At 48.4% G+C, this 60,948-nt stretch overlaps 6 protein-coding genes across 6 annotated transcripts; all 6 read left to right on the forward strand.

The window, feature by feature from the left end:
* Positions 1 to 861: 861 nt before the first annotated feature.
* Positions 862 to 1,859, forward strand: LOC120398962 (putative olfactory receptor 52P1). The gene is made up of 2 exons (XM_039526809.1): positions 862 to 1,059; positions 1,272 to 1,859. The coding sequence occupies exons 1-2, from the start codon at positions 862 to 864 to the stop codon at positions 1,857 to 1,859; spliced, it is 786 nt and encodes a 261-aa protein (XP_039382743.1).
* Positions 1,860 to 13,174: 11,315 nt separating this feature from the next.
* Positions 13,175 to 14,125, forward strand: LOC120399022 (olfactory receptor 52B2-like). Its single transcript, XM_039526910.1, has one exon. The coding sequence runs from the start codon at positions 13,175 to 13,177 to the stop codon at positions 14,123 to 14,125; it is 951 nt and encodes a 316-aa protein (XP_039382844.1).
* Positions 14,126 to 27,796: 13,671 nt separating this feature from the next.
* LOC120397590 (putative olfactory receptor 52P1) lies at positions 27,797 to 28,735 on the forward strand. The gene has a single exon (XM_039523676.1). The coding sequence runs from the start codon at positions 27,797 to 27,799 to the stop codon at positions 28,733 to 28,735; it is 939 nt and encodes a 312-aa protein (XP_039379610.1).
* A 10,478-nt stretch (positions 28,736 to 39,213) lies between these two features.
* On the forward strand, positions 39,214 to 40,170 carry LOC120399081 (olfactory receptor 52N4-like). Its single transcript, XM_039527013.1, has one exon. The coding sequence runs from the start codon at positions 39,214 to 39,216 to the stop codon at positions 40,168 to 40,170; it is 957 nt and encodes a 318-aa protein (XP_039382947.1).
* A 10,048-nt stretch (positions 40,171 to 50,218) lies between these two features.
* LOC120395581 (putative olfactory receptor 52P1) lies at positions 50,219 to 51,106 on the forward strand. The gene has a single exon (XM_039520075.1). The coding sequence runs from the start codon at positions 50,219 to 50,221 to the stop codon at positions 51,104 to 51,106; it is 888 nt and encodes a 295-aa protein (XP_039376009.1).
* An 8,637-nt stretch (positions 51,107 to 59,743) lies between these two features.
* On the forward strand, positions 59,744 to 60,709 carry LOC120399138 (olfactory receptor 51G2-like). Its single transcript, XM_039527139.1, has one exon. It carries the CDS (start codon positions 59,744 to 59,746, stop codon positions 60,707 to 60,709), a length of 966 nt encoding a protein of 321 aa, XP_039383073.1.
* Positions 60,710 to 60,948: the final 239 nt, after the last annotated feature.

The raw sequence follows: 60,948 nt of genomic DNA on the forward strand, positions 1-60,948 counted from the left end.
CTACACAAAAGAATAAAGAATAAATGGACACAAATCTGACATCAAGAATTATAACATTCAAAAACCAGTCACAGAACACTTCAGTCTCCCTGGAAACTCAATAACAGACTTACAAGTAGCAATTCTTCCACAAAAAACTTCAAAAACAGACTCCAACGAGAAACCGCAGAACTGGAATTAATTTGCAAACTGGACACCATCAAATTAGGCCTGAATAAAGACTAGAAGTGGATGGGTCACTACAAAAACTAATTTACCCCTGCTGATACTCACACCTTCTTGTCAACTGTTTGAAATGGGCCACCTTGATTACATTGGCCTCATTAGCACTACAAAAGTGATTTCCACTCCTTCTTGTCAACTGTTGAGAATAGTCCACTTCCACCTTAATTGAATTGTCTCATTAGCATTGACCCCCAACTTGGTAAGGCAACTCCCATCTTTTCATATGCTGTGTATTTATACCTCCCTACTGTATGTTCCACTCCATGCATCTGATGAAGTGGGTTTTAGCCCACAAAAGCTTATGCCCAAATAAATTTGTTAGTCTCTAAGATGCCCCAAGGACTCCTCATTGTTTTTGCTGATACAGACTCACATGACTACCACTATGAAATCTTATCCTTGTGTTGCTCTCCTGGATGGAGATGGAAAACATGTACCAGGTCTCAGCTTGCCCATTTCCCAGAAGCCAGTGCAGGATTGTTCCTCCACTGTGTTGCCTACCCATTGTGGTGGTGGGGATTTCCTTGGGAGACAATTTCTCAGGCTGCCCCAACTCACTGCCAGATTATTTCTCATGATACTCAGCATAATTTCCCACATCCCTGATGTGGGCTGTGTGCAGGTCGATGTGCCCAGATGTGGGGAACTGGAACTCATCCCCAGCAGCGCTTCCTGATGACCTGCAAAGACATGGACCTAGAACAGGTCATCTTCATGCTAGTTGGCATCCTTGGGCTAGAGACCTTTCCCTGCTGGATTGCCATCCAGCTCTGCTCCATGAGGGCCCTGACCCTACTAGGGAACTGCACAATGCTGCTCATCATCAAGACAGAGGTGAGCCTCCGCACACCCGTGTACTTTTTCTCTCTATGCTGGCCATCAATGACCCACTGATCACCACCTCCACCCTGCCCAAAATGCTCAGCATCCTCAGGCTGGGTTCCCAGGAGATCAGCTTCAACACTTGCCTGCTGCAGATGTATTTCACCCACACCTTCCCCATCATCAAGACTGGCACCCTCTTGGCCACAGCCTGCGACTGATATGTTGCCATCTGCTGCCTGCTCCAGTACGCCGCCATCCTCAGCAACCCAGCTGTTGTTAAGATGGGGCTGGTAGCAGCAACAGCAGGGGGAGCGATCCCGGTGATTCCCTGCCCTGTCCTCACCCTGAGGCTGCCCTACTGCTTCCAGCAGGTCGTCCCACACACCCACTGCGAGCCCACAGCCGGGGTGAAGCTGGCATGTGCAGACACCGGACTCAGCCAGATCTACAGTATCTCCGTGGCACTGCTGGTGGTGGGACTGGACATGATACTTGTTGCCGCCGCCTACTCCGTCATCCTCAGGGCTGTCTTCACGCTCTCGTCGAGTGAGGTGAACAGTAAGGCCCTGGCAACCTGCGCAGCCCACCTCTGCACCCTCCTGGTTTTATCTACATCTGCCCTCTTCACCTTCCTGACCCACCGCATCAACAGAGACATGCCTCCTTATAGCCACATCCTGCTGGCCAGCCTCTACCTCCTGGTGCTGCCCCTGGTAAATCCGCTGGTGTCTGGTGTGAAGACCAAGAAGATCCGTGACCGGGTGAGCAGCATTGTCAACCATGGCCAGAAGATAGCTTCAAAGCCTTAAAGCCAGGAGCGTTACCCCTGGGCCTCCAATACTGCCCCACTTGCATGTCTGTGTGTTCAACAGAGAACTTTTATTTAAAGGGAAAGGGAACCAAGGACCAGTTTGGGAAAGCCCCACACCCACATTCAAAACATGTCACCATAAGCAACCCTGACCCCACAGTGTGTTGGGCAGTGTCCTTTGCCTCACTTTTCCTCCTTGCAGTGGGAAAGTCCAGTGAATGAACGTCCCTTTAGCACATCACTCCCCTCTCCCTCTGCTGCTCAGCACCCACAGTCGGCTGCCCTCGGTTAGTGAAGACCCAGGGGTGCGTTCACAGCTGTTCACCTCCTACCCCAGGCGGGTGCGGGTGGAGCATGGAGCCACACCGCTGCATCTGGCTCACAGCTGCTGCTGTCTCTCTGCCATCACTCCCACGCAGCGGGGAAGCTCATGGCCAGTGTAGCGTCTGTGTTGTTTTTCACTGTCCCCACACAGGATCTATGGCTTAGCCCCTAGACCTGCTCAGCCGTGAGGACAGCTCCCAGAATCACCAGCCACAAACAAGGGCTCACAACTGAGTCTAATCAGCTCGATCATTAAACACTGGAGAGGGACAGGTCAAATGGCTGGTTGGTTGGTTGACTGGGATTTGGCAACCCTACCCCTTGCTTAGCAGGGGTGGTTCGGTTGAGGGTAAACCCTTCAATCAGGACAGGCTAAGCACAGGTCTGCTGCCTGTCACGAATACAATAAGGCTAACAACATTTCATTACCCTGCATTCAAACGTGTGATTTTAAACTGAAGCCAGCTGAAAGTGATCATTTTAGCAAGGCAGCTCCATCTGGGGCGCACTGAGGCAGAGCAGGCGTGTCTATACAAACACGGGCTGCTCCTGAAGCCTTCCCCACAGCTCGTCATTAGGTGTCGGGGAGAGCTCATTCACACCCTGTCTTTCAGAAAGACATCAAATCTTGCTTTAAATTCTCCAAGTGTGGGTGGATCCACCACCTCCCCAGGAAGCTGCTCTAATGTCTCAGTTGCCCAGGAAATTGTACCTTATTTCAAGGCTGAATTTCTCTAGCTTCAATTTCCAACCATTGGATCTGCTAAAGAGCCTCTCAAGGGGCCACGGGGGCAGACAGCAGGGCTTTAGGACTCATCTGCACCAACGAAGCAGCTCATTAGCAGCCCTCTGTGACTCAGTCATAAGAACATAAAAATGGCCCTACTGAGTCAGACTAAAGGTCCATCTAGCCCAGTATCCTGTCTTCTGACAGTGGCCAATGCCAGGTGCCCCAGAGGAAATGAACAGAACAGAGAAGCATCAGGTGATCCATCCCCTGTCACCCATTCCCAGCTTCTGGCAAACAGAGGCTAGGGACATCATCCCTGACCATCCTGCTAATAGCCATTGATGGACCTATCCTCCATAGATTTATCCAGTGCTTTTTTGAACCCTATTATGGTCTTGGCCATCACAACGTCCTCTGGCAAGGAGTTCCACAGGTTGACTATGTGTTGTGGGAAGAAATACTTCCTTTTCTTTGTTTTAAACCTCCTGCCTATTAATTTCATTTGGTGACCCCTAGTTTTTGTGTTATGAGAAGTAGTAAACAACACTTCCTTATCTACTTTCTCTACACCAGTCATGATTTTATGGACCTCAATCATATCTCCCCTTAGCCGTCTCTTTTCCAAGCTGAAAAATCTCTGTCTTATTAACCTCGCCTCATGCGCCATGGCCGCTTTCATGACAGTGCTGCCAAAGCCGGTTGCTAAGATAGAGACTGATCCAGGATAGCACATGTATGGCCCCATTGCTGTTGTATCTGAGCTCTGCAACATACTTATCCTCAAAACCCCTGTGAGGCAAGGCAGGGCTATTATCCCAGATGGGGAACTGAGGCACACAGAGGCTAAGGGACTGGCCCAAGATCCCACAAGAAACCTGTGGTAGAGCGGAGAACAAGGGCCTAGGCAAGTGCCCTAACCGCTGGCACTTTCCCTCCGTGAGTGCATTCTGCAGCCCCTCTCTACGCATGACAGGATTTAAGCACGTCATTAAGCCCCACTGACTTCAGTGCAATTCAGGCATGTGCATCAAGTTAAACATACTTAAGTGTTCCCCCAAATAGGGACGCTTTCCTGGACAGGGCTTCGGACTGACCTGACAGGACCATTACCCTCTCCTCCATCAGACCACTCCTCAAACAACCATGATGACTGCGAGCAACTCGCCAACTAGGTATGGCTACATGTGGAGCACCTGAGGATACCTGATGTACATTTAGAGTTTAGTTACATCCGTATGGAGTCCCTTTGGGAGTAGCCATGGGAGTCCTAGCTCCTTTGAAGTCAATGGGAGTCCTGTCATTGACTCACTGACTTCAATGGGGTTGGGGCTCCACCTTACATGCACGGGAGGACCTGTTTGCAGGATGAGCCCCTAATTTTGCCTTGGGATGGGTTCTTCGCAGTGCCATGCTGCTCAAGCTTTGTGTTTGGAAAAGCTAGTCCCTCACACCGTTAAAAGGCAGATTCAGAGCCTCTGTGACCATAGTCAGTGCCTCACACTGAACTTCTTGGAACACTTGTGGGAGAAGCATGTATTAATGTATTGTTAAAGGGAGTGGGTCTCCCAAAGGGCACAGAGCATCATCTCAAACTGGGCATCGCTGGACCAGGAAAAGGAAGCGTAAAGCAAATAAAAGAACAGAAGAGAAGGTGTTGTGGGGTTGTTTTTTCTTCTTCGAAATTGTGCATAATAAGTGTTATCAGGAAACCTGCAAGACAAAGAAACTGCTTGGAGTTTCTTTTGCCTGCGTATAATATGTAGATCCCATCAGCTAGTTCTTTCAGCCGACAAACCGCAGGTTGTACTGTGTGTAAATGGTAAGGTTCAAGGGATTAGACAAGCCAAATAAGTATCATTTGGAATGTAGGCACTGACCTTTTGGTTCCCAGTGTGTGATTGAACCCTGCTCCACCCCTTCCCCCAAGCCTCTGCCTCGCCTCTTCTGCATTCCTCCCCCAATCCCACCTCTTCCTGGCCCCTGCTCCTCCCCTTCCTCCCAGCACCTCCTGCATGCCACAGAACAGCTGATTGCGGTGGGTGGGAAGTGTTGGGAGGGAGGGGGAAGTGCTGATCAGGACAGCTGCCGATGGGTGCTCAGCACTCACCATTTTTTTCCTGTGGGTGCTCGAGCCCCAGAGCACCCACAGAATCAGTTCATGTGGTTTAGAAATGGAAATCCAGCCTAAGTGAATCCAAAAGAAAGGGGAAAAAATTAAAACAGGCCAGCGTCTGTGCGTTGCTTCCTCTTCAAAGGCTATGAACAGAGACAATCCAGCAGTTACAAGTTATCAAATGACCCTTTGTGAGCAAGCACATTTATTTTTAAAGTGAAAGTGTCACAGAGAAAATATTAAAAACCCAGGTATGATAATAAAGGAGGGATAGCTCAGTGGTTTGAGTGTTGGCCTGTTAAACCCAGGATTGTGAGCTCAATCCTTGAGGGGGTCACTTAGAGATCTGGGGCAAAAATCAGTACTTGGTCCTGCTAGTGAAGGCAGGGGGCTGGACTCAATGACCTTTCAGGGTCACTTCCAGGTCTATGAGATAGGTCTGTATACAGCCCCCATGCTTTTGATCACACTTCAACACCCACAAAAGGGTTAACAGCCTTCCCTCAAAACTCACACCCCATGAATAGTTCAGTCTTTCCCTTATACAGCTTGAGCCTCAGGGATCAGGCAATGAGCACACAATGGACCCCTCCTCAGGGCATAGCTTCAACACGCTGGGTTTTTGCATAACCGGGAAAGGGAAATTTGCATTCATCTCCTGGTAGAGATCCCCAGAAACCACTCAGCCCTGTTTGCCCCCCCAAAACCCATTCTTATCTGGGCCATTGTTTAATATACTCCTTTGAAGTCATAGCGCTTTCCAGGGTCCACATCCCATCTCCCCCCAGAGAGGTTACATGCAATCGCACTCCACAGTCACACAGAAACTTTGCCTCCAATACGACGGACTTCAAAGCTACCTAAATGGTATATTCCAAGGATATTGCAGGAAATTGCCATCTCTGTCACTGGGTGGGGCTAGCCGATGAAGGGCCGAGGAAGTGGAAAAAATCAAATGCACAACTACACAATGGAGAATAACTGGCTAGGCCGTCGTACTGCAGAAAAGGGCCAGGAGGCTATAATGGATCACACATTAAATATGAGTTAATAATGTGGTGCAGTTGCAAAAAAGGCTAGCATCATTTTGCGGGGTATTAACAGGAGTGTCGTACATAAGCCACAGGAGGTAATTGTCCCACCCCATTCAGCACTGATGAGTCCTCAGCCAGAGTATTGCATCCGTTTCTGGGAGCCACACTTTCAGAAAGATTTGGACACATTGGACAGATTTCAGAGGAGAGGAACAAAAAATGATAAAAGTTTTTAAAAACCTGACCTGTGAAGACAGATAAAAAAACCCTGAGCATATATAGTCTTGAGAAAAGAAATCTGAGCTAGGACCAGGTTATGGCGTTCAGGGATGTGAAGGGCTGTTATAAAGAGGACTTTGATCCATTGTTCTCCATGTCCACTGAAGGCGGGACAAATAGTAATGGGCTTAATCTGTAGCAAGGGAGATTTAGGTTTGATATTAGAAAAACCCGGTAACTCTAAGGGCAGGTAAGGTCGGCAATAGGCTTCAAAGGGAGATTGTAGAATTCCCGTCACTGGAGGTTTTTAAGAGGAGGTTGGACAAACACCTGTCAGGGATGAGCTATGTTTTCTTGGCCTCAGCACAGGGGGCTGACCTAGAAGACCTCTTGAGGTCCTTTCCATCCCTTCGTTTCTATGATTCTGTGATTCTACGTCGACATCTAGAATCCTGTTCTGCTAAACATTTACATAGCTGTTAGACGCGTTTTACTGCTGATCTGAGCTAGGAATAAACAAACTTCAAGGGGTTCAAGGCTCTGTGAACAGCTTGATTCTTTGGGCAAATCTAATTTTGCAATTTTGTTTCCAGAAAATTTAAACTCACCATTTTCTGATTCAATTTGAGAAAGTAAGACATAGGCCATTCGAGCTTACGGCAACCAGGCCTCTTTTACCGGATTTTAGATGCCTAACGTTAGGAATCCAGATTTGGGATTCTTTCCTTTTTCATCAGAATTGCTCTCTGCTCCTTTCGCACAACCTCTCCGTATTTGTTTCTCGCACGGCCCAGCCCTCAGTGCTCCATTGCCCACCCCCGGTCTCCGTTGAATTGTTTCTCATCTCTGCGCTCACAGCAGCGTCTCCTATGCAGAAAGAGTCCTAACAACATTCTCTTTCAAGCTGAACCTGCAGACCAACAAGTCCATGGTAACAAAATCACACGCGGCAGATAACAGACACAATCACACATACACACTTGGGGACCTCAGACTAGAACCAGGCACCCTTTGGCTCCAAATCACAGGCCTCTAGTACATGAGGCGAAAAAATAACAGCATCTCCTGCAAGCCATGATAACATTAGGTCCAGTAGCCTCTCTGTGGGCTCAGCTGGAGGAAGGCGATGTCACCTGCTCGCTTTAAGCTGGTACATTGCATCATGCCTGATGCGAAGCACAGCACGATGTAATGCTTTGGGGTGACTCTGGGTCCTGCTTCTCCTGTTCCGTGTTATAATCCAAGGTGATATCTTGCAGCCAGGCGCGTTGTGAAAAGGGAGTTCAGGCTCAAACAGTTAATTTGCTGCTACACTTCACCACCTGAGTCAGGGTTAAAGTCATATTGACCCTGGGGCTCCCTACTGGCTTTGAGCCACCTGCTGGGATTCCCAGGGCAGGAGTATAAATATCCCTGTGTCTGAGCCCTGGTCAGTGCAGATTCCTCACCACCTGCTGCTCCCCACACAGATCACAGGCAGAGATTCCTCATCCCCGGCTGGGGCAGGAGCCTGGTGAGTCGACCGCATGAAACGCTTGGGTTCAGGGCAGCTCTCCGGCATTCAGCAGGGTTCGGTGGGATGGGGATAGTGATTAGAGAGGCAGGGCTCTGCAAGTGGGAGGGAAAAGCCTTCGGGAGATGCAGCTTCTAGGCGCAAAGCTGGGGGCATGTCACTTGCCCACCCAGAATACATAATGTAGTGTCAGTGCCTGGCACACACAGCTACTTTCTGACCTGCTCGTTATCATTTAACATTTATATTACCAAAGATACCAGCTGGGCTTAGTGCCTGTTGTGCCATGTGCTGCGCAAACACATGCTAGAGAGAGAACACAGTCCCTGCTCGGAGGAGCTTCCAGGCTGATTAATAACGTTGCCTCTTTTTGACCCAAATGGCCAGTCAAATTTTGGGACCATTGGAAATCCCAGTTCAAAGTAGAAGCTAAATCAGTGGTTCTCAAACTCGTATGATCAGGCTCCCCTTCTCTGTGTCTGTAGTCATCCATGCCCGTCCCCCAAGTACAGATCCTGCCCCCCAGCTCTGAAGGCAGAGTGGAGAGCAGTGGCTGCTGGCGGGGCACCCATCTGTGAAGGTGTAACCCACACACCTCCTGGGTGCAGTGCTCTGTCCCATCTAGTGGCACTGAGGATACTTGCAGAGTAGGAGCCAGAGTTAGAGAGAGAGATTAACGACTTTGCTCTACAGTCTTAGCTAATAGCCCGCTGGCTTTTAGCTCAGGCACTAAGCTCCAGAGCCCCAGGTTTGATCCTGACAACCAGGGTCTGTTCGTGCTCATCCAGGATTTCAGCTGGGAAGTCTCTGAGCTCGGGACGCACTTCCTCAGCTAGGGGAAGTCTGTAACCCACACACCTCCTGGGTGCAGTGCTCTGCCCCATCTAGTGGCACCAGGACCACTTAGAGAGAGAGTTGAAATGAGTCTGCTCTACAGCCTTCGCTACCAGGCAGCTGGCTTTTAGCTCATGCTGTAGAGGCTCATGCACTAAGCTCCAGAGGTCCCCAGTTCCATCCGGAGCCCGTCAGTGCTGCACCACTTAGTAAGGGTGGCAATGTGAAATTTTTCACAGCAGACTTAGCACTCCATTGCCACCCTTACTTCTGCACTCCTGCTACCCCTCCCCCCCTTCCCCGGGGCTGACAACCGGAGCTCCACCACCTGGGGGGTGAGTGACAGGGGGGGAGAAGTGCCAGAGCCCGGGTAGCGGGGCTCTGTTTGTCCCCTTCATCCCCACCTCCTGGTTGTTCGTGGCCCTTCTGCATGAGCCCCAGCCACCCAGGGCTGACAGCCAGAGCTCTATTAAAAAACCCCACAGAGCTTGTGCTTCCCTTGACACATTCCTGCACCCTGCTCCATAGTTTGAGAACCACTGAGCTAAATAGATTAAGCTCCGTAAGTCTATCACTATAAGGCGGGTTTTCTAATCCTTTAATCATTCATGTGGCTTTGCTCTGAACCCTTTCCAATTTATTAACATCCTGCTTAAACTGTGGTAACTGCAGAACTGGACACAGGATTCCAGCCGTTGTTGCACCAGTGCCAAATACAGAGGTAAAATAACCTTTCTGCTCCTAATCTAGATTCCCATTTATGCAGCTGAGAATTGCATTTGTCCTTTTGGCCACAGCGTTGCAGTGGGAGCTCATGTTCAGCTGATTATCCACCACGACCCCCAAATCTTTTTCAGAGTCACTGCTTCCCAGCAAAGAGTCCCGCATCCTGTAAGTATGGCCTGCATGCTGTGTTACTAGATATATACATTTACATCTAGTGTTTGCTTGCGCTCAGCTCACCAAGCGATATCACTGACCTGACCTCTTCCTTGTTTACCACTCTCCCAATCTTTGTATCATCTGCCAACTTTATCAGTGATGATTTTACGTTTTCTTTCAGGCCGAAAACGGATCCCTGTGGGATTCCACTAGAAACATACCCATTTGATGATGATTCCCTGTTTACATTACATTTGCAGACGTATTTGTTCACCAGGTTTTTAGTCACTTGATGTGTGCCATGTTAATTTTATATCTTGCTAGTTTTTTAATCAAAATGTCATGAAGTATCAAGCCAAATGACTTACAGACGTCTAAGTCTATTGCGTTAACACTATTACCTTTATCAACCAAACTCAAAAAAAGATATCAAGTTAGTTCGGCAGGATCTGTTTTCTGTAAACCCATGTTGATTGACATTAATTATATTAACCTTCTTTATTAATTGAATCCCATATCAGCTGCTCCATTATCTCACCCGGGATCTATGTCAGACCTACAAGCCTATAATTACCCAGTCATCCCATTTAGCCTTTTTAAATATTGTCACAACATTCGCTTTCTTCCAGTCTTCTGGAAATTCCCTGGCATTCCAAGACATCTTGAAAATCAGTATTAATCGTCCGGTGAACTCCTCAGCCAGCTTTTTTAACATTCTTGATGGCAAGTTATGTGGAGCTGTTGATTTAAACGTTTCTGTGGTTAATGTCTGCTGTTTAATGTCCTCCTGAGATTCTAGTGGAATGGAAAGAGTGTTACCATATAATATGACCACATCATCTGTTTGTTTGTTTTTTGTCCTCAAAGCAAAGTTAGGATAGGAATAGGATATTTCTTTCAATGCTACACAAATAGCAGCAGAGTCTCTTGCTCTGATGGATAGACAAGGGACTTGGAGCCTGGACTGCCTGAGCTCCAGACAGGGCTCTGCCACTGACATCCTGTGTGGCCTTGGGTGAGTCCCTTAATCTATGTATACCCCAGTTTTTAATCACCAGAACTTTCTTAGTTTTTTAAAATATTGTCCACATTAGTGGTTTTGCTATTTTTAGAGAAGCACATGCAACCATGGGGGACGGTGCAAACAACCAGCAAAGCAGGTGGAAGTAGGTCTAAGGATTCCACTCCCTTCTGGCAAACTGCTGCTATGAAACCCACAACATGCAAAGAGAAAAGTCCCAGAATACACAGAGCCCAGCCATGAAGCAAAGCACCATGGGATACTCATCCAGAATGCTGACCATTTACGCTGCCCAGCCATCTAGATGCATACTGAATAAGAAAACAGTTGACAATGTGCACACAGTCAGTGTGCACGATCTAATATGCATCACTTAGTGCGAACAAACTCAGTGCAAATTAACTCCCCTGTGTAGACAAGATGGAAAAGGATTGGAGTGTGGATTAAAGGGAAGTAGGTGTAACACCTCCCTGTCTGGCTCATCAGAACGGTTTCCATCTGAACTGAAGAGGTGGGAGCAATAGGAGGCTCTTATCCTGCAGTGGACCAGCCACTAGAAGGGAACGTGACACACACTTAGCAGTGTCATATACAGGCTTGGTCGGCTGAGCACATTCAGAGGCCGGGAAGGAAGTTGTTATGAAATGCAAGGGGCAGATTAAAATAAAGGGAGAACTGTCTGTGTAATGCAGACAGACAGACCCAGGATCGAACCAGGGACCTCTGTCCACGAGCCTCTACAGCATGAGCTAAAAGCCAGCTGGTCATTAGCAAAGGCTGTAGAACAGATTCATTTAACTCTCTCTAAGTGGTCTCAGTGCCACTAGATGTGACGGATCACCACAGCCCGAAAGTTACATCTGGGTTACATCTGCACCAATGGCCTGCAAAGAGCAGCCGCGGCAGTAATGCAAACCACCAGGCAGCCCTTTCGACAGTAGGCTGCTGTTCAAACCTCTACCGCACAAACTGCGGGTGGGCAAATGTTAAGCCCCGGAATTACTTTGCCTGAGGAGTGTAACGTGCACATCTCATCAGACCTATACTGCCTTACACCTCGGCTGCTGAATTTGCCCCTCAAAGTTCAGCTCTTTTTCCCTCTATCTGTGGCCTTTACAGGTTTGGTGTCTGAGACTGCAAGCTCTGTAGGGCAGGGTCCTTGGCTGCTATATGTACTGTAAAGAGCCTTCCGTTATTGTCATTGTTTGTATTACAGCAGTGCCGAGAGGTGCCAATCAATGATCAGGCCTCCTCTGGGCTGGGCTCCGCACAACCACAGTCCCTGCCTCAAAGGGCTCACCCTCTGGGACAACGATAAGGCACGAGAGGCAGAAGAAAGAGACAAAAAATGAGTCAAAAGGGAGTGGGTGGATGACTAGGTAACAGTAGAGTTAACATGTAAATAGCAATCAGTCCCAATGCACCACTATTATGTAATCATCTTCTGCCACCTGCCAGGCAGACTTTTGGGTACTAGAAAACAAATCCATAATAATAATAGCAGCTCCAGTTAGAGCAGGGAACTGTCAGGACTCCTGGGTTCTATTCTGTGCTCTAGTACTGATTTGCTGGGTGCACTTTTCAAGTCAGTTATCTTCTCTGTACTTCAATTTCCCGATCTGTAAAATGCACTTGTTTGCATTGCCTTTATTACTTTATATAGTGAAAATGTGTATCTCGGTGGCGCCTCAACTCAGATGTGGATTGTGAGTCCTAATTCAATGATATTTGTAAATCACTTTGGGATCCTGTCACGGAGTGACAGGCTGGGTGCTCTGGCACGGCTCTGAATGAAGTCAAACAGGACTCTGGTGCAGCGTCTCCCCTCAGGGCACCTGTCACCAGGGCAAGAAGCCTGCTCCACTTCAGCACCTCCTGGGTCTGATCTCGGAGTGGTCAGGCCCCTGCTCACCCCGTGAGCTCCCTGCAGTGAGTCCACCTGAATAGGACACCCAGGGAAGACTCACACACCCCCAGAGGAGCCCTGCACACCGAATCTGCAGTCAGCAGTGACTCAGACAGCGCTGTAAAACAGAAGGGTTAATTAGTCATTGGGAACACAGCACAGAACAGATCTTGTTAGTACAAAAAGCAGGAAGTTACAGCAAAGTCCATCTTGGGAGGGGGATCCGGAGACCCGAGCCCTGGGTTCTGCCCCTGAGTCCCAAACCAGGAGACTGGCTCACCCGCAGCCCAGCCTCCATCACGCCCAGCTGCCCCGTTTCCATGCTTTGTATCTTTCCTGGGCAAAGAGGTCACCTGGCCTGCACCTCTCCCTTTGTTCTCCAACACCTTCAGCTGGCTCCTTGCAGAGGATGGGCTGCGGCTATCAGTTGCCACGATACAGAGTGTCAGCCATTGCGAATGCAAGGCAGCCAGTCAGCAGCCACACCTGCCCTCTGGGGGTCTCTGCAACGATCACACACCCTTATCCCATCACCTAGATACTTGAGTAACACATAGGGGAAACTGAGGCACACAGTATTCGGAAAAAAAATTAAGAAAATCCCACTTTGCACAGATCCCCAGAGGAAAGGTGCAATAGAAATCCAAAGTAATTCTCATTGTTGATGGCATATGATATTTTCTTTGTCTACAGGGAAGGGACCCTGGGTGAATTCAGACAGGAAGCCTCATCACATCATGTCAGCTCTCAATCAAACCAGCTTTCATCCTGCCTCCTTCTTCCTGATTGGCATCCCAGGCATGGAGGAGCTGCACATCTGGATCTCCATCCCATTCAGCCTGATGTACATCGTCACACTTTTCGGAAATTTTACCTTATTATTGATCATCGTAACGGAGCGAAGCCTCCATGAGCCCATGTACCTTTTGCTGGCCATGCTGGCCGTCTCTGATCTAATATTGTCTTCCTCTACAGTGCCCAAAACGCTGAGCATATTCTGGGCCCATTCCAAGGAAATCTCTTTCGATGCCTGCCTGACCCAGATGCTCTTTACACATATTAGTTTTATTGCTGAGTCAACCATCCTGCTGGCCATGGCGTATGATCGGTATATTGCCATATGTGATCCCTTGAGATACACGACTGTGCTAACACATTCAGTGATAGCCAAAATAGGGCTGGCGGCTCTAGCTAGAAGCTTTTGTGTAATGTTCCCAACACTTTTTCTCCTTTGGAGGCTACCGTACTGTGGACACAACATTATGCCTCACACGTACTGTGAGCACATGGGCATAGCCCGGCTGGCCTGTGCCGACATAGCTGTCAACATCTGGTATGGTTTTACTACTACTCTTTTATCACCAGGACTGGACGTTGTGCTCATTGTTGTGTCTTATGTTCTCATCCTCAGGGCTGTCTTTAGGCTCCCGTCCAAGGACGCCCGTCTCAAAGCTATTGGGACCTGCAGCTCCCACATCTGTGTCATATTCATGTTTTACGTGCCAGCGTTCTTCACCTTTTTCACACATCGGTTTGGCCACAACGTCCCCCACAACGTTCACATCCTACTGGCCAATCTCTACGTACTCCTTCCACCCATGTTAAACCCCATCGTCTATGCAGTGAAAACTAAGCTAATTTGGGAAAAGGTGGTCCGCATGTTCTTCAAGGCAGGGCAGTGGTGCTGAATGCTGTTACTGGGATGCTATCCCTTTAGAAATAAACCAGATGGAAATTGTGGGCTTCAGTGAGGCCCTTCAGGAAATGAGAACTTTTTTTAGACCATTTTTAGATGGTCTCTTCCTCATCTCAGGCTCCACGGTGTAGCCTGGAGGATCAGAGGAATTGTGAGACTCTCCTAAGACTAAAGCATGGCAGTTAGAAAACAAAGAGAAACAAGGGATCACAAATGTGAAGCTGGTAGGACCTAAGGACCAGAGCTTCAGCGTGTGTAAACTGGCATTGCTCCATTAAAGTAAGAGGCACTGCGGCGATAGGTACCAGCTGAAGATGTAGCCCTTACTGTATTTCTGAGATGTACATTTTTACCCAGGTTCTGCCCTGCTGAACTCTGTGTTGGGACATGTCTGTTTTTCAAAGCCTCTGTGATGTGCAGCGCCCCTTGCTGTGCTCTTCTAATTGCAAAACAGTCTAGTCAGCAAACAGCGCCAGCGAGCTTTTAAACGTCCAAAGGCACATTCTACCACCATTCTGCACTTCTTCAGCTTATAGTTGAACTGCTACTCACTACTACTGTCCAGGCTTCATGAGCCATGGGAGCAAGGGGTGGCCTGGGGTTGGTGTGACCACGCGGTGCTGCCAGCTGGGAGAGCAGCCTGAGGCAGAAGCCTCCAGCTCACATGATATTCCAGGCAGGACTGAATCTCCATGAGACGAACCTTAAAGAAGAGAATGACCTGGAGTCACTCCCATTTATGTCCAGGTGCCCCGACCGATTTCACTGAGGTCTCACCCAGGAGACGACGGCTAGCAGTCACATTGCATTGTCTGCTGCCACAAAAGCAAAGAGCTGCTGCTGTGTGGCAATGCAGTACCGCCTCCACCCAGGGCTTAATTTGTAATAAAAGGCCTGGCACAAATTAAGCACTGCCCAAGGTGCCTGCAGTAGAAAGTCCAGTGAGGAGGTTTGTGTCAGGCCGGGATCCACAGCCAGCCAGTATGTCTCTGGGACATCAGGACTCCTGCGGAGCCTCTGGCAAAAATAAAAAGCTGTTGCCCTAAATAGAATCCCTGAGAAAGGGCGGCAGTGAATCCCCTCTGGGGTGCTGCAGCCAAGGTGTGATTTCACCTCCCTGTACCAGCAGGAGGGGAATTGGGCACATGGTCTGATGAAGATGAAAGAGATGACCTCATCTATGTGAACTATGCACCTGACAAATAGCCAGGATTTTCCATCAAGAGGCCTTTCAGCTGTCACTGCACCCTATTAAATCAGTTAATGGTGTTTTTGAGGGTGCAAGGAATGCAGAATTGGACCCCACATGTAGATTCCCAAAATGGTCCCTTTTGACAATCCATTTACCACAGTGCAGAAGCCAGAAGAGTGTCTGTAAATCCTTATTTGGTGCTTTGAAGCACCTACCAGATAAACATTCCCATTGTACAGCCCCTTTTGTGTTCAGCTCTTAGCTGAGTTCCACCATAAGAATCTGATGGGAGGTGTTAGCTCTTCCTGTCCAAAATATTTTCCATTCTTTTAATTTTTAATTCAATGTTTATTGAAGACTTAGACGGGCTGTTATCTAAGATAACTTTGGCACCTGAAAACTCTAGGTTTTTTGCAGATAATAACTTAGAAATTAGCTGTTGATTTTACTGTACACACACAAACCCACAAAAATATTTCCATCAATCATAATCAAAATTTACAGAGAGAGAAAGCAAGAAAAATGCTGCTTGAGAACTTGTTAGGCCATGTCTACACTTGTGAGCTTACGGAGGCACAGCTGTATGGATGCAGATGCGCCACTGTATGATCGCTCATGTAGCCACTCAGTGCCGATGACAGAGGTCTCCCGTCGACATAATTAAACCACCTCCAATGAACAGGGGTAGCTACATTGGTGGGAGAAGCTCTCCCGCCGACATAGCACTGTCCACACTGGCACGTTTGTCGGTGAAACTTATGTTGCTCAGAGGTGTATTTTTTTCACACCCCGAGTGACATAAGTTATACTGACAAAAGTATAGACATAGTCTTAGCGTCAGAATCAAGTGATTTAGACTCTGAATTAGGCTTGTTACAAATGGACTAGTGAATAAATAGTTAACTCAACAAATCATTTCTGGTTTTAGGATATTTATTTTGTATATCTTGACATAAGATATTGACACCTTGTGATTTTTGCAGTGTTGTTGTAGTCCTGTTGGTCCCAGGATGTGAGAGCCACGGGGGGGAGGGGGGGAGGTGATATCTTTTATTGGAACAACTTCTGCTGGTGGAAGTGACACGCGTTCGAGCTCCACAGGGCTCTTCTCCAGGCCTGAGGGCCTATGAGCTCTGTGGAGCTCAAACACTTGTCTCTTTCACTCCCCAACCAACCTTGACCCCAAACAAAGATTTTACCTCACCCACCTTGTCTCTCTGTGTATAAAAGCTTGAACTCTTTGAATCTCAACTTCTACTGTCATTAAAAAATTATCGGACCTCCCCGCCATAATTTCCCACAACTGGTGAAAATTAAAATGTATAAAAATACCAAAGAGCTTAAAAACAAACGGTCGATATTACCAATCAAAGTTAAAAGAAACTAAAAACTGAATTCTACCAAGCCTATTTATAAGCCACCAGAGCAGCAGGGTGGAAGTATGTGTGGGTGTGGGTTGGGGGTGGGGGGAGGGACTCTATCCCCATTAGAGAGATCTCTCAGGTTAAGGGCCTGAAAGTTGATGTCACACTCACACATTGAAGTCAGAGAACGTCAGAGAAAGGAGTTTCCTTATTCTTGATGTGCAGCGCTTTGAACGACAGCTTAGCCAAGGCCTTGGCCCAGGAATTTCCGTGTTCTGTGAAGCAGAACAAGCCTGAGGGTGGGGAGAGGTGATCAGGGATTGAAAGAAAGGGAGATGGGTTTCAAGGCGGTCACAGCAGGCAGGCAGCACCTACTTAATGGTTAATCTGCCATTAAAACTCCAGAGCTTCTGTGCTGGGAACACCCCTGGGACAGGGCACAGCACGCTACTCCCCTACCCACTGTGACCCCCATTCCTGCCCCTGTTGATAAGCAATAGGCCCAAAACGTGACCAGAATGAATGACATCAGGAGAAAGAAAGGGGTAGTTTGTGTTAAGTTTGTAGCATCGGCGCCAAAATCCGGGGTGGGGTGGGGGAGTCATGGTCCGTTGGTCCGTCCACTATTCACCATGAGCCCCTGGCCCATCCTCTTCCCCCCAAGGCCCCGCTGACATCTGGAGCCTGGCCAGGGAGCCCGGGCAGCGAGGGGTGCTGCCGCCACCCCCTCTCCCTGCCCAGGAGGCAGGGAGCCAGAGAGGCTGTCTCCCCCCTGTCCCCCCCCCCCCCCAGGGCAGGTGGAGGGTGCAGCTGCTACTGCTGCCTGGCTGCCCTGCTGGCTGGCTGGCTGGCTGCTGGCTGAGCTGTGGCTCCGGCCCTGCTGGGGCTGGGGGGGGGCCGGGCAGGTAAGAGCACAGCCAGGGGCAACCCTGCCCCGGCCCCCCTCCCCTGGGCCCCGGGCTGTCCCCCCCCCCAGTTTGAGTTTCCAGAGCTCCATGGCTCCCCAGCCTCCGAGGATTTAGGGGGGGGGTCGGGTGGCAGGGGGGGCAGGGGGGGGGACACAGGGCATGGTCCCCTGGGCCCCACTTGGGAGGGCTCCATCCATCGGGGGGGATTAGAGTGACCCTTGAATTACCAGTGTTATCCTATTTAAGGTTTGGGTTGACATAAAAAGAAAAAAAAAAAACCAGGTAAGGTAGTAAATTATAAAAAATTGTAAAATAAAATAAAAGTTAGTTAGGTATAGTTACAAAAGTGGCAAAAATATGAAGAAAAAAAAAAAAAAAAAAAAAAGTTGGAGGCCTGTGTGTTACTGGGCCAAGGGGGCCCCCAGCCCCCCAGCCCTAGCCCCCCCCTCCCCTTCCCCCACCCCCTCCCCCTCCACACACGAGGCCACCTCCGACCCAAGATGCCAGGCCCCCGTTCACCCGGCCCCACCCCCCCTCCCCCCCACCCCCCCCCCCCCCACCCCCAGGCCCCCCCCTCCCCACCCCTCCCCCCCCCCACCCCCCCTCCCCCCCCCCCCCCGGCACCCACCCCCACCCTCACCTCAGAGGTGCCCCGCTCACCGCCCCTTCTCTCGAGCACTCCACCTCCCAGGGCCGCCAGCGCCTAAGCTGCTTAGGCGCCGCAAGCCTGGGAGGCGGGAGAACTGAAGCAGCGATGGTGTGCTCGGGGAGGAGGTGGGGCAGGGGTGAGCTGCTTCACTTCTCCTGCCTCCCAGTGGTGAGCTGGGGCAGGGAGTTCCCCTGAGTGCTGCCCCCCACCCTTACTTGCTGCAGGCGGCCCTCCCCGTGCTCCCCTGCCCCAGCTCCCTCCGCCTAAATGCCGGCGGCAATCGGGGCGTCTGAAGATCCGGCTACCCCGGTCACTGCCGAAGAAAATACCTCCCCCCAAATCCTAGGACCCAAGGCGACCGCCTAGGTCACCTAAATGGTTGCACCGGCCCTGCCTCTGCCCCACTTCTCCGAGGCTCCACCCCCTGCTCACTCCATCCCCCCTCCCTCCATTTCTCACTCTCCCCCATGCTCACTCAGTTTCCCCAGGCTGGGATAGGTGGTTGGGGTGCAGGAGTGGTTGTGGGGTGTGGGCTCTGGGAGGGAGTTTGGGGGCAGACTCTGGGCTGGGGCAGGGGGTTGGGGTGCAGGAGGGTGAGTAGGAAGTGGGCTCTGGGAGGGAGTTTGGGTGTGGGGTGCAGGCTCTGGGCTGGGGCAGGGGGTTGGGGTGCAGGAGGGTGAGTAGGATGTGGGCTCTGGGAGGGAGTTTGGGAGTGGGGTGCAGGCTCTGGGCTGGGGCAGGGGGTTGGGGTGCAGGAGGGTGAGCAGGGTGTGGGATCTGGGAGGGAGTTTGGGTGAGGGGTGCAGGCTCCGGCCAGGTGACGCTTAACTCAGGCGGCTCCAGAAAGCGACCAGCACATCCCTCTGGAAGTGGCTCCTGCAGGGGGGAGCAGGGGGTCTCCACACACTGGCCCATGCCCACAGGCACTGCCCCGCAGCTCCAATTGGCTGCAGCTCCAAGCCAATGGGAGTTGTGGAGTCGGCGCTTGAGGCAGGGCAGTGTGCAGAGACCTCATGCCCCCCCCCCCCGCCAGGGGCCACAGGGATGTGCCAGCCACTTCTGGGAGCAGCATGGAGCCAGGATCCCTGCTCCTCCCCCTCCCTCCCAGCTCCTCCTTGACGCTAGGAAACAGCTGTTCCCCAACATGAAGGAGGCACGGGGAGGGAGGGGGAGGAGTTGATCAGCGGGCCGGCAGACCCCCTGGAATACCCTCGGGGACCCCTAGGGGTCTGTAGACCCCAGTTTGAGAAATGCCGCTATAGCGTATAAAGAGCAACATTTTTGAGAGGTCCCTTTGTCAGAGGTTTTCCTTACCCCTCTGCAGTCACGACACGATGGGAAGGTATTTCCCGAGCCTGATCCTGAGGTGAATATTTAGCTAATGCATATCACTGTATGGTTGCTAGGATATAACACATAAGTATGTATCTGCTTGTAACTGTACTTTGGATGTAATCAGCACCAAGTTCCCTTTGGACTAATACAGGAATTCTTGTGTGGAAACTTAGTTGTGCTAAACTTTAATAAACTTATTAGGGAAATTATTTCCAATATCCGGCCTTACTGGTCACATTGGGGAGGTACTGGAACCAGTTTGGTGAAGAATGGGGAGAATGGCCGACTGACAAGATGGAGGCTGACACCTCGGTGAGCGTATTCATAGAACGGACAGAGTTGGTAGGAATAGGGGAGGAAAAAGATGGTGCTGTGGAGGGCACTTCTGGCCAGGTCAGTAGGTCTGCAATAATCTCAGCCCTCAAAAGTGTCCGGAATGCATTCAACCAGGGAGTGGCTGGAATGAGGGGCAGACCAGACGATCAGTCATACCGAAGGTTAAGATTTTGTCATGTTTTTTTTTCAGTAAAAGTCACAGACAGGTCATGGGCAATAAACAAAAATTCATGGAAGCCTGTGACCTGTGACCTTTATTAAAAATAATGAGGAGAGGGTTTAAGGGTGGACGACTGAAGCCCGAGCAGGGGGATGAGAGCCCAAGCGGGAGTCCAGCACATATCACCGCTGCAGTGGTTGAGAGCTCCGTGTCTCCTGCTGCAGCTCCAACAGCTCAGAGCTCTGGGTCCCCTGACTACCTGCAGCAACTCAGAGCTCCAGGTTCCCCCACTACCCACAGTAGCTCGGAGCTCCAGATCCCCCCACTGCCCGTGGCAATTTGGAGCACCAGGTTAACCTGCTGCTCACAGTGGCTAAGAGCTGTGGGGTTCCCAGCCACCTGTGGCAGCTGACAGCTCCAGGGCCCCTGCCGGCTGACAGATGTAGCTCTAGCACCCTGGGGCTGAAGCAGAAAATGTCACAGAGGTCTCTGAAAGTCACAGAATCCATGACTTCTGTGACATAATCTTATCCTTAGTCATGCCTATGAACAACTCGCTGTTGTGAGTGGGGAAGTGAGGGAACCCCAGCGACTGAGGCAGTGGCCACACTTTGAGCCCACGGGTGAACAACTCCACCGTCTGGAGAAAGTCAGCAACCATTGTGCCTCCTGCCCAGAGTGTCAACTGGCTGTGGTTAAGTGCTGAATGTCGTTGCCTTGGTAACGCTGTTTAGGCTGCTCAGTTCTGTCCTTGGAGCTCCAATGTTATCAGTATTAGCAGACAAGGCAGCCTGCTCATTCTGCAGGCCTCAATGTTACTCATAAAGAAAGACCACAGGCACGGTTCAGTGACAAAGGCACTCGGCCAGGTTTATTGCCCTCAAGGCACAGTCCTAACTCAGTAGTCACAAGTATATTAACACATGAGTGCCGAGTGGCTCAGTCAGCAGCAGGAGTCTCTGCTGTCCCCTAGGCTCCAGAAAGCATTAAGGTGAGGTACCCCAACATTTACAGACTGAGATAAACAACCGGGATAAACAACTTACGTACTTACCACCTCCTGTGTTTCATGACACCTTGTTCCTGATATCTTAGACAAAATATCCCTATTCATTATTTTGTCAAAGCATCCTACTTTGTGCTAGACTAGGATGTATCTGTAGTAGCTGGAATAGATTTAGGTAAATATCTAGGGCCTAGTACACTAACAACAACTTTGCCAAGTCCATGTACTGGACACTGAACTTATGAGCATCTGCTTTAATACCTGGCCTGACTTTGGTTCACAGCCTCTTGTTTAGGCCTCATATCTTGCACCAGGCCCAGTGCTCCAGACTCTCTGTCTCTATTATACTGGCCAGTCCTAGGGGAATACCTCAAGCCCCTCGCATCTCGCTCTCCCATGTTGATAACCTGTTTGGAAGGACAGGCATGGACTTTGTGGGGACCCTAGAGAAGAGCACTATGAGGTATCAACATGTCCTTGTTATCCTTGACTATGCACTGCATACTCCAAAGCCATCCCCTTGTGCTCCACCAATGCACCTGTCGCTCAAGGTCCAGAATGCTTCAACAGCAGCCCTGGGAACTACTAGCTGTGGACTACAAACTGAGGCATGTTGGGAGAACTTCCTGGTTCCTGCCAGGATGTTCCCTCTGTCCCCCACAGCCTGGGGTCTCAGCACTGACTGAGCTGGGAGCATGTAGCAGGCAAGCAGAGAGGAGGGTGATGGACTGTAATCCTGTTCTATGTTGTTTACAGAGTAAAGCCTAGTTCCTGATGGTTTCTCTGAGTGGGTCTGGCCTCACACAACACCCTAACACAACGCAGAGCACACAAAGGAGCCTCAGGACCAGTTTCCCAGAGTTGTGTAAAAAGTCGCAAGGCAGGCTTCCTTAGCTTGAACAACCTCATACTGGGCCAGTGAACAGGAGAGGGGCTACACACTGACCATCACAAATGAGCTTATGTAATTCTTCTCCCAGGTGGTAATACAGCAAGAAATCCTTACTGATCAAGGACCTAACTTCACCTTACAACCAATGAAAGAACTGAGTGATCTACTGAGGGTAATGACATTAGGAACATCAATCTACCACCCCCAAATTTATGGGTTGGTGGAGTGATTTCACAGAACTTTGATGGCGACATTAAAGAAGTTTGTAGCCTCGGATCCCAGGTGTAGCAGTTGTTTGATTCCTTTACCACTGTGTTCTCACCCCTACAAGGGTACATCTACCTAAAATACCACCATACTGGGCAACCATACCTACCAGGGCAACAGATCAGGGAAACTCTCTGGCTGATCCCTGCTAAAATGTGGGATACCATGTGAGAGGAACTCCAGGTCATTTTGGCCCTGGGAGTAGTGATGGAATCACACCCTGAGTAGAGAAGTCCCATTGCACTAGCACTGATACAGGACAGCACAACCCGTTTCTGCATCGATTTCTGAAAGATCAACGCAGTATTGAAATTTGATGCTTACTCGATGCAGACAGGAGATGAGCTATTAGAACGGTTGGAAGCTGCCAGATGCATCTCCAACTCTGGGTACTGAGCACCTAACTCACATCTGTGCCTCTGAACATCTCCCTCCACCCTCCCTCTCCTAATTACAGCCTGTGCAGTGACTCTAGCAGTCCCCAGGCTTCAGGGCACATGCTGATCACTGAAGGGGGTTCAGGAAGCTGCTCCTGTCCATGGCACAATATTGCAGTATGGCAGGTTTATGACTGAGCAGGGGCAATCAGTGCTGCCCTCGGTCAGAGAGAGAGGTTATCAGATGGGAGAGGCTATTGCTCTGTGTTTGAAACAAGGATGTGTGAGAGTCTTTCCATTGCATGTTGCGTTATCAGGGATTCAGCGCAGGGCTCGTCAGCCAGGAGGGGAGGAGGAGATGCTCAGATTCTATGTCAATAGGCAACAGCAGGGAAATGCTGATAGATAAAAGGGTAAGTCTAAACCTTGGTTCTTCCTTTTCTCTCCAGAGTTTCAGTAGTGCCGGACCACTCTATCAAATCTGTGAGACTCAGTTTGCCCTGATAATCTGAGCCCCTGTTATCAGGGAATCATTTCCTCACTCCTGGGGGAGGCTCGTGGGCTGAAGTTCTCCAGCATCTATTTTCTGCTCCCCTCACTGCTCACAGAGCCCAGGGAATTGTCTGGGAGTCCTGGCTAAACTGGGAGTCTGCAGGGACTGCACAGGGAAATCATAAAGGTCGCTGTCCAGCATGTCGAGTGTCAGACACGTGAGATTCATACACTGATTCTCACGGTTCTGCCTTCCTGTCGCCGTAAGACGGTTTCCTCTCTCTGCTAAGTGGGATTTAGGTGAGTTGCCTGTTTCTGCATTAAAGTTAGCGCTGAGGGCTCAGGCAGGGTTCCAGGGTTCAAAGCAAGAATGATGTGGGCAGGAATTCACCAGCACGACAGCTTGAACTGTTGAGTATTGTCAGAAACACCAAGGGATTTACCTGGTAAAATAGGAACAAAACAATTATTGTAAATAGTTTAGACAAATATTCATTTTTAAGATCAGTTCCTTGTTTCTTACTGAGTCCTTCTATCTGTTTCATTAGCTTCCTTTTTTGGGCTGTGTGGATTTTCCTCGGATTCGCTCAAGTTTTCTAAATTTCACTGTCCTGTTAAGAAGTGCAGCCAAAGCCTCTGCAGTGGGTATCTGTGTTAACAGAGGATTCACAATGAGAGCGAGTCGCACACTGGCCAGATTTTACTCTCACATTCTGACTTCAGTGGGTCACTCCAGATTGACACTGGCCACCCGGAGAGCAAAATCAGGGCTGATGTGTTTTGAAATCTCCATCTTTCATGCCTGGTCTCAGAATGCCACATAAACTGGAGGTTTCCTTCAGACTCTTTCAGCACCCCAACAGAATAGCACTTTCTGCAGGAGGACCTGAAGCTGTGATTTTCACAGCTGGCAACAGAAAGTTAAACACTAAGAGTGAAATCTTTGTCCCATTGAGTTCAATGGCAAAACGCCCAACTTAGTCAGGACTTCACCCTCAATCCACTTGTAGGGAGTTTAAAAAATGACCTGGTTTACACTGGCCATGACCTTCCAGTGACTTCAGCTGGAGTCATCCAGATGGGTGGGCTTGTTTGGACCAAAGAAGAACTGACAGGAGAGTTGCTGAAATCTCAAGCTCACAGGCGTAAAGGTTCAAAACAATTAGGATAACAATTACTTGGCAGGGAGGAGAGGGGTCTGCTGTCTTTGTGCCCCTGCATCTCTGGTTTTGGAGAGGACAAGAAGCACCAAAAAGCAGGGCCGGGGTGAAGCATGTTTATGGCTTAGAGGAAACCAGGAGGTGTTGGAAATCTCACTAGGGGAGGTCCAGGAATAAAGTGACTGTGTGTCTTTGTGGTGGGGTTGGGGGATGTGCAGTATCCAGATCACAGTGGCCTGGAGTTCTGAAACCAGGTGAAATAGGGAATGGATGTCCTGCCTAACGCACAGACAGAAGAGGCGTAACAAGGCCTCCTGCGGTGGGTGGGGGTGGGGGGCTGGGGGAGGATGTGTGTGTGTCTCAGACTGTAATATAATGAGGACCACACAGTAAGAGATTGTCTCTGACAACATCCCCCATTCAGACCATCTCTCCTCCCATGAGCAGCCCCACTACAGACGTGTGGCAACATCAGCAATTGCCAACACAGAAAAGCAGCCTCAGGAAGGGGTGTCCAGGTTTCTAAGGGGCTGCAATATGTTAAAGCTTTGTGTCACTTTGAGGAAGAGTTACTCACGCTGGCTCCTATTAGTTTCCACGTCCTCTCTCCCTCCCACCGGGTCTGTCTCTCCTTCCCTTCCCCTTCCCTGCACAGGCTGAGTTGCTGCTGGGTTCCCTTCACCCCCGGAAAGGCAGTTCAGGCTGATCTCCTGCTTTTCCCTGGTGCAGGCAGACACTGAGTTTAACCTAGTCTGAGGAGATATTTCTATGAGCTGTTGCTGTGGGGTCTGGCACCTGGTTTTGGTCCTGGGTAGGGGGTATCACTGTGTGGCAGGACTGGAAGTTGTGAGGGTGGGGGACGTACATGGACAGGTGGGCAGTGCTGGGGGTTATGCGGCAGGCAGGGGGGTGTACACAGACAGGCGGGTAGCACTGAAGGTTATTGGGCTGGAGAGAGGGGTGTGTACAGGTGGGCAGAGCTTGGGGTTGTGGTCGCACGGAGTGGCATGTACACGGACAGGCAGCGCTGCTGAAATTTTTCTTTGTGACTGTTGGTCCAAGGCCAGTGCTGAGACCTTTCCTGCCCCTGAGTGCATTTGCAGGGTCTCAGGGTCTCTTTGCCCTGGAAACCCACAGAACTGCATCCAGGGTGTTTCCAATGGTTGTTGTTGAATGCTAATTATGTAACTTCAGACATTTCACTGGTGGAAAGAACTGTTGATCTTTGCTCCTCGGGTGGTTCTATCTCCCATCATATTCTGACCCCCTGTCGGTACTCTTCTTTCCCATCTCAGGCTGCCCCGATTCCAGCAACACCCTGGTCGCCAGTGTCTTCTCCATGCTCGCTAGTCACCCCTTGCTCCCACAACCTCCGAGCTGCCCCATGCTCCCCACAGCTCTTCCTCTGCAGGGGTTGAGGTGTCTCCCGTCACGCCTGCTACCTTGGTGAGGGGGAGATCAGTGAATCTGTTTCACCTGTGAGAAATCTCACACACAGGGAGGCAAATGCCCGGGCACCTGTGCTGCTGCTCTTGGTACATCCATACACACTGTGTGTAGCTTCAGGGACTGCTACACAGGAATAACTCGCAAGCTGAGAAGCATACGTGTTGCATAATGAGAGCAGGCAACTCCGGGACATGTGAGGGCCTAGGTAAATACAGCTGCCATGTGCAGTAGCCAGTGGCAGCTGTCTGAAACAGTCAGCCACTGGGACACAGATGTTAAACCCAGGATGCTCTGGGACCATTTGTTAGCCAATGCTGTTAGCCATTCACGGTGACGCTTGCACATTCATTCCTCAGTGAAGAGATTTTATGGGGTCAAGTCATTATTTTTCTCACCTAAAACATTCATCCATGCAGAGCCTCATGGGATCCCTCAGCCTTGTGAAATGCCCACCTAGTGTAACATTTCCAAGGCGCCGCAGTCAGTCAAATAAGAATTTCTCCCCATAGGGTTAAATTCAACATGGTCATGAATAGAAAAAATGCCTTCATTAGGCTCAGGCACAAGCTCGCGGGCAAAATGCTTCCAGGTGACTCCTGGGGACATGTTCAAAGATTCCAAGGTGAGAAAGGACATTGTGAAAATCTGAGATTTTCTCCAAAATTATATATAGAGCAGATCTTTTCGAGAAACATCCAACCTTGAGATAAATATTCTCAGTGATGAAGATTCTGCCAAGACCCTTGGTAAATTGTCCTGATGTTTAATTACTCTTACCACTTAAATAATATATGGACCCAGAGCGGGAGGAGCCTGTATCCCTAAATACCAAAACCCTTGTGCCCCTAGTGCCCTTTCTGTTGAGCACATAGTCATAGCCAAGCAGGATAATGTCTGTTTCTATGAGGGATACTTGGCTCCTTTCCAACATAGGAATTGCATCGTGGATCAGACCTATGGTCCATCTAGCCCAGTGTCTTCTCTCTGACAGTGACAGCCCCAGGTGCTGCAGTAAGTGTAAGAAACCCAGTAGTGGGTGGATGGGGAGGATGACCTGACCATCATGAGTGTGTCACCCAAATGCCTAACAGCTAGAGATTGTTCTGTGCCCTGAAAAACATGGGTGTATAGGCTTTCCAAAATATTTATTTAGCTGTAACTATTATAACTAGATAGTTTCACTATCCATGTAAACGTCCAAACCTTACTAATTCTTGCTTAGCTCATGCCCTCAATGATCTCTTGTGGTAATGAGTTCCTCAGTCTAATTAGGCATTGAGTGAAGAAAGCATTCTTTCTTTAATCTGTTTTGAATTTATGACATTTCAGTTTAATTGAATGTCCTCTTGATCTTGTGTTATGAGACAGGGAGAACACATTCCCAATCTACTCTACAAGTAATTTATAGACTGTTCTCATGCCAGCTCTTATTCCTCTCTTTTGTAAGGTAACAATCCCAGTCTCAATATGAGAATTTCCCCAGGCCCTTGATCATTCCTTGAACCCCTCTAGTTCTGCAATGTCCTGTGTGAGAAGGTACCCAATACTACACAGAGGAGTCCAGAGAAGAATAAAGCATTGACTGACAGATCTCATGGCATTGCATTTTCTGTATGATTCCTCATCTAACTCCTCCTGGATCCCAATGTTTTGCTTAATTTCTGTTTGCACTGTGAGTAGGGTTTCACAGAGCTGTGCACCATGACAACCAAGTCTGTGTCCGGAGTTCATGCAGTTAAATTAGAACCTTGTAACGTGTTTGAGAAGTTCAAGCTTTTCCCTCCAATTGGCATACACGTTGCAGTTATTCACATTAAAGTTCATCTGTCATCATGCTGCCCATTCACCTGGCTTGGTTAGCTCTCTCAGAGGACTTCTCTGGACTTGATCACCTAAATAATCTGGCTCCATCTGTAAATGTTGCCAATCACTGCTCAGCCTCTTTCTAGATTCTTAATAACTGTAAAATATTTACTGTACTATTTGTTAGATAATGTGTAACCCCCATTGCTGTGCTTTTCTCCCTTGACAGGCACCTTGAGCATTTCTGAGCCTGATTGGTGCATCAGCCACCTCATGGCATCTTTCAACTTCTCCCCATCTGACCCTTCAGCATTTATCCTAATGGGCATCCCTGGCCTGGAAGATGTGCATATGTGGATTTCCATCCCTTTCTCTACATTCTACATTATCGGCCTTTTGGGAAATTTCATGGTTCTGTTTATTGTAGGCAAAGAGCAGACCCTGCACAAACCAATGTACCTGCTGCTCTGCATGCTGGCGCTCACAGACATCGGCATATCTACCTCTGTTGTGCCGAAGGCACTGTGTATATTTTGGTTCAATTTGAAAGGCATTACTGTGGGTGGCTGCCTCACCCAGATGTTCTTCCTCCATGCGGTTTCTGCTATGCACTCAGCCGTCCTCGTGGCCATGGCCTTTGATCGCTACATTGCCATATGTAACCCTCTGAGATACGCCACCATCCTTACCAACGCACGAATAGCTAAGCTGGGGCTTGTGGGTGTGGTAAGAGCTGTTTTCATCATTCTGCCTATGCCCCTGCTCCTGAGCAGGCAGCCATTCTGTGCCAACCGCATTATCCCCCACACGTACTGCGAGCACATGGCTGTGGCAAAGATGTCGTGTGGAGACATCACAGTCAACAGGACATACGGCTTGGTGATGTCATTTGTAGTCATCGGGTTAGACCTGATGCTTGTTGCCCTGTCCTATGGTCTGATCATCAGGGCCGTCCTCAGAATCTCCTCCAAGAAGGCCCATCCGAAAGCCCTCAACACCTGCACAACCCACATGTGTGTTATGCTGACATCTTGTATTCTTTTCCTCTTCTCCATTTTGACACATCGGTTTGGTCAGGGCATCGCTCCCCACCTTCACATTATCTTGGTTGACCTTTTCTTCCTCATCCCCCCCATGCTCAACCCTATCATTTATGGGGTCAAAACCAAAGAGCTTCGTGAGAAATTGGGCAAATACACCTGCAAAAGGTGATCGCCTGGGGCCACTGACTTTAAACCTGTGTGACACAATTTGGAAAGGATGCCACCTCATTAATCAAGGGTGCTCTGTCCCAGCTTGTCTGAGCTGAGTATTGTGGAAGTTCACAGTCTGAGAAGTTCCTTACATCTAATGGCTTATCACTTCATCACCAAACACTGTTCTCTCCTGTAGAGGGCTTTCCCTTCACCCATCCACTGGTTCTTGTTATGCAGACAGAAAGCAGAAGACCAGAAGTCCGAAGTGCAGGCAATGTGATGTTTATTGGGTTAGTTCCAAGCAAACGTGTCCATAGCTCTACACGCTGGTAGAGTCTGTTCCCCAGTGTTTTGTTCATAGCGCTGATGCCACAGAGCCTTTACCCCGTGTCCCCCTTCCCAGGTTTGATGCTGCAGAGCCTTGCCTGTGTCCCCATTCCCGTTTTCCACTTCCTCCTCCTTTGCAGGCCCAAATATACCTGCAATGCACACCCCCAATCCCATCCCTTACAATTTATGGTCATGTTGTGTTTTGTAGGGTCATGGATTTGGCGTCTTCATCCAACCCCTTTTGCACCCCATCAGAGGGGTAAGGAGTGGAGCTGAGTTCTGGCCAAGGCCAGTCTTTTCTTTGCCTTTTAGTGTTTTTATGCCTCCCCCCCTCAACCTCCCTTGCCCCTCCGAAAGGGTTGTTAGACCTTGGCTTGAGAAAGGAGCCAGGCAGCCTTTCAGTGTATGCTCAGATATATGACACTCCCACCATACCCTGTCACATTCTTAGTTGTATCCCTTATCTCCCCCATCTGGCCAGGCAGAAGCAATACACACAGTCTCTTTTTCTCACATATTAGTGTAAGATATAAGAGAATCAAAAAGTCAAACCCAAAATTCTATCTCAGGCTGACAAGCAAACCTATATAGCAATATCTCAGTTACTGAGTTTCTTGTCCCTGACCAATCCCTGACCTCTTTCATTGTCACCCGTCTGTCCCCAGCCCCACACATCCTGTCACCTCGGCCTTTCCGTAACTCCTAGACTACCAGAAGATACTGCAGCTTTCTGATGCAAAGTGGCTTTTCATTAGTCCCTGTGAGAACAGAGTTCTTGATCAATTTGACAAACAGAAGCTACAATTTCAGAAAGCCAAAGAGATAAGAAAGAAACTCTACAATGATGAACTTCTTTATCACACGTACAGTGACTCAGTGAGCAAAATTTATCTGATTTTCTTACGTTCAGTCCTTCAGGAAACCTGGAGGATAAACCAAATAAAGACTAACAGTAACAAAAAATAATTCAACACAAAATGTGAACATTGACTACCATCATTGAATGCAATTAGAAATAAATAATATACTAATATAATGTGGGTCTTTTTTCATTACATATGTTTTGGGCTATTTTTAATGCTGTCCTTTACCATGTTTTGTTTGAAAAATCTGGCAACTCCAGCCAGACCAGAGGGGCCAGAGAACCGTCTTGAAGGCAGAGCTGGGCCAGAGACAGATGAGCAGCAGTGAGCCAGAAGAGCCAGAGCACGGCCAGAGGCAGAGCAGCAGCACTGAGGCACAGCTGGGGAGCTGGAGCAGACCAGGGCCGGGAGCTGGGGCAGCACAAACCAGCTGCACCAACAGGTAGCCAGGGATGAGCTACAGCAGGGACCTGTTGGGCAAGTGCCAAGATAGTGGATGCCGGCTGTGCCACTAGTAACATGGCAGCCGAGCGTGATGAGCAGCGGCAGTGAGCAAGGTGGGTCCATGGGAAGAGGGCCCAGTGGAAGGAGATGTCGCCTGACAGGAGGGCCGTGAAGGTCAGACTCCTTTTTGCTATGAGGAAGGTGCCTCAAGGCTCCAAGTTTTCTCCCTTTGAACTGCTGTCTGGGAAGCAGCCTTGAGGCTTTTTAGACCTGCTCGGAGAAATGGAAGAGCAAAGACCCCAGACAATGAACATAGTCCAATACATTCTTCAAATAAGAAATCTCTCCAGGACTCTGTGGGCATTTGCTAGAAGAATTTTGCTAAATGCACAACAGGTACAGAGAAGGCCTATAATCAAGGGGTCCAGCTGTAAGTGTTCAGACTGGGTGATTGAGTGTTCTTGTTACTACTAAGTTTACTGTTAAAATTCCTGGTTCAATGGCAGGGACCATTAGAGGGAGTGGGGTATATGGGCCCCATCAGCTATGAGGTCCGGTAAGCAGAGAAGAAAAGGGAGACTCACATAAGAACATAAGAACGGCCACATTGGGTGAGACCAATTGTTCATTTACTTCAGTATCCTGTCTTCTGACAGGGGCCAGGGCTTCAGAGGGAAATAACACAACAGGGCTATTATTGAGGGATTCATCTCCTGTCGTTCAGTCACATCATCTTGCAGTTAGAGGCTAGGGACACCCAGAACATGGGGTTGCATCTCTGAACATCTTAGCTAACAGCTATTGATGAACCTATCCTCCATGAACTTATCTAGTTCTTTTTTGGACTGGTTATATTTTTGGCCTTAGAATCATAGACTATCAGGGTTGGAGGGGACCTCAGGAGGTATCTAGTCCAACCCCCTGCTCAAAGCAGGACCAATCCCAACTAAATCATCCCAGCTTGGGCTTTGTCAAGCCTGACCTATAAGGAAGGAGATTCCACCACCTCCCTAGGTCACCCATTCCAGTACGTCCTGTTGACTATGATGTCCCCAGACAATATCTTCGCCACAGCCATATGCTCACAGTAAGTGTGGGGGATAATGCGGTATGATACATTTTGTACAAGATACGTCTTGTCAGGTGTCATTGGAAGTGTTATGATTTGCTGAAAAGGATTATCCTACTTGTGTGCATATACTATGTCTGTATCTGAAGTTATGAATATTGACATTGTATCTGTATTTCAAATGTAGTTACATCTAAATGACGCCCACTAGGCAAAATGCTTCCAGTCTAGACAACTAGGGCCTATTCAGGGTAATGGGCCATTAGGGGAAACAATAGGTGTTTGGAGAAGCTTATTCCCCACTTGGCAAGCCTTCCTCCATATAACCTCACTGTCACACTGTACCATGTATTCTTCAGAGTTGTATGATTATGGCATAATTATGATACATTTTGTACAAGGTATGTCTTGTAAGGTGTCATAGGATAATCCTTTTCAGTGCGCATATATCGTTTTTGCATCCGAGGTTATGAATATTGACTATGTAGCTGTATTTCAAATGTAGTTACAACCGGGTGACACCCACTAGGCAAAATGCTTCCAAGCTAGACAGCTGGTTGTGAAGGGCCTATTTAGGGTAATGGGCCATTAGGGGAAACAATAGAAGGAGCAGCTTATCCCCACCTGGTGAGTGTTCCTGAGAATGTTCCAGACAGCCTATGGACAATGGCTGCTATGACTCAGCAGCAGGGCATGTGACCAGACCACATGACTCTGAACTCCATTTTGGGTACCTGTGGTGGACTGGGAACTATTTCTGGAACAAAATATTCCCACTATATGTTAATTCTATATAAGGTGGGGTGAGACATCATCTAGTGGCCTCCCGCCCCACACAAGAGAACTCCTGGAAACATCTGCAAGCATGGGGGAGGAACGGTAGCCTGACCAAAAGGTCCAGATGTAGCAGTTGTTAATGTCCTGCCATCTGCACTATGTGTGGGAATGCTGCCATAAGATACGGGACCAAAAAACATTTTCAATTGATTGTAGCAGCATAGCACTGCATACCACCCATGCAGTAGTAATATTTAGTCGATTAGCCTCTGAGAAGTCACTCCCACCCTGTGGAGGCCAAATGAGGTGACCCTAAATTAATACAGGCCAAAGGGCACGGAAAAGGATTTCTTCTCCCAGGATACTGCCATCAACAGTATTTGCCAGTATCCCCCAGTGATGAGCTGCCAAAATCTTAACAACGGGTTCCCTATAAAAAGTTCTGATTTAACAACGGGTTCCCTATAAAAAGTTCTGATTTAAGGGATGTGCGACAGCATGTATTTTTTGTACCAATAGGGTTACCATACATCCATATTTTCCCAGGAGGTGATTAAGAACCGAAAAGCCTGACATGTCCAGGAAAATACAGATGTATTTTAACCCTACCTAAAGTTCTTTTTTAAAAAGATGGGGCTGAACTAGAAATGAGCTCCGTTTCACATGTGTGGGTGGTGATCAGGGACAGTCTCAATTTTTGGGTCTTTTTCTTATATAGGCTCCTATTACCCCTCACCCCCGTCCCGATTTTTCACACTTGCTGTCTGGTCACTCTAGGGTGTGCACATGTGTGGGTCCCAGCTGCTCCCTGCCCCCCCCCATCATTGAAGCAGGTGCGCAGGGTTACTGCCCTGGGAACTGCAGGGCACCAGTGGATGTGGGGCTGGCTGCAGATAGGGGCGTGGGGCAGGGCTGGCTGGAGGCAGGGAGTGACACGGGCTGGCTGTGGGCAGGTGATGCAGACGGGCGGGCTGCGGGTGGCTGTGGGCAGGGGGTGGCTGCGGGCGGCTGTGGGCCGGGGGGGGCTGCCGGCTGGGGGGGGCGGGGGCAGGGGCTGGCTGGGGGCAGAGGGTGGCTGCAGGCAGGGGGTGGCTGTGGCAGGGGCTGGCTGGGGGCAGAGGGTGGCTGCAGGCAGGGGGTGGCTGTGGCAGGGGCTGCAGGCAGGGGCTGGCTGGGGGCAGAGGGTGGCTGCAGGCAGGGGGTGGCTGTGGCAGGGGCTGCAGGCAGGGGCTGGCTGCGGGCAGAGGGCGGTTGTGGGCAGAGGGCGGCTGCGGGTGGCTGTGGGCAGGGAGTGGGGCAGAGGGCGGCTGCGGGTAGGGGGTGGCTGTGGGCAGGGGTGGCTGCGGGCGGCTGTGGGCAGGGGTGGCTGCGGGCAGGGGTGGTTGTAGCAGGGGCTGCAGGCAGAGGCTGGCTGCGGGCAGAGGCTGGCTGTGGGCAGAGGCTGGCTGCGGGCAGAGGCGGCTGTGGGCAGAGGCGGCTGCGGGTGGCTGTGGGCAGGGGTGGGGCAGAGGGCGGCTGCGGGTAGGGGCTGGCTGGGGTGGCTGGGGCAGGGGCTGGCTGGGGGCTGGGGTGGGGCAGGGGCTGGCTGGGGCTGGCTGGGGCGGCAGGGAAGGTGGGGAGGCGCAGATACTCACTGGGAGGAGGGGCTGTGGGCAGGGGCTGGCTGGGGGCTGGCTGGGAGGGCTGGGGGCAGGGGCTGGCTGCGGGCAGGGAAGGCGGGGGAGGGGCTGGGGCAGGGGGTGGCTGGGGGCAGGGGGCGGGGGAGGGGCTGGGAGCAGGGGGTGGCTGGGGGCAGGGGGCGGGGGAGGGGCTGGGGCAGGGGAGGCGGGGGAGAGGCGCAGACACTCACACACGGGGGGGGGAGCTGGGAGCAGCAGGACGCAGCCGGGGACTCACGGGGCAGCAGCAGGAGCCCCAGGGCCAGAGCTCCAAAGAGCAGGAGCAGCAACAGGGCCAGGAGGCAGCTCACGTGGCTCTCGCAGCACAGCGCAGCGCCCCCCGGCGGCCGGGAGGAGGAATTACAGGCTTCCCAGGCAGAGCCCATCAAAGCTTCCCTCGCAGGGAAGCTAGTTAACAAGCGGTTCTAAAACCGCTTCTAAATTTAACAACGGGTTCGTGCGAACCGGCTCCAGCTCACCCCTGCCTTTGTGAGTTCTAAAGTCTGGAAACTCCCAAATGTTCTAGCAGTTCATCTACTCTCTGCATCGGGTAAGCATCAAAGTTCAATATTGTTTTGGTCTTTCAGAAATTGATGCAGAAACAGGTTGTGCTATCCTGTGTCAGAACTACTAATACCACAGGGACTTCTCCACTCACTGTGTGATTCCTTCACCACTCCCAGGGCCAAAATCACCTGGAGTTCATCTCACATGGTATCCCACATTTTATAAAGGAACATCAATGGACTTTCCCTAATCTGTTGCACATACAGAAAAGAATGCCATCATCAATTGCTAGGCTGTGTAGTAGGAAGAGGGCCTGAAACATTGTGGCAGAGGCCTGGTGTGAGGCCTGAGACCTGGGTTAAAGTAGTCAAAACTTTGCAGCTATAAAGCAAAGCTAAGCTGTGAGCAAGGGGCAGGCCCATCTTACAGAATCTGGCAGGAACAGGACTGATATTGCAGAAACACACATTTCTGTGTAGTGCTAGGCACTAGAATATGTATGCAAACACATTCCAGAAAGGTGGTATCAGAACACCTCCATGCCAAACCCATTCCCCAAAGATAACAGGCAGATGCTGACCTATCTTAAGGGATAAGGTCAGGATAACAGCATAATGGATAGAGATGCTTGATGAAATTAACACGTACAAGGTAATGGACAGCCCCTGGATACGTCAATGGGTGGCATCTCAATACATCAGAGGGTGTCACTCTAATACATCAGGAGTAATATGTCACTTGTTTGCATCTGTGTATAAAGACGTATCTCAGAGGCAATGTCTTTCTCTGAATGAGGGGAGAATAGAAAGTCCTACCATTCCCTGAGCCGGTCCATTCTTTTAGCATACATGTGTTAGTGAACCTGCAACCACTGATATGGGGCATTAGCACTATGCCTCATTGGCAATAAACGTGACCAATTTCCTTCACTGAAAACTGTCAGTGGATTTATTGGGAAGTTCAACTGGATCCTGTTGTAGGGCTATCTAGCCAGAGTCAGTGCAGCAGGCAGAAAGAACACACACACACACACACAGCCAAACGTCTGTCAACGGGCTGAACAGTTTGGAAGACTCAGTTTGTCCTGACAATCTGAGCCCCTGGGATCAGCGAATCATTGCTTCACTCCCAGGGGAGGCTCTTAAGCTGAAGTTCTCCAGGGTCTATTTTCTGCTCCTCCGGCTGCTCATGGCACTGAGGGAATTGTCTGGGAGTCCTGGCCAACCTGAGAGTCTGCAGGGACTGTTCAAGGGAATCATAAAGGTTGCTGTCCAGAACGGCGAGTGTCAGACATGTGAGATTCATACACTGATTCTCAGGGCCCTGGTTTCCTTTCGCCGTAAGGAGATTTCCTCACTGATGAGCGGGATTTCAGTGAGTTACCTCTTTCTGCATTAAAGTTAGTGCTGAGGGTTCAGGAATGTTTCCAGGTTTCATGTCAAGAACTATCTGGGCAGGAATTCAGACTTGAAATGTTCAGTACTGCCAGAAACACCAAGGGATTTACCTGGTAAAATTGGAATTACAAATGTATTAGAAATAGTTAAAATTTCTCTGTGATGAAGAATCTGCCAAGACCCTTGGAAAATTGTTCCAATGGTAAATTATTCTCACCATCCAGTCAGAATTTCTTTAAGTTCAACTTCCATCCATTGGATCCGGTTACACCTTTGTATGCTCGGCTGAAAAGCCTATTATTTAATACTAGTTCTCTGTGTAGGTACTTACAGGCTGTTATCAAGTCACGCCTTAACCATCCGTATTAAACTTATCAGATTAAGATCTTTGAGTCTATCACCTAGATGGAGCTACTACAAGGTGGGTGCCCAACTGGTTGGAAAATCATTCCCAAAGAGTAGTTATCAGTGGTTCACAGTCATGCTGGAAGGGCATAACGAGTGGGGTCCCACAGGGATCAGTTCTGGGTCTGGTTCTGTTCAATATCTTCATCAATGATTTAGATGATGAGCCTACAGAGTACACTTATAAAGTTTGCAGATGATACCACACTGGGAGGGGTTGCAAGTGCTTTGGAAGATAGGATTAAAATTCAAAATGATCTGGAAAAACTGGAGAAATGGTCTGGAGTAAATATGATGAACTTCAATAAGGACAAATGCAAAGTACTCCACTTAGGAAAGAACAATCCGTTGCACACATATAAAATGGGAAATGACTGCCTAGGAAGGAGCACTGCGAAAAGGGATCTGGGGGTCATAGTGGATCAACAGTGTAACGCTGTTGCAAAAAACCCCAATCATTCTGGGATCTATTAGTGGGAGTAGTGGAAGCAAGACACAAGAAGTAATTCTTCTCCAGTACTCCGTGCTGATTAGGTCTCAGTCAGAGTATTGTGTCCAGTTCTGGGTGCTACATTTCAGGAAAAATGTGGACAAAATGGAAAAAGTCCAGAGAAGAGCAACAAAAATGGTTAAAAGTCTAGAAAACATGACCTATGAGATAAGGTTGAAAAAATTGGGTATGTTTAGTCTGGAGAAGAGGAGACTGAGAGGGGACATGATAACAGTTTTCAAGTATATAAAATGTTACAAGGAGGAGGGAGAAAAATTGTTCTTCTTAACCTCTGAGGATAGGACAAGAAGCAATGGGCTTAAATTGCAGCAAGGGAGGTTTAGGCTGGAAATTAGGAAAATCTTCCTAACTGTCAGAGTGGTTAGGCACTGGAATAAATTGCCTAGGGAGGTGGTGGAATCTCCATCATTGGGGATTTTTAAGAGCATGTCAGACAAACACCTGCCAGGGATGGTCTAGATAATACTTAGTCTTGCCTTCAGTGCAGGGGACTGGAGTAGACGACCTGTCGAGGTCCCTTCCAGTTCTATGATTCTATGATCACTATAAGGCAGGTTTTCTAATCTTTTGCTAATTCTTGTGACTCTTCTCTGAACCCTCTTCAGTGTATCAACATTCACCTTTAATCATGGACACGAGAATTGGACAGAGGATTCCAGCAGCAGTCGCACCACTGCCAAATACAGAGGTAAAATAATTTCTATACCTCTCCTTGAGATTCCCCTGTTTATCATCCCAGGATCATATTGGCTCTTTTGGGCACCTGGTCACACTGAGAGCTCATGTTTAGATAATTATCCCTTCACACCTCCAAATTTGGTCGCAGTCATTGTGCTTCCCACGATATTCCCCCATCAGGTAAGCATCACCTAAATTCTTTGTCCCTAGATGCAGATCTCTACATAGCTATATTAGAACACATATTGTTTACTTCAACCCACTTTATTGACCAATCCAGATTGCTCTGAATCAGTGACCTGCCCTCTTTACGATCTCCCAATTTTTGTGTTATCTGAAAACTTCATCGATATTCAGGCATGAGAGGGGTTAGCAGCTGCATTGCTGACACATGTCTCTGCTTACACTTGTCAGTTAACACCTGTAACTTATGTCTCAGACAAAGCTGGGTGCCTGCAAGAAAATGTCTCACCAAAAGAAACAAGGAAAGTAACAGAGGTGCAGGCCTGTAGCCCTAAATACAAGACCCTTGTGCCATTTGTGCCCATTCTGTTAAGCATAAAGTCATAGCCCATCATGATAATGTCTTTTTTCCTTTGCTAAAACCTGGCTCCTTTCGAATATAAGAATTGCATTGTGGATCAGACCTATGGTCCATCTAGTCCAGTGTCCTCTCTCTGATAGTAAAAGCCCCAGGTGCTGCAGAAAAAGGTGTAAGAAACCCAGCAATAGATGGATGCGGGGATGAACTGACCATCAGGAGGGTGTCACCATAATGCCTAACAGCTAGACATTGGCTTGTGCCTTAAAACACGTAGGTGAAAAGGCATTCCAAAATATTTATTTAGCTTTAACTGTTGTAACTGGATAGTCTCACTCTCCAGATAAATGTCCAAACACTTCCTGATTCTTACTTAACACATGGCCTCAGCTACCTCTTGTGGCAAGAAGTTCCTCAGTCTAATTCAGCATTAAGCAAAGAAAGCATTCTTTTGTTATCAGTTTTGAATTGCCATGTTTCAGTTTAATTGAATGTCCTCTTGATCTTGTTTTATGAGACAGGGAGAATCATAGACTATGAGGGGTGGAAGGGACCTCATGAGGTCATCTAGTCCAACCCCCTGCTCAAAGCAGGACCAATCTTAAATTACACACATTCTCAATCTACTCGAATCAGTATTTTATAGACTTTTCTCATGTCCCCTCTTATTCATCTCCTTTGTAAGGTGACAATCCCAGTCCTTTCAGCCTCTCTCTGTTTGAAAGTTTCCCTGGACTCTTGATCATTCCCATTGCCCGTGCCTGAGTCCCTCTCATTCTGCAATATCCCATGTGAGAAGGGTGCCCAGTGCTACAGGGAGGAGTCCAGAAGGGGGTGCTACATATACCCCCACCCCACTCCTTCTGGATCCCAATGTTTTGCTTTTTTTCCATCAAAGCTTTCACTTTGAGCAAGGCTTCACAGAGCTATGTACGATGATGCACAGATCCATCTCCTAAGTTCATACAGTTAAATTAGAACATTGTTCGGTGTTTGACGAATTCAAGTTTTTCTCTTCAATGGGCATGCATGTTGCAGTTATTGGCATCCAAGTTCACCTGCCATCATGCCACCCATTCACCTGGCTTGGTTAGATCCCTCTGAGGACTTCTCTAGATTGAGTATGACCTAAATAACGTGGTGCCATCTGTAAATGTTGCCACCTCACTTCTCACTCCCCTTGGTAGATTGTTAATAACAATAAAATATTTACAGTATTATTTATTATAAAGTGTGTAACCTCCCTCATTCTGCTTCTATCCATTCACAGGCACTTTGAGCGTTTATGAGTCTGATTGATGCATTATCCGAGTCATGGCAGTTTTCAACCTCACCCCCTCTGACCCTTCATCATTTATCCTAAAGGGCATCCCTGGCCTGGAAGCTGCCCACATCTGGATTTCAATCCCTTTCTCTACATCCTACATTATCAGCCTTTTGGGAAATTTCATGGTTCTGTTTGTTGTAGGCAAAGAGCAGACCCTGCATAAGCCGATGTACCTGCTGCTCTGCATGCTGGCACTCACAGACATCAGCACGTCGACCTCCGTTGTGCTGAAGGCACTGTGTATATTTTGGTTCAAATTGGAAGTTATTACTGTGGGTGGCTGCCTCACCCAGATGTTCTTCTTTCACGCGGGCACTACGATGCACTCAGCCGTCCTTGTCACAATGGCCTTTGATCGCTATGTTGCCATATGTAACCCTCTGAGATACGCCACCATCCTCACCAACGCACAAATAGCTAAGCTAGGGCTAGTGGGTTTGATAAGAGCCGTTCTCTTTTCTCTGCCCCTGCCCCTGCTCCTCAGCAGGCAGCCATTCTGTGCCAACCGCATTATCCCCCACACGTACTGCGACCACATGGCTGTGGCAAAGATGTCGTGTGGGGACATCACAGTCAACAGGATGTATGGCTTGGTGATACCATTTGTAGTCAACGGGTCAGACCTGACACTCATTGCCCTGTCATATGGTCTGATCATCAGGGCCGTCCTCAGAATCTCCTCCAAGAAAGCCCACCAGAAAGCCCTCAACACCTGCACAGCCCACATCTGTGTGATGCTGATTTCTTATCCCCCCTTCTTTTTCTCCACTGTGACACACCGGTTCGGTCAGGGTATCGCTCCCCACATTCACATCATCTTGGCGAACCTCTGTTTCCTCCTCCCGACCATGCTCAACCCTATCATTTATGGGGCCAAAACCAAAGAGCTTCGGGAGAAAGTGGGCAAATACACTTACAGAATGTGGTCGCTTGGGGGCCACTGACTTTAAACCTGTGTGACGAGACGGGGAAAGGATACTTCCTCATCAGTCAAGGGCGCTCTTTCCCTGTTTGTCTGTTTGTCATCATTGTGGAAGTTCAGAGTCTGAGAAGCACCTCACACCTAACATCTTATTCCATCACCAAGCACTGCTCTCTCCATTGCTGCATTCCCTCTCTCTGACCATCACTTGATGTCTTTCAGCGTCACCCCTCCTCCACACACCCTATCACTTGGCCTTTCAGTGACTTCCAGACCACTAGACGATACTGCATCTTTCTGAAGCAAGGTGGCTTTCCATTAGATTCTATTTGAACAGACTTCTTAATCAGTTTGACAAACTTAAGCTCTGCTTTCTGATAGACAAAGACAAAGAAACCAACTATGATACTGAACTTCTTTATCATATATACAATGATTCAGTGAGCAAAATTTGCCTTATTTTCCTATGTCCAATTCTTCAGGAAGCCTGGAGGATAAAGCAAATGTTTCCATTGGAAAGTTCTAATACAGGAAAGGTGCTGCAGGAACTGAGGACATTCTACTAGAGCTTATTGGTGAGAGTTGTGAAACTGTTTTTGATAACTGCACTGTATTACCTTGGATTTCAGGGGTGTGTGCCCCAGAATATGATCAAGCCAATTGCAACCATAAGATGTGCACTCAGACACTATGAATTAATAAAATAGAACTTTAGATACTTTAGAGTTAATTTTAAAGCAGGTTTTAGATGCAAGGTCAAAATCTAGCTGTCAGTTTCTGCTAATCAGAATGGGAGGAGTGGACATATGAGACAAATAAATAAGTGAGGAATGAAGTTTATTGAAAGTTAGGAAAAGTGATGATCGAGTAGGGGTCACTATGTTTTGCAGAAGTTATAAAAAAATAGCTAATACAGTGTACTTTGGAGCAGTTCCCTGAAGCCATCTTGAGAGACGTTTCTCCTGACACCCTCTCTCCCCGGCTCATAAATTGTTCGCCCTCTATAGCACGGATAGAGAGAGATGCACAGCTGTTTGCCCCCCCCCCCAGTTATTAATACCTACTCTGGGTTAATTAATAAGTAAAAAGAGATTTTATTAAATACAGAAAGTAGGATTTAAGTGGTTCCAAGTAATAACAGAGAGAAAAAAGTGAACTACCAAACAAAATAAAATAAAACACACAAGTCTATGTCTAATCAAACTGAATGCAGATGAAACCCCACCAGTTCCAGTAAGCTTCCTTTTACAGACTAGTCTCCTTCTAGCCTGGGTCCAGCGATCACTCACATCCCCTGTGGTTACTGTCCTTTGTTCCAGTCTCTTTCAGGTATCTTTGTCGTGGAGAGGCTATCTCTTTAGACAGGTGAAGACAAAATGGAGGGGTCTCCCAGGGGCTTAAATAGACTTTCTCTTGTGGGTGGAGACCCCCCTCCTCTCTCCTATGCAAAGTCCAGCTCCAAGATGGGGTTTTGGAGTCACATGGGCAAGTCACATGTCCATGAATGACTCAGAATTTACAGGATAGCAGCCGCGGTTCACATGCTTCCTTGAGCGTCCTCAGGTAGTCCTCTTATCTGGATTGGAGCATTCCAAGATCCATTGTTCCTTAAGTGCTTCTTCATTGGGCACTTAACTTTGCAAATTCCTTTCTAAAGAAGCTGACCAAATGCCTTACAAAGCTTAGAAATCAAGGAAGTATACAGGCATATTCATAACTTCAAGTACAAAAATGATACATGCGTACAAATAGGATTAATAGATTCAGTAGATCATAACCTTTACCAAGATATGTTACACGGCATATGTAACATACAACATATTCCAGGCATATGTAGCATAAAGCCTTGTGGGGGGGGCACCGTCACACCATCATTCTCTGTTTTTTTGTGTGAAACAGCTGCCAACCCTCAGCTGGGATACAAATACCAGTACTGCAGTTTTGATTCTGAATGCGATTGTCATCTCAAAGCTTTGTTGCTAATGTGGACCAACTCCTGCTGGGTCTTGTAGCTTTTTAAAAAAAATCAAATCCGTACTAGAGATCTAATGAAATCTTCCATTTCTTTCTTGATGTATCGACCAATGTGTTAATTAAAAAACAAAACAAAAAAACCCAACTCTGTTGTTTTAAGGAATAGATTGATCTACTTTTGTGTTAGTTTTTAAGTGATTTTGGACTCTTAATTCAGTATAAATGTGGGAACCTTTCAAGCTGGACTGGAACCAGAGAAGCAGCTCTGAGCTAAAAGGCAGACCTGAGCCGGAGGCAGAGCAGCAGTGCTCAGGCAGAGCTGGGAAGCTGGTACAGACCAGAGCCGGGAGCTGGGTCGGCACAGACCAGCTGTGCCAACAGTCCCAGCACTGAGCTACAGTGTGGAACTGTGGGGCCAGAGCCAGGATAGTGGATGCCGGCCATGCCACAAGTAACACAGCAGCCGAGCACAATGAGCAGCTGGGGAGAGCAAGATGGGGCCATCTGCAAACAGCCCAGCACAGGGAGACATCACTAGAGAAAAGGGCCTTGAAGGCTGGACTCAGAAGGAGGGACGTGAATCTGCTGGGAGGACAGATGCTGGGGAGAAAGGTCCGGCCACCTAGAGCCTGAGGGAATGAAACCGCCACCAGACCAGGTTCCTTCCCTGCAGTATCACCACGGAGCAGCCAGGACCTGGGCAGGAGGCTGGGGACGTGTGAGGAACAAATTGGGAACATTTCTTACATCCCAGAGACGGCTGTTTGTGGTGTTTCCCATGCCCACAAATCAGGGTTCCTTGTTTCCTGGAACATTTCCCATCTTTTCATTTTTTTTTTACAGCTGCTGTTTAATAAATTATATTTGGTTTGAATTTAATGTAGTGATCAGTGGGTTAGGGAAGTGCCCGGTGTGGTGTGAAGACAGTACCCTGGAGTGGGGACACCCTAGCCCCTGTCCTAAGTGACCTTGATGAGACTGGGGGTTCAGCTTCCCAGGAACCCTGGGCCCTGCTGTGTCACCATTACGCCGACTCTGCCACACAGCAGAATGGAAGGGGAGTCCTTGAGGTCAGGCAGGCCTCTGGGGAAAGAGAGTGGGAGTGGGGATTCTGCTGTTGGGAGATAACAGGGCCTGGAGAGGCTGAATCACCAGCAAAGCAGTGTGAACAAGGGTCAGCCCAGCTGGGTGGTTAGAGGGGCGCAGCAGTTCCCACAGCTCCCAGAGTGAACCTCATGGGTGAAACCCATCACACTCATACCATCCGGAGCCCAAATTAGGCCCCCAGGCACTCATCACACAAGCATGCGGGAGAGACTGTAGCCTGAAGAAAAGACCCAGATGTAGCAGTTGTTTGTTTCCTTTACCACCCTGTTCTCATCCCAGCAGGATTCACACATAAAATGTGGGATACCATGTGAGATGAACTCTAGGTGATTTTGGTCCTGGCTCTGGTGAAGGAATTATAGAGTGGGTGGAGAAACCCCATGGCACTAGTTTTGACACACGATAGCAGAATCCGTTTCTGCATTAATTTCTGAAAAATCAACACAGTATTGAAATGTGATGCTTACCCGATGCAGATAGTAGCTGGCCTATTAGAACAGTTTGACCTGCCAGATAGGTATCTACTTTAGACCTCACAAAGGGATATTGGCAAATACTTTTGATGCAAGAATCCTGGGAGAAGAAAACATTGTCCATCCACTTCAACTTGCATCAATTCAGGATCGTGTGATTTTTCCTCCACAGGGTGGCAGTGACTTTTCAGAGGCAATGGATTGGCTACTACAATTGCATGGGTGCTATGCAGCAATATGCTGCTACGATCAATTGAAAATGGTTTTTGGTCCAGTATCTTGTGGCAGCATTCCCACGTGTAGTGCAGATGGCAGTACATTGAACACAGAAAAGAAAGCCATCATCAGCTGCTAAGTTGAACAGTCTGCAATACTCAGTTTGCCCTGACAATCTGAGCTCTTGTTATCGGTAAATATTTTCTTTGGTCCCAGGGGAGACTTTCAAACTGAAGTTCTCCAGGGTCTATTTTCTGCTCTTCCCACTGCTAGGAAGAGTCAGACAATGTGAGAGTCTGCAGGGACTGTACAGGAGAATCATAAAAATCGCTGCCCAGCATGGCGAGTGTCAGACATGTGAGATTCATATGCTGATTCTCAGGGCTCTGCCTTCCCACCGCCGTAAGGAGATTTCCTCTCTGAGCTGAGCAGGATTTTGGTGAGTTGCCTGTTTCTGCATTAAGGTTAGTGCTGAGGACTCAGGGAGGGTTCCAGGGTTCAAGTCAAGAACCATCTGGGCAGGAATTCAGGAACACGGTGACTTGAACTGTTTAGTATTGTCAGAAACACCAAGGGATTTACCTGGTAAAATTGGAACTACAAAGGTATTGGAAATAGTTTAGACACATATTTGTTTTTAAGATCAGTTTCTTGTCCCTTACTGTGTCCTTCTGTCTGCCTCGTTGGGTTCATTTTTGGGGGCGGTGTGGTTTTTCCTCTGGTTTACTCAAGGTTTCCAAATTTCACTGCCCTGTTAGGTAGTGCAGCCAAAGCCTCTGCAGTGGGTATCTGTGTTACCACAGGGTTCACAACAAGAATGAGCCGTGCACTGGCCAGATTCTGCTCTCACATTCTGCCTTCACTGGGTCACTCCAGACTGTACTGGCTTCCCTGAGAGAAAAATCAGAGCCTCTGTGTTTTCAAATCTCCATCTTTCACGCCTGGTCTCAGAATGCCACATTAACTGAGGGTTTCCTTCAGACTCTTTCAGCAGCCTAACAAAACAGTGCTCTCTGCAGCAAGACTGGAAGCCATGATTTTCACAGCCAGTAGCCAAAAATTAAACACTAAGGGTGAAATCTTGGTCTTACTGAGATCAGAGGCAAACTCCCAACATGGCCAGGATTTCACCCTAAATCTACATGTAGGGACTTAAATAAATGGCCTAATTTACACTGACCATGAGCCTCCAGTGACTTCAACTGGAGTCATCCTGTGGCCTCTAAGGCCGGGTGAGCTCGTTTGGACCAAAGAAGAACTGACAGGAGAGTTGCTGACATCTCACACTCACAGGATTAGAGGTTCAGAACAATGATAACAATTTTTTTTGTGTGGGGAGAGGGGTCTGCTCTCTCTATGCCCCTACATCCCTGGGTCTGGAGAGGATGAGAAGCACCAAAAGGCAGTAAAAATAAAAGCATGTTTCTGGCTTAGAGGAAACCAGGTTGTGGTGTAAATTTCACCAGAGGAGGTCCCAGAAAGTACAGTGGGTGTGTGGAGGGGAGCTGTGGGGCGGCGGGGACATGCAGTATCCAAATCACAGTGGCTCGGAGGCCTGAAACCAGTCAAAATAGGGAATGGACGTCCTGCCTAATGCACAGACCAAAGAGGCTTCATGAGGCCTTCTGGGGCAGGGGTGTGTGTTAGACTGTCGTGGAATGTGGAGCACACTGTAGCAGATTGTCTCTGACACCATCCCCCAACTGGAACATCCGTCCTCTCATGAGCAACCACACTACTCATGCTGGCGCCTTTTAGTTTCCTTCCCTGCACAGGCTGAGCTGCTGCTGGCCTTCCCTTCAAGCCTGAAGATGCAGTTCAGGCTGATCTCCCCCTTTTCCCGGGTGCAGGCAGACACTGAGTTTAACCTAGTCTGAGGATCTATTTCTATGAGCTGTCGCTGTGGGGTCTGGCATCTGGTTCTAGTCCTGGGTGAGGGGTATCACTGTGTGGCAGTAGTGTGGGTTCTGGGGATGGGGGACATACACAGAAAGGATGGACAACATTAGGCATTGTGGGGCAGGTGGGGGTCAAATGGACAGGCAGACAGCAGTGGTGCATTGTGGGGGAGGAGAGTGGGGTATACACGGACAGGCGGACAGGCGAGCAAATGCTGGGTGTTGTGGGGGTGGGGAGCAGCATGTTCATGAAGAGGCTGGCAGCACTGTTGAAATTGAATTTTTCTTTGTGATTGTTAGTTCAAGGCCAGCGCTGGAACCTTTTCTGGCCTTGAATGCATGTAGGTGGGTCTCAGGGTCTCTTTGCCCTGGCAAGCCACAGAGCTTGCAACTTGGGTGTCACAAACTTTACTCAGTTTTTTTTCCCCACAGTATTCTTGCCAGCAAGTTAAATAAGTATGGGCTGGACGAATGGACGGTAAGGTGGATAGAAAACTGGCTAGATGGTCGGGCTCAACGGGTAGTGATCAATGGTTCCATGTCTAGTTGTCAGCCGGTATCAAGCGGAGTGCCCCAGGGTCAGTGCTGTGGCCGGTTTTATTCAATATCTTCATTAACGATCTGGAGGATGGTGTGGACTGCACCCTTAGCAAGTTTGCAGATGACACTAAACTGGGAGGAGTGGTTGATACGCTGGAGGGTAGGGATAGGATACAGAGGGACCTAGACAAATTAGAGGATTGGGCCAAAAGAAATATGATGAGGTTCAACAAGGACAAGTGCAGTGTCCTGCACTTAGGATGGAAGAATCCCATGCACTGCTACAGACTAGGGACCGAATGGCTGGGCAGCAGTTCTAAAGAAAAGAATCATAGAATCATAGAATCATAGAATTCAAGATCAGAAGGGACCATTATGATCATCTAGTCTGACCTCCTGCAAGATGCAGGCCACATAAGCCGATCCACCCACTCCTTAGCAAGCGACCCCTGCCCCATGCTTCGGAGGAAGGCGAAAAACCTCCAGGGCCATTGCCAATCTTCCCTGGAGGAAAATTCCTTCCCGACCCCAAATATGGCGGTCAGCTGAACCCCGAGCATGCGGGCAAGACTCTCCAGCCAAACCCTCTGGAAAAGGTTATATCATACCATTGACCCATTGTACTATTTACCAGTGTGGCACTTAATTGACCTATTGACTAAGCCCGTTATCCTATCATACCATCTCCTCCATAAACTTATCTAGCTTAATCTTAAAGTCATGGAGGTCCTTCGCCCCCACTGTTTCCCTCGGTAGGCTGTTCCAGTATTGCACTCCCCTGATGGTTAGAAACCTTCGTCTAATTTCAAGCCTGAATTTCCTGACTGACAATTTATATCCATTTGTCCTCGTGTCCACATTAGCACTGAGCTGAAATAATTCCTCTCCTTCCCTGGTATTTATCCCTCTGATATATTTAAAGAGTGTAATCATATCTCCTCTTATCCTTCTTTTGGTTAAGGAAAACAAACCGAGCTCCTCAAGTCTCCTTTCATACGAAAGGCCTTCCATTCCTCGGATCATTCTAGTGGCCCTTCTTTGTACCTGTTCTAGCTTGAATTCATCCTTCTTAAACATGGGAGACCAAAACTGCACACAATACTCCAAATGAGGTCTCACCAATGCCTTATATAACGGGACTAGCACCTCCTTATCCCTACTAGAAATACCTCGCCTAATGCAACCCAAGACCGCATTAGCTTTTTTAACGGCCACATCACATTGCCTACTCATAGTCATCCTACGATCAACCAGGACTCCTAGGTCCTTCTCCTCCTCCGTTACTTCCAACTGGTGCGTCCCCAGCTTATAACTAAAGTTCTTGTTAGTCATCCCTAAATGCATAACCTTACACTTCTCACTATTGAATTTCATCCTGTTACTAATACTCCAGTTTACAAGGTCATCTAAATCTCCCTGGAGAATATCCCGATCCTCTTCCGAATTGGCAATACCCCCCAACTTGGTGTCATCCGCAAACTTTATCAGCCCACTCCTACTCTTGGTTCCCAGGTCAGCAATAAATAGATTGAATAAAATCGGACCCAAAACCGAGCCTTGAGGAACTCCACTGGTAACCCCCCTCCAACCGGACAGTTCCCCCTTCAATACTACCCTCTGCAGTCTCCCCTTAACCAGCTCCTTATCCACCTCTGGATTTTCATTTCGATCCCCATCTTTCCAATTTAACCAGTAATTCTTCATGCGGTACCGTATCAAACGCCTTACTGAAATCCAGATATATTAGATCCACCGCATTTCCCTTGTCTAAAAATCTGTTACTTTCTCAAAGAAGGAGATCAGGTTGGTTTGGCACGATCTACCTTCGTAAATCCATGCTGTAATCTATCCCAGTTGCCATCGGCCTCATGCTCCGGAACCACTCTCTCTTTAAGATTTTTCCATGACTTTGCATACTACAGATGTTAGACTAACAGGCCTATAGTTCCCGGGTCACTTTTTTTCCCTTCTTGAATATAGGAACTACATTAGCTAATCTCCAGTCAGTCGGTACAATCCCGAATTTAGGGATTTATTAAAGATTATCGCTAACGGGCTAGCAATATCCTCGCCAATTCCTTAATATTCTAGGATGAAGATTATCCGGCCCCCCCGATTTACTTCCGTTAAGCTGTTCAAGTTTGGCTTCTACCTCAGATACCGTAATGTCTACCCCCATATCTTCATTCCCATCGGTCCCTCTATCACTATTCCTTAGCCCTTCATTAGCCTCATTAAAGACCGAGGCAAAGTATTCGTTCAGATATTGTGCCATTCCAAGATTATCCCTAATCTCCACTCCTTTTAAAGTTTTAAGCGGTCCCACTTCTTCTTTCTTGGTTTTCTTCCTATTTATATGGCTAAAAAACCGTTTGCTATTGGTTTTAATCCCCTTCGCTAGGTCCATCTCCACTCGTCGCTTTGCCTTTCTCACAGCTTCCCTGCACCCTCTGACCTCAATAAGGTAGGTTTCCTTGCTGATCCCTCCCATTTTCCTAGGACCTAGGGGTTACGGTGGATGAAAAGCTGAATATGAGTCAACAGTGTGCCCTTGTTGCCAAGAAGGCTGATGGCATTTTGGGTTGTATAAGTAGGGGCATTTCCAGCAGATCGAGGGATGTCCATTTTCTTGAGCACAGTCATAACCCAGCGTGATAATGACTGTTTCCATGGGGGAAACTTGGCTCCTTTCCAACATAGGAACTGCACTGTGGATCAGATCAATGGTCCATCTAATCCAGTGTCCTTTCTCTGACAGTGACACTCCAAGAGCTGTGGAGGAAGGTGTGAGAAATCCAGCAGTGGGTAGATGGGGGGATGACCTGACTATCATGAGGGTGTCACCCTAATGCCTGACAGCTAGAGATTGGCTTGTGCCCCGAAACACATGGGCGTCTCGGCTTTCCGAAATATTTATTTAGCTGTAACTATTGTAACTGGATAATCTCACTATACGTGTAAATGTCCAAACCCTTCCTGATCCTTGATTAGCTCATGGCCTCATCTATGTCTTGTGGCAATGAGTTCCTCAATCTAATTAGGCACTGAGTGAAGAAAGCATTCTTTTTTCATCGGTTTTGAATTTTCCACATTTCAGTTTAATTGAATGTCCTTTTGATCTTGTGTTATGAGACAGAGAGAACACATTCTTGATCTGCTCTCTACCAGTCAGTAATTTATAGACTTTTCTCATATCCCCTCTTATTCATCTCCTTTGTAAAGTAACAATCCCAATCTTTTCAACCTCTCTTCGTATGAGAGTTTTCCTGGACCCTTAATTATTCTTGTTTCCCTTTTCTGAACACCTCTAGTTCTTCAATAACCTGTGTGAGAAGGGTGCCGAGTACTACAGAGAGAAGTCCAGAGGAGGGTGAAACATTGACAGACTGATCTCCTGGCATTGTATGTTCTGTATGGTTCCCCATTCCACTCCTCATGGATCCAAATTTCTGTCCATGATTGCACTGTGAGTAGGAGCTCACAAAGCTGTGTTCCATGTCCTATCCTGAATTCATTCAGTTCAATTAGAACCTCCTAAGGTGTTTACAGACTTTTTCCATCCAATGGCATACATGTTGCAGTTATTGACATCCAGATTCATCTGTCATTATGCCACCATTCACCTGGCTTAGTTAGCTCCCTCTGAAGACTTCTCTGGACTTGACTATCACCTAAATAATCTGGTGCCATCTGTAAATGTTGACACCTCATTGCTCACCCTCTCCTCCTTTTCTAAATTGGTAATAACTATAAAATATTTACCGTACTATTTGTTATAAAGTGTGTAACCTCCTCGCTGTGCTTCTCTCTCTTCACAGGCACCTTGAGCATTCCTGAGCCTGATTGACGCATCGACCATCTCATGGCAGCTTTCAACCTCACCCCCTCTGACCCTTCAACATTCATCCTCATGGGCATCCCTGGCTTGGAAGCTGCCCATGTCTGGATTTCCATCCCTTTCTCTATGTTCTACATTATTGGCCTGTTAGGAAATTTCATGGTTCTGTTTGTTGTAGGCAAAGAGCAGACCCTGCACAAGCCGATGTACCTGCTGGTCTGCATGCTGGCACTCACTGACATCAGCATGTCTACCTCTGTCATACCGAAGGCACTGTGTATATTTTGGTTCAATTTGAAAGGAATTACTGTGGGTGGCTGCTTCACCCAGATGTTCTTCCTTCATACAGTTATTGTAGTACAGTCAGCCGTCCTCGTGACAATGACCTTTGATCGCTATGTTGCCATATGTAACCCTCTGAGATACGCTACCATCCTCACTAACACAAGAATAGCTAAGCTAGGGCTCTTGAGTTTGATAAGAGCTGTTCTCCTCATTCTGCCTATGCCCCTGCTCCTGAGTAGGCTTCCGTTCTGTGCCAACCACATTATCCCTCACATGTATTGTGAGCACATAGCTGTGGCAAAGATGTCATGTGGGGACACCACAGTCACAAGGATGTATGGCTTGGTGACAGCATTTGTTGTCATTGTCTTAGACCTGATGTTCATTGCCCTGTCCTATGGTCTGATCATCAGGGACCTCCTCAGAATTTCCTCCAAGGAAGTCCACCAGAAAGCCCTCAGCACCTGCACATCTCACATCTGTGTGATGCTGATGTCTTATACTCCCTGCCTCTTCTCCTACCTGACTCAGAGGTTTGGTCAGGGCATCGCTCCCCACGTTCAGATCATCTTGGCCAGCCTCTACTTCCTTGTCCCCCCATGCTCAACCCTATCATTTATGGGGTAAAAACCAAAGAGCTTCATGACAAAGTAGGCAAATACACCTGCAGAAGGTGATTGTCCATGGGCCACTGACGTTAAACCCTGTGTGACAAGAGGGGGAAAGGACATCTCCTCATTAATCAAGAGTGCTCTGTCCTAGTTAGACTGAGCTCAGCATTTCGGACATTCACAGTCTGAGAAGTTCCTCAAATCTAATGTCTTATCACATCATGACCAAGCACAGCTCTCTCAGTTGCTGAGTTCCCTCTCTCTGACCACCCCCTGACCTCTTTCAGTGTCACCCATCAAACCCCAACCCCACACACCTTGTCTCTCAGCCTTTCCTTGACTTCCAGACTACCAGAAGATACTACTGTTTTCTGACAGAAGGTGGGTTTCCATTAGTCCCTGTCTGAAGAGGGTTCTTGATCAGTTTGACAAAATGAAGCTACACTTTAGATAGCCAAAGACAAAGCAACAAACTACAGTGCTGAATTTTTAAATTATATATACAGTGATCTGGTATACAAAATTTACCTGATTTTTCTACTTCCAATTCTTCAGTAAGCCTGGAGATTAAAACAAATATTTCAGTTGGAAAGTGCTAATACAGGAAAGTTTCTGCAGGAATTGAGAACATTCTACTAGAGCTCGTTGGTGAGAGTTGTGAAACAGTGTGTTTTTGAGACCTGAACAGCTGTCTTAAACTATGATATTGCCTTTGAGTCACATTACTTACTGCTTTGCACAGTCAGTTTTGGAGTTGCTTTCAGCTAGACCTTTAAAAACACACACTAACCATTCCCATTGTCAAAGATGTCAAGAGTAGGTGACAAAATTTCATGTTGGAGTTTGTGAAACAGGTGAAACAGGGATTATCACCAAATATAGAAGTGGTTGATCACTTGCACTACTAAGTCCTTCTACTACACTCAGTCCAGCATGATCTAGATTGGCTAATATGTCATTTTTGCCATTGGTTTGTGAACACCTTGGACAGTTGGAGCAGCGGTGGAGAGTTTTGCCTATGGTTCACTGGCCGCATACTCAGAACAACCAAGTTGAGCAGTTTCGGGTTGAAGTTATAAAACACATGGATGCCGCTGGGGACAAAGACTTTAGTGAACTTGGCTCGTTTGCTCTTTTGTTGCTGTCCTTACCTTTTAGCAATGCTGCAATTGAAACTGTTTTCTCAGATGAGCTTGATAAAGCCAAAACTGCATTAGAAGATTCAATAGGAACTTTTAGAAAACATTCTTCGTGTTAGGTGTATATGTAACAACACAAATTCTCTTGTGAACAGTCTGCACCAACAAAATAAATGATTGCACTGGTCTTTGCTGATGTATGGCTAATTTATGGCCTGCTGACTTGGCTGCTTTTAGTAATAAGCAATAGTGGTTTCAGGCAGTTTACTGCTTTGCCAAAATCTCCCCTTATAATAGATGGTCTGTTTCCGTTCCTTAGCTGTCTTATACACCTGGGCAGCCTTCCTCTGGGCAGCCTCACTGACTCCTTGGACTCCTTTTTTGGTGCAACTGGCATGATCCAGGAGTGTTTCTATCCTGCTCCCGAGCTTACATGCCTGTTCCCATTTCCCCCTTTTTTGTCCCAAAAAGTAGATTCACAGTCCTAGGCCATTACCACCCAGAGTGCCCTGCCCACCTTTATGGGATTTTAAATGGCCCAGAGGATCCCCTGAGGAGAAGTTTCTGGCTGCAGAGATTCCCATATTGATACTGCCCAGCTTGATATAAAAAGCCTCTGAAGATGTGAAGCCATTGAACATGTGTGACAAGGACTGGAAATGTTGCTACTAACAGTCTTCACATTTAAAGACTTCAGGGGTCTGTGTCTGAGAGAGAGCAATCCGCACACAGCGTTCCATTGTCAGTCAGACAACACAGGCACAAACTGCGTCACCAAGGGCTACGAAGTGGGACCATGGCCACCAGGATGGAGTAGCCTGCAGCGTTTGTCCATGCACTTCCCATGATAGCCACTGTGTGCCTCAGGGAGAGTAGGACGCCTGGCCTCTGCCTTGCTCACGTTTCTCAAGCAGCTCCTGCAATAGGCTAGTCCTGCAACAGGCTGTCTGATGACACTGGGCCTCCTGCCCCATGAGTCTCCCCAATCGCTTCCAGTGCCCCAAACCACTAAGTTTGGAGAATATGGTGACCAGGTGTCCAATTGGTTGAAAAGGGATCCTGGTGGCTCCAGTCAGCACCGGCGACCGGGTCATTGACTCTCCGGTTGGCGGCACCATGCAGAAATGCTGGTAGGCTCCCTCCACGCTACACAGATCCCGAAAACAGTGGCATGTTCCTCCTCCGGCTCCTATGCGTAAGAGCAGCCAGGAGGCTCCACATGTTACCCCCCACCCCAAGCAAACTGCGGCCAATGGGAGCTGCGGAGGCGGTGTCTGCGGATGGGGCAGCACACACAGCTGCCTGGTTGCACCTCCGTGTAGGAGCCAGCAGAGGGACATGCTGCTGCTTCCTGTAGCCACCTGAGGTAAGCACCTCCCAGAGCCTGCACCCCTCACCCCTGAACCCCTCAGTCCTAGCCTGGAGTATGTTCCTACATCCCAAATCCCATCCCCACCCCAGAGCCCGCACCCCCAACCGAAGCCCTCACCCCGCATGCCACAACCCCCTGCCACAACCCTGACCACCCTCCTGCTCTCCGAACTCCTTGGTCCCAGCCCAGAGCACCCTCCTATACCCCAAACTCCTCACCCCCAGCCTCACCCCAGAGTCTGCACCCGCAGTCAGAGCCCTCACCCCCCCCCCACACCCCAACCCCCTGCCCCAGCCTGGAGCACCCACCCGCACAGTGAACCCCTCATTTCTGGCTGCACTTCCCTACACATCACTTCCTATACAGTTCCTATAAGAAACGTCTTTATTCTTTGCCCCTACTCCAAGCACCTTCCAAATTTTTCTATGTCGCTTCTTTCCAGCAGTTTCCCCACTGCCTTCCCTCCTGGCAACTTGGGCAGCTTCTCTCATGGATCCCCCTGCTTCTGATAGGCACTGTTTCTGGGTACACTAACCTGACCTGCTCCTTGTGGTTCACTCCAGCCTGCCTTCGCCCAGCCCTGCCCAGAGTGAAGGAGTTCCTCTTGCTTCTCACCACTGGGTCGGCTGCCTGAGCTTGCCTGTTTCCCTGTGTAGTCCTCTCGGACCGCTCACAGCTGAGATCACTAATTATAATGAAGGTGAACATTTTGTCATGGTTATTGTTAGTAAAAGTCACGGACGGATCATGGGTTACAACAAAAAAATTATGGAAGCCCGTTTCCTATCCCTGACTTTTACTAAAAGTAACTGTCACAAAATGGGGCTCCCAAACCCTGCTGCAGGAGGGGAGCAATGGGGGTCCAGCACCTGTTTCCCCCAGCAGCCAGCACACATACTGTCTCTGTGTCACACACACCCAGACCCAATTCTCTGGGATGATCGCTTCACCCCTCCCCGCACCGAGTAATAAATAGGGAATAATTGGAGATATACCAATCTCCTAGAACTGGAAGGGACCTTGAAAGGTCATTAAGTCCAGCCCCCTGCCTTCACTAGGCAGGACCAGTTTTTGCCACAGATCCCTAAGTGGCTCCCTCAAGGATTGAACTCACCACCCTGGGTTTAGCAGGCCAATGCTCAAACTGATGATTTCTGTTCAGCCACAGTCAAGCAGCCCAGCAGGAACGGCCATCTCTGAATGTCCTCTTAATAAAATTCCCCTATTTCAACCAGGTAAACATGAATGGTATCACTCTCCTGAGGATAACAGAGAGAGATAAAGAAGGGATGTTGCTCGAATGCCAGCAAACACCGGGACCATACGCTGCCAGGCTTTGTGCTGCAATGATTCCAGACTACATGCTACTGGCCTGGCGTGGTAAAGTGTCCTACCATGAAGGACAGAATAAGGCAGACCTCCCCAGAAACCTTTTGCAAAAGCTTTGGGAGTACCTCCAGGAGAGCTTCATTGAGATGTCCCTGGAGGATTTCCGCTCCATCCCCATATACGTTAACAGACTTTTCAAGTAGCTGTACTGGCCACCAATGCATCCCAAGTCTTCAGGGCAAATTAATCATTAGACACACTTGCTTTTAAACCATGTATTATATTTACAAAGGTACACTCACCAGAGGTCCCTTCTCTGCCTTCAAGGGCCGGGAGCCCACCTTGGGTGGGTTGGGAGGGTACTGGCTCCAGGGTGATAAAAAGTTCGTGGCTGTTGGGGAAAACAGTTTCTCTGCTTGCTTGCTGTGTGCTGTATTCAACCTCCTCCTCCTCCTCAACTTTCTCATTCCCAAAATCTGCATCCCTGTTGCGTGAGAATCCTCTGACAGAGTCCACGCACAGGGGTGGGGGTAGTGGTGGGGGCACCCCCTAGAATGGCATGCAGCTCATCATAGAAGCGGCATGTCTGGGGCTCTGACCTGGAGCGGCCATTTGCCTCTTTGGTTTTTTGGTAGACTTGCCTCAGTACCTAAAGTTTCACATGGCACTGCTGCAGGTCCCTGTTATAGCCTCTGTCCTTCATGCCCTTGGAGATTTTTTCAAATATTCGGGCATTTCATCCTTTGGAACGGAGTTCGGATAGCACGGATTCGTATCCCCATACAGCGATCAGATCCAATACCTTCCCTTTGGTCCATGCAGGAGCTCTTTTGTGATTCTGGGACTCCATGGTCACCTGTGCTGATCAGCTCACCACATTAGCCAAACAGGAAATGAAATTCAAAAGTTCACGGGGCTTTTCCTGTCTACCTGGCCAATGCATCTGAGTTGAGAGTGCTGTCCAGAGCGGTCAATACCGGAGGCCAATACCGTCGAATTGCATCCACACTATACCAAATTCGACCCAGCACAGTCGATTTCAGTGTTAATCCCCTCGTCAGGGAGGAGTACAGAAATCGATTTTAAGAGCCCTTTAAGTCAACAAAAATGGCTTTGTCGTGTGGATGGGTGCAGGGTTAAATCGATCTATCGCTGCTGAATTCGACCTAAACTCGTAGTGTAGACCAGGGCTAATGGTCTGTCCACACTGCAGTTAGATACCCCCGGCTGGCCCATGTCAGCTGACTCTGGCTTGCAGGGCTTAGCCTAGGGAGCCATTCAATTGTGGTATAGACGTTCAGGCTTGGGCTGGAGCCTGGGCTCTAGGACCCTGGGAGGTTACAGAGTCCCAGAGATCAGTCTGCAGCCTGAGCCCAAATATCTATACCAGGGTGAAATGGAGGGGCCGATGGCCTGTGAGGGGCAGGACAAATGGCAGGCCCCATTGTCCTCTCAGGCTGGGTGATATGGAGGGGCTGATGGTGTGCGAGGGACAGGGTGGGGGGAAGGCCCCCTTGTGCCCTCAGTGGAGGTGATATGGGGGACAGGGCTGATGAGAATTTATGGGGAGCTGGTCATGGTGATCTGGGGGAAAGATACAGTGGCAGGAGGAGTTGGAGTCAGGACAGGGAGGAGGTGGAAGAGGCCAGATGTAGGAGAACTGGCGACTGGAATGGAACCATGTGGGAAGGTGACAACACAGAGACAAAGGAAGACGTGGGGCTGCAGGGCAGAACCGAAGGGCTGGGAGGGCAGGATGAAGTCTTTGGGGCCTGGAGTGGGGACATGGATGACAAAGTGAGGAGGGGATCCTGTGGAGGGGAATGGCATTGATGAGGAGAGAGGACTACTGGGCTGGAGAAGGGGCTGCATAATGAGTTCATGGTCAGAGAGGGGCTTGATGGAGTACGGAGGAGAATGGATTGCTGTGCAAGACTGGGTGGGTTCCTAGGAGGATGGTTGGAGATTCCTTGGAACTGTGGGGAGATATGGCTGCTTTGTTTAAGTTGCACAATAAAATACATTGTTTCAAATCCAGTTAATGGAAAGATTACAAATTCACTCGCCCATGTGCCATACAGTACAGACTTGGTGGTGGTGATTCACCATAGTATGTGTGGAATTTTGGCTCGTTAAAGCACAGACATCTCCAGGTCTGTTAGTCTGGCACCTTTCTCAAGAATTAAATTCTCTTTGAGGAAAAAAAAATTCATGGTCAAGTCCTGACTGAAAGCAAGTCAGTGCCAGTCCCCTGACACATGCAGTTACAACATTTACACCAGCTCTAGGATGGATGATTGCTGAATATTGCGAAACACCTTGTGAATTGGGTTACCCCTTCTTCCTGGAAGCTGCACTAGTGTAAACTGAGTCGGTGCAGAAATACTTCAAATCATTTACCTTTTAGGTATTTTCCATTTGTGCTGGTCGAGCGAACACTTGTAACAATGTGATCAACGGTGATTCCCAATTGATTAACTCATCCTCAAGAGCTTTTACCCACTGCACTATAAATGTCTCCGCACTGTGTGCCTGACAGAACGAGGGAACGTTTCTGAGCAGAGCATTCAAGCTCTGCTTCCTCAGGAGTAGATGATGAACCCTCTCCAGCTTCTATTTTAGTGGCTTTGGTAAGTGCGCTGTTCATATTGCATTGATTTCACTTATATTAATAGACAGTCGCAACTGCTTGAAATGTTTAAATCTGTAAACAATGAGAATTGCACATTTTTATTATCAGCATCATTAGTTATTTTATGTAGGACCCAACCCCCTAGGAAGACAGGTCCCTGCCTTGTGGTGCCTGCAATCTGAGGGCCCGGTGGTGCAAAAATTACCCATGTAGCGTGGAATTTTCCATGAGTGAAGAACACAAATCCCAGTGGAAGCCAGCTTGTGTTTTTAACTCCCGGTGGCATTTTTTTGTAAGTGCCATTGACTTGCCGGGGGCTGTGTATGATAACAGGAAACCTAGCAATGGCCATATCACATCCAAACTGAGGTCTAGCTAGACCTATAACTTGACTGACAGTCACTAGCACCAGACACTCAACAGCAAGGGGTGCAATTAACCCTGGTGTGGCAAATCCTGACCAACCTGCCTGTAGTTTCTAGCTAATGGGAGTGTGAGCTGTAACCTCTGAAAGGGTGACTTGCACTTTGTGCAGCTTCTGGAGGCATGGGGCTTGCTTGGAATATAACACTCCCTGGAGTGTCTGCTTGGATACCATAAGTGGGAAAATTGAGCTCTTTGTCTTTGTTCCAAGAAAACTTAACTTCAGTGAGGGTTTTGCTGGGTAAGGGCCAGTTGAGCCAGCTGCTGTCCCTAGGAGTCATGCACACACCTGAGGATAGGGTTTTTCACAGTAAACTTTGCACATGGTAAAATTACAGTTTGAGGAATGCTGGCTCTCTGCACAGGGGTGGATCTCATCCAGTGTGAGCAAAGGAGGGATCAAACCATGGAATCACAGAATATTAGGGTTGAAAGAGACCTCAGGAGGTCATCTAGTCCAATCCCCTGCTCAAAGCAGGACCGACACTATCTAAATCATCCCAGCCTGGGCTTTTTCAAGCCGAGCCTTAAAAACCTCTAAGGATGGAGATTCCACCACCTCCCTAGGTAACCCATTCCAGCGCTTCACCACCCTCCTAGTGAAATAGTATTTCCTATAATCCAACCTAGACTCTCCCACTGCAACTTGAGACCATTGCTCCTTGTTCTGTCATCTGCCACCACAGAGAACAGCTGAGCTCCATCCTCTTTGGAACCCCCCTTCAGGTAGTTGAAGGCTGCTATCAAATCCCCCCTCACTCTTCTCTTCTGCAGACTAAATAACCCCAGTTCTCTCAGCCTCTCCTCATAAGTCATGTGCCTCTGTTGCATCTAGAATGAAGATCATACACAGCTATCACAGTCTTCAGAGACTCCTTTTCTTTTAGTCCCCTCCCCTCCCCTCCAATAATAACATTATGCACAACAGCGGGGGCAGACTGGCGTTTATAGCTAAAACACAGCAAAGCTGGATTTTGTTCCCTGTTCTGCCACAGCCTCCTTGTGTGTCTTTGGACACTCATTGTCAGTCATCATTGAGTAGTTTGTACGAACACTTCTCAGCCCATGGGCCAGTCACAAGACACATATTTTTTCTCCTCTCAAGTAGGTAAACCATTTAATTTTTTTATGGTGGACCCAAGCTAAACAGTTGAGATCTGGATCCAGACTGAAACCTTGTTCTGGAATGCACGGGTGTTCTGATCCAAGGTTTGGGTTCAAGTCCACTCTGCTTTTCTGGTGTTCCCTTTAAAAATGAGTTCATGCAAGTCTTCATATGCCAAGCTCAATCTAGGGGAGAGGGTGTGGTCAAGTCTAGTGAAGGGGCACTCAGCTGAGAGCCGGGAGACCTGAGTTCTGTCACTGATCTCCTGCGTGGCCTTGCACAAGTTCCTTACCTGTTCTGTGCTTTAGTTTCCCCCTCAGTTAAATGAGGATCTACATCCTCCTTCCTATGAGTGTCAAAGGGCTTTGAATCAGACCCACTGATACCTGTGCTTTTTTGTAAAGCACTTTGAGATGTATGAATGCAAAGCTCTATGCAAGCACAGGATACTATTAGTAATGGAATTTTATAATTGATCTGGGGATCGGTGAGTTCCATGAGGGTTTTCAATCAAGGTACTAACTCCAACCTGTCTGAAGAGCAGGGCAGGATGGGACATATTTTCTGTCATGGTGTCACGGATTTTTAATAATATTGCTTTTAATTGTAGTGGATGTGGCTTAATAAACTGACCAGAACCTCCCCAGTGCATCATGCCAACCTGCAACGAAACCAACATGAGCCCTGCAACATTCCTCCTGGCAGGCATCCCAGGGCTGGAAGCTGATGGCCCCTGGATCTCCATCCCTTTCTGTTCCCTGTACCTCATTGCAATTTTAGGAAATGGTCTGATTCTGTTTGTGATCAAGACACAGCAGAATCTCCATCAGCCCATGTACTTGTTCCTGTCTATGTTGTCTGTCACCGACCTTGGCTTATCTGCTTCCACCTTGCCAACAATGCTCAGCGTCTTCCTGTTTAACACCAGAGAAATTGGCATTGATGTCTGTCTGACCCAACTTTTCTTTATTCACACTTTCCTACTCATGGAATCTTCTGTACTACTAGCCATGGCATTTGACCGCTTTGTTGCAATACGCCACCCGCTGAGATATGCTTTGACTTTAACCAGTGCTAGGATAGGAAATATAGGGCTGGCGATAATAATCAGGGGTGCTGGTCTGCATATCCCATCTGTCATTCTTCTCAAGAGGTTGCCCTACAGCAGGATCCAACCTCTCTCTCATTCGTATTGTTTGCATCCAGATGTGATGAAAATGGCCTGCGCAGACACTACGCCCAGCAGCTTCTATGGTCTGTTTATTGTCCTTTCGTCTCTGGGATTAGACTCAGTGCTCATTGCCTTGTCTTACATCATGATCCTTCAGACAGTACTGAGTATCACATCCTGGCAAGAGCGTCTCAAGGCTCTGAACACTTGTGTCTCCCACATCTGTGTCACCTTGCTTTTCTACACCCCACTGATCAGCTTGTCTATGATTCACAGGTTCAAGACAAAGGCTCTTCCTCAGAGTCAAATTCTTCTCTCTTATCTCCACCTCCTCTTTCCCCCAGTGCTCAATCCCATTGTATACAGCATAAAAACCAAAGAGATTCGTAAAAGGATCATGAAGATCTTTCAAAATTATTCCACTAACGGACTCCAATGGGGGCACTGATTTGTTCTGTCTAATCTGTATATCTAGGAACAATATGGCCCATGGTGTCCAAATGCCTCTGTCATGATGAACCATCAAGGATTAAGCAACCAGCAGGCCAATTGAACTAAAAGCAACCGTTAAGGACATATTAGAAAAGTATTAAAATGGTAAACAGGGCCATTCCTTGTAGGCAACTAGCATGGTAAATAGACTAAAGTTCTTGAAATAAAAGCCTGTGTTGTTAGAGAATCAGAAGT

The sequence above is a fragment of the Mauremys reevesii genome, linkage group 1, assembly GCF_016161935.1.
Source record: "Mauremys reevesii isolate NIE-2019 linkage group 1, ASM1616193v1, whole genome shotgun sequence".
Classification (NCBI taxonomy): domain Eukaryota; kingdom Metazoa; phylum Chordata; order Testudines; family Geoemydidae; genus Mauremys; species Mauremys reevesii.

What these genes read in the sequence shown, in the direction of transcription:
- LOC120398962 (XM_039526809.1), top strand. Translation starts at nt 862, where the DNA reads ATGTGGGGAACTGGAACTCATCCCCAGCAGCGCTTCCTGATGACCTGC. An exon ending in TGCTCATCATCAAGACAGAG is followed by an intron (nt 1,060 to 1,271) that starts GTGAGCCTCCGC and finishes TGCGACTGATAT; the next exon opens with GTTGCCATCTGCTGCCTGCT.
- LOC120399022 (XM_039526910.1), top strand. Translation starts at nt 13,175, where the DNA reads ATGTCAGCTCTCAATCAAACCAGCTTTCATCCTGCCTCCTTCTTCCTG.
- LOC120397590 (XM_039523676.1), top strand. Translation starts at nt 27,797, where the DNA reads ATGGCATCTTTCAACTTCTCCCCATCTGACCCTTCAGCATTTATCCTA.
- LOC120399081 (XM_039527013.1), top strand. Translation starts at nt 39,214, where the DNA reads ATGGCAGTTTTCAACCTCACCCCCTCTGACCCTTCATCATTTATCCTA.
- LOC120395581 (XM_039520075.1), top strand. Translation starts at nt 50,219, where the DNA reads ATGGCAGCTTTCAACCTCACCCCCTCTGACCCTTCAACATTCATCCTC.
- LOC120399138 (XM_039527139.1), top strand. Translation starts at nt 59,744, where the DNA reads ATGCCAACCTGCAACGAAACCAACATGAGCCCTGCAACATTCCTCCTG.